At 37.8% G+C, this 68418-nt stretch overlaps 1 protein-coding gene and 1 pseudogene across 1 annotated transcript; one reads left to right on the top strand and one right to left on the bottom strand.

The window, feature by feature from the left end:
• The first annotated feature begins 22463 nt into the window (after window positions 1-22463).
• On the top strand, window positions 22464-23176 carry LOC124235205 (RAD9, HUS1, RAD1-interacting nuclear orphan protein 1-like; annotated as a pseudogene).
• A 13728-nt stretch (window positions 23177-36904) lies between these two features.
• ZNF25 (zinc finger protein 25) lies at window positions 36905-63709 on the bottom strand. Its single transcript, XM_046654048.1, has 7 exons — window positions 63587-63709; window positions 61703-61808; window positions 61480-61595; window positions 41927-42053; window positions 41534-41629; window positions 39182-39245; window positions 36905-38699 (listed from the first exon to the last, which is right to left on the bottom strand). The coding sequence occupies exons 3-7, from the start codon at window positions 61492-61494 to the stop codon at window positions 37646-37648; spliced, it is 1356 nt and encodes a 451-aa protein (XP_046510004.1). The 5' UTR covers window positions 61495-61595; window positions 61703-61808; window positions 63587-63709; the 3' UTR covers window positions 36905-37645.
• Between the last annotated feature and the right edge of the window lie 4709 nt (window positions 63710-68418).

Here is a 68418-nt window from a genome sequence, read left to right as displayed (position 1 = left end):
GAATGATATTTGCTGTGGGTTTGTCATATATGGCCTGTATTATGTTGAGGTATTTTCTTTCTCTACCCATTTTATTTAGAGTTTTTATCATAAATGGATGCTGTATCTTGTCAAATGCTTTCTCTGCATCTATTGAGATGATCATGTGATTTTTATTCTTCATTTTGTTAATGTGGTGTATCACGTTGATAGAATTGCACATGTTGAACCATCCCTGCATCCCCGGAATGAAACCCACTTGATCATGATGTATGATCTTTTTAATGTATTATTGTATTCAATTTGCTAGTATTTTGTTGAAGATTTTTGCATCGATGTTCATCAGTGATATTGGCCTGTAATTTTCTTTTTTTGTGTTGTCCTTGTCTGGTTTTGGTATCAGGATAATGTTTGCTTTGTAGAAGGAGTTAGGAAGCCTCCCCTCTTCAATTTTTTGGAAGAGTTTGAGAAGGATAGGTATTAAGTCTTCTTTGAATGTTTGGTAGAATTCACCGGGGAATCCATCTGGTCCTGGACTTTTATTTTTTGGGAGGTTTTTGATTGCTGTTTCGATCTCCTTACTGGTGATCAGTCTATTCAAATTTTCTACATCTTCTTGGTCCCCTTTTGGAAGGTTGTATGTTTCTAAGAATTTATCCATTTCTTCTAGATTATCCAATTTGTTGGCGTATAGCTTTTCATAGTATTCTCTTATTATCTTTTGTATTTCTGAGGTATCTGTTGTAATCTCTCCTCTTTCATTTCTGATTTTATTTATTTGAGCCTTCTCTCTCTTTTTCTTGGTGAGTCTAGCTAAGGGTTTGTCAATTTTGTTTATCTTTTCAAAGAACCAGCTCTTGGTTTCATTGATTTTTTTCTATTTTTTTTTGAGTCTCTATTTCGTTTATTTCTGCTCTGATTTTTATTATTTCCTTCCTTCTGCTGATTTTGTGCTTTGTTTGTTGTTCTTTTTCCAGTACCTTTAGGTGCGCTTTTAGATTGTCTATTTGGGATTTTTCTTCTTTGTTGAGGTAGGCCTGAATTGCTATAAACTTCCTTCGTAGAACTGCTTTTGCTGTATCCCACAGATTTTGGCATGTCGTGTTTTCATTTTCATTTGTCTCCAGGAATTTTTTGATTTCTTCTTTGATTTATTCATTGACCCAGTCATTATTCAGTAGCATTTTGTTCAATCTCCACATTTTGTGGCTTTTCTGGTTTTCTTTCTGTAGTTGATTTCCAGTTTTATACCTTTGTGATCAGAAAAGATGCATGGTATTATTTCGATCTTCTTAAATTTATTGAGACTTGTTTTGTGGCCTAATATGTGATCAATCCTGGAGAATGTTCCATGGGCATGTGAAAAGAATGTGTATTCTGTGGTTTTTGGATGGAATGTTCTGTATATATCTACTAAGTCCATCTGGTCTAATGTGTCCTTCAAGGCAAGTGTTTCCTTATTGATCTTCTGTTTGGATGATCTATCCATTGGTGTAAGTGGAGTGTTAAAGTCCCCTACTATTGTGTTACTATTTCTCCTCTTATGTCTGTTAATAATTGCTTTATATCTTTAGGTACTCCTGTGTTGGGTGCATAGATATTTACAAGTGTTATATTTTCTTGTTGGATTGTTCCCTTATCATTATGTATTGCCCATCTTTGTCTCTTATTACAGTTTTTGATTTAAAGTCTATTTTGTCTGATATTAGTATTGCTACCCCCACTTTCTTTTCTTTGCCATTTGCATGGAATATCTTTTTCCGTCCTTTCACTTTCAGTTTGTGTCTGTAGGTCTGAAGTGTGTCTCTTGTATGCAGCATATACATGGATCTTGTTTTTTTATCCAGTTGGCCACCCTATGGCATTTCATTGGAGCATTTAGTCCATTGGCATTTAAAGTAGCTATTGATAAATATGTATTTATTGCCATTTTGTCACTTTTTCTTTTTTTGAGGTGTTTTAGTAGTTCTTCTCAGTTCCTTTCATTTTCTCTTGCTCTCTTCCCTCATGGTTTGATGGCTATCTTTAGTAATATGTTTGATTTCTTTTGTCTTACTTTTTTTCCCGCTTGTTGTAGGTTTCTGGTTTGTGGTTACCATGAGGATCCTATTTAATATACTATGCATATAACAGTCTATATTGAGTAGATAGACTCTTTAGCTTGACCTTTTTCTGAAAGCTCTACTTCTTCACTCCCCTCCTCCCACATTACGTTTTTCACATCATATATTGTGTTTTGTTTAGTGTGTGTCTATCCATTACCCTCTTATCGTTGAAATAGATGATTTTAGTACATTTGTCTTTTAACCTTCATATTATCTTCAAGGTAGTTGGTCTGCTGCCTTTACTATACTTTTACCTTACAAGTAATTTTATTGCCTGTTTTTTGTTGTTGTTTTGGTTTTTTTTGATAATTTTTTTCTTTCATCTCTATTTGTGGTCATTGCTTTCCCACTTAAATAAGTCCCTTCAGCATTTCTTGCAGAACTGGTTTATTGGTGATAAACTTCTTTAATTTTTGCTTGTCTGGGAAGCTCTTTATCTCTCCTTCCATTCTGAATGACAAGCTTGATGGATAGAGTATTCTTGGTTGTGGGTTTTTTCCTTTTAGCACTTTAAATATGTCGTGCCATTCTCTTCTCGCCTGTAGGTTCTTGGCTGAGAAGTCCGCTGATAGCTTGATGGGTTTCCCTTTATATGTCACTTGTGGCCTTTCTCTTGCTGCTTTTGGGATTCTCTCTTTGTTTTTAATTTTAGACATTTTGATTATAATATGTCTTGGTGTGGGCCTCTTTGGGCTTCTCTTGTTTGGAGCTCTCTGTGCTTCCTGAACTTGGATGTCTGTTTCCTTCCTCAGGTGAGGAAAATTTTCCTCTATTATTTCAACAAATAAGTTTTCTGCCCCTTTGTCTCTCTCTTCTCCTTCTGGGACCCCTATAATCCAAATGTTATCACGCTTGATATTGTCCCAGAGTTCCCTTACACTGTTCTCATTCTAATTCTTTTTTCTCTTTTCTGTTCTTCGGTGATTTCCTCTAGGCTTTCGTCTAGCTTGCTGATCCGTTCTTCTGCTTCCTCTACTCTGCTATTGAGTCCCTCTAGTGAATTTCTCATTTCGAGTATTGTATTCTTCATTTCTGATTGTTTTTTTTTTAAATATTTTCCAGTTCTTTGCTGATGTGCTCACTGTGTTCATCCATTCTTCTCCGCATATCTATGAGCATCCTCATTATATTTTGTTTGAATTCTTTGTCCAGTAGGTCACTAGTTTCTGTTTCACTTAGTTCTTTTTCTGGAGTTTTGTACTGTTCCCTTGCTTGGAAAGTATTCCTTTGTCTCCTCATTATGCCTCTTTCTCTGTGCTTATTTCTATGTATTAGGTGAGTTGGCTATGTCTCCTGATCTTGGAGAAGTGGCCTTATGTATGAGATGCCTTATGAGGCCCAGCAGTGCGCTCCCTCTCGTCACCAGACCATAAGAACCAGGAGTGACCCCTTACTTGTGTTCTTCTGCTGTGGCAGCGTTGCGCCCACTGCAGGTACCCAGGGAGTCTGATCTTTCCTTCCCTGGCCAGCTGTTTGTAAATCTGGTTGGGGGCCTCAGCACTGTTGGCTACAAAGTCTATCAGCACACTCTTATTGCAATTGTCCTCTTAATTGGGTTGGTACCCAGTGTAGCTGATTGCTACGCTCAGGGGCTACAGTTGTGATAGGCCTGAGGCCAACAAGGCTGTTGTCAGTTCTCTTAGGAGTGCAGCTGAGTGGGGCTAGCCCTTGGCATGGGGGCACTCAATTGTTTCAGGCTTTGGAAGATGGGGCTGATCCTTTTTATGGTTATTTGTGAAGCACAAGTCTTCTGCCGCTGATAAGCCTCACCCCCCACTGGACCACATACACTGTCCACACAGTCCTGGTCCGTGCACACTTCTCAACCCCCTGGAGCATACCCCAATGCCACACTGCAGAGGCCCCCCTTCTCCCCCAATGCCCCCCACAGTTCACCTGGTCCTCACACAGGCCCTGCCCCACAGAGGCAGACACCCTTGCCTGCCTGTAGAGGATCAAGGCACTCAGTCAATGCAGGCTGAAAAGTAGCCTGAGGGCTTGCTGTTAGGTGGGGCCAGTCCCTAGGGTGGGTTGCCTGCCCTGGCTGAACTGGATTAAATCTGTGCTCTAGTGGGTGTGGCAGACCCCGGGCTAACAGGCCAAGGGATGAACCTCAATGGCCCCCACTGGTGTCCATATCAGCACACCTGGACCAGCTCAGAACAATGGCCCCCACCAATGTGTCAGTCTCCAGAGAGGACCCTCCTCTCACCAAGATGCCCCCAGAGCCCACCAGGTGAGTCTCATTTCACCAAAGGACAGTCAGCCTTCTCTCTGGTGATTTTAGGTTGCTGCAATGAGTAAGTTTGTGCGTGGGTCCTTTAAGACCTGGATCTTTTTGGCTTTTGGCCGATAGCTTTTCTGGGGTGTCCTCTCTGCAGTTAATAGCCAGCAAAGCCAGACAGTAAGACCCCCGTCTCAATTGGGCTGAGTCCGAAGGATGTTTATAGCAGTATTGACCCCGCTCCAGATCTCACTCCTCCAGGGAGGGCTCGTACCTTAGGGTGGCTCCCGCCTGGCCAGCTGAGAAGCTCCGCTCCTCCCAAAGGTGGCTTTTTTCCTCGCTGGCCGGAGTTACTGCCTCTTCTGCCTTCGTCAGGACTGTCCCTTGTCGTGGGGATTCTTTTATCCAGTTTTCAGTTTTCAATCCAGGGTGATTCTTCCCAAAGTTGTTGTAACCTGGTTGTGTTTGTGGGAGGAGGCGAGTTCAGCGTCAGCTCACGGCGCCATCTTGACCAGTGTTTCCTCCTTTACAATTGTATATAAATTTTAGAACAATACTGTCTACAGCTGGCATTTTAGTAAGAATTGAATTAAACTTTTATGTCACTTTGTAAAAAATTGACATATTTACTATGTTGTTTTTTACAGTATGTATGCATACATTTATTTAGGCTTTCTTAAATTTCTCTCAGTAGTTTCTATTTTCCTGCACACAGATCTTATACATGTTTTATTAAATGTATAACTTTGTTTTTTTTGAGTAATTGTAAATGGTGTATTTTCAAATTTTGTTTTTGCACATATATATAGAAATGTGATTAATATTTTTGTGTTGGTCTAGTGTTCTACAGTCTGTCTGATTCACTTATTAATTCTAGGAATTTTTAATGTGTTTCTTGAGATTTTCTACATAGACAATCATGTTATCTGCAATAAGGGCAGTTTTATTTCTTCCTTTCAAATGGTATGCCTTTTCTTGCTTTTTCTTACCTTATTGTGCTGGCTAGAACCTCTACTATGTTGAATAAGAGTGTTCAGAGCAGACATCCTTATATTTTCCCCCATTTTAAGGAAAATACCTTTCATTGTTAAGTATGATCTCACCTGTTAACTTTTGTGGGTGTGTGTATACTCTTTATCTATAGGAATTCTTTTCTATCCCTAGTTTTCTGAGTGTTTTATCATGATTGACTATTGGATTTTGTCGGCTGCTTTTTCTACATCAGTTGTTCCAATTCCTGTGATTTTTCTTCTTAAACTTGGTGGTTTGCATTGATTTATTTTAAATGTTGAACTAGCCTTATGTACATGCAATAAATCTCATTTGGTCATGATATATAATTTGCTTTGTAGATTATTGGATTTGGTTGTATTTTGTTGAGGATTTTTGTAACTAAGTTTATGAGATATAGTCTGTAGTTTTAATTTTTCAAAATGTTACTGTCTGGTTTTGGTATCAGTATAATGCTGGTAATATAAAATGAAAGTGTTCCTTCCTCTTCTGTTTTCTGAAGTGTTAGTTCTTTAAGCATCTGTTTTCTGTCTTCTGAGAATATTTTTATTTCCCTTCATTCCTGAAGGATAGATTCACTGCATATCGTAGTTGCAGTTCAACACCTGTTTTGCTCTTTTTTTCCTCACCTCCAAGGTTTCAAATAAGAAATTCACTGTAATTCAAATTAGTGTTTCTCTGTAGGAAATTTGCCATTTCTGTCTGCCTGCTTTTAAGGTTTTCTTCTTTGAATTATGATGTGTCTTGGCTGGGATTTCTTTGTCTTGATTCTACTTGTGGTTCACTCAAATTATTCAATCTGTAGGTTTGTGCCTTTTGCCACATTTGGAGAGTTTTCAGCTGTTTTTTCTTCAAATGCTCTTTCATCCCCTCTCTCTATTTACTCTTCTAGGACTCTAAATATATGAATCTTCTATTCTTGCCTAACGGGTCCCTGAGGCTATGTTCTTTTTTTTTGTTACCAGTCTATTTCTTTTTTCTTAGTCAAATTGGGTGGATTCTGTTGATCTTTCCTTAAGAGGACTGATTGATCCTATTTTCTGTCATGTCTACTATTGAGCCCATCTACCAAGGTTTTTTTTTTCAGTTGTAATTTTTAATTCTATAATTTCTATTTGATTTTTTTAACTTCATATTTTTGCTGTGATTTTCTATTTTTCCATTTCTTTTAAGAGAATTTATAATTGTTGAAGCATTATTTTTGATGTCTGCTTTAAATATTTGTCAAATGATTCCAACATCTGATTCATTAGTGTTGGTGTCATTTGATTATCTTTTCTCTTTCAAGTTGTGTTCTTGGTTCTTAGTATAATGGATGATTCTCAAATGTATCCTGTGTATTTTTTCTTTTTATGTTAGGAGATTGTGAGTCCTATTTAAATCTTTTATTTTTGCAGCAAACATCTTTAGGCTTAGTGTACGGGTCCTGCATTACTTGTATGGGCTGTGGTTCTAAAGATAGTTTAATTTTCACAGTCTTTCTGGTCTGCCTATTTTATCTACTGCTGCTGGTGCTCTTACTGGTTTCTTCACTACTGCTTGAGAGGGCAAAAGGTGTTTCGCCAGGCAAGGGCATCAGGGTCTCTTGGTGAGGAGAGAAGTCTTGGTCTGTGGAAGCTAAGAGGCTTCCTGGACCAGGTACTGTGCTGGCTGGGTCTTTCCTGCCATTTCTGCTCACCTGCCTCTGTCTCTTGGTGGGGGAGGGGAGCACTTCCCTGGGCTGCCTATTGGGTGAGATCCTCCAGGTTAGTCCCCTTTGCTGGTGATTTCGGGCTTGCTGGCAGTTGTCAAAGGGACTTTTTTAAAATTTGGATTGAGGAATGAGCCTGTCAGGACTTCTTTCTGTTGCTACATCAGGGTTTGGGAAATGCTGAGTCTGGGTCACCTCCTTCTGTTGAGTGGAGGAACATACGATGACGTGTTACAGTGGTGTTCCTCCGGTCCTGGGGTCACAGCCAGTGACTCTTTTTCTAAACACTTTTCAGAGTTCACTCTTATTTGTCTTGTGTTATTTCAGAGGAAGAGTTTTGCAGGGAGGAGCAGGGAGACGTGAATGTCCACCATATTGTCTAGACCACTAGTTTGCTTTTTGTTTTCATTTATCTTATCTATTCTTCTGTCCTCTTTTCCTGCCTTCTTTTTGAATGTATATTTTTCTTAGTCCATTTTATCAGTGCTATTGTCTTCTTAACTTTACTTCTTTTTAAAATTATCATGTAGCTGTCTCTTTAAATGTTATAATGTACTTTAATTTATCGTCTACTTTTGAGTAATAACAGACCATTTAACATTTACAGTATACAAGAAAGTATGTAAATTATTCCTCTCCTATTCACTATTTTTATCATAATTTCCATTTCTTTGTTCCTTGTTCGTCTCAAAATATACTATTATACTTGCTTTAAACTTCCTTTTTAAAGAAATTTATAAATGAAAAGTATTATATGTTTGTCTTCTTATTTACCATTTCTGATACTCTTCATTACTTTGTATATATTCAAATTTTCATCTGGTATCATTTTCATATTGCCTAAGAGAAATCCATTTAATATTTCTTGTAATACAGTCTTTCTGGTGATGAATTCTCACAGGTTTTGTTTGTTTGTGAGGGGGAATTATTTTGTGAAGGCTATTTTAGCTGGGTAGAGAATTGTATGTTGGTAGGTAGTTTTCTTCTAATACCATAAAGCTGTCCTCCCATTGTCTTGGCTGGGATAGTTTGTAATGAGAAGTCTGAGGTATTTTTTTATATTTGTTCCTCTATATGTGTTGTGATTTTTTCTTAGGCTCCTTTAAACATTTTTTTTGTTCATAACGTTTTCAGGAATTTGATTGTCATGTGCCTTAGTGTGGTTTTTCTTTGCATTTATCAGGTTTAGTGTTCTTTGAAGTTCTTGGGTCATAGTTTTTATCAGTTTGCCTATTGTTTTAAAAATATTTTTCTGTTTCTCTTTTCTCTCCTTCTAGGACTTAAGTTAGTATATTTTAGACTACTAGGTATTGTGCCATGGACCTTTTGCCTTCATTTTGTGTTTTATTTTTTAAAGTTTTTTTGTATTTTAAAATTTGGAGCGCTTACCAGTTCACCAGGCTTTTCTTTGATGTTAATTGCATTCAGTGATTCTTTCTAATCTCCAGAAGTTCCATTTGGTTCCCTTTTTGTATATTTGTATCTTACCTGTCATTTTTTTTCTCTTTAGTCCTTGAATATATGTAGCATATTTATAATAGTGATTTAAGCATTTTTTCAACTGACCCCAGCATTTGTCAGTTTTTGTAATTTTTCTTTTCACTGAATTTTGTACTAGTTATGAGTCAATCACCTTTTTATTCTTTATACCATCTGTTTAGTAATGCTAAATTTTTAGAAATTTTCTTTAACTTTTTATGTTAGATTTATAAATAATTGTGAAGATCAGAGAGTTCCCATATGCTCCATATCCACTTCCCATATTATTAATATCTTATATTAATACAGTATGTTTGTTACAATTACTGAACCAATATTGACACATTACTGTTACCTAATGTCCATACCTTAATATTTAGACTTCCTTAAGTTTTTACCTAATGTCCTTTTTCTGTTCCAGGATCTCATGCCTATTTAGCAGTTAGTCCCAATTGTCCCTTTACCCTCATCCCTGACAACCACTAAGTCTACTTTGTAGCTCTATGGATTTGCCTATTCTGGACTTTTTATATAAATGGATGGTATCATCTAGTAAGTGGCCTATTGTGTCTGGTTTCTTTCACTTAGCGTGGTGTTTTCAGGGATCATCCTTGTTTTAGCATTTAAGAATACTTCATCCTTTTTTATGGCTGAACAATATTCCATCGTACGGGGACCACATTTTGTTTATCTGTTTTCCAGTTTATGGACATATGGGTTGTTTATAGTTTTTTACTATTGTGAATAATGCTGCTATGAATATACATCTCAAAAGTTTTTGAATGAACGTTTGTTTGTAACTAGGAGTTGAATTGGTAGGTCTTAAGGTAATTCTATGTTTTAAATTTTTGAGAAACTGCTAAACCCTTTTACATAGCAGCAGTACCATTTTACATTCCCACCAGCAATGTGTAAGCATTCCAATTGCTCCAGTCCTTGCTAACAGTTGATATTCTGCATTTTTAAAATTTTAGCTGTTCTGATGAGTGTGAGTAGTATCTTATTGTGTTTTTGATTTGCGTTTCCCAGTGACTAATGATGCTGAACATCTTTCATGAGCTTTTTGGCTACTAGTATACCTTCTTTGGAGAAATGTCTATTCAGATTATTTTCCTATTTTTTAATTGTTTTTTTTTGTTAAGTTCTAAGAGTTCTGTAGATATTGTGGATTATATATCTTTATCGGATACATGATTTACAGATATTTTTCTCATTCTGTGGGTTGTCTTTTTACTCCTGATAATGCTTTTGTGCAAAAATGTTTTTAATTTCAGTGAGCTTTAATTTATCCTTTGATCGACTGTGTGTTTGGTTTCATATGTAAGAAATCATTCCCTGATGCAAGATCATGGTTTTCACCTGGGTTTCCTCTTAATAGTTTTATATTTTTAGCTTTCCTCACACCTAGGCCTTTTGTCTATTTTGAGTTAGTTTTTGTATATAATCTGAAGTAAAGGTCCAACTTCATTCCTTTGCGTGTGAATAACCAGTTGTCCCAGCACCGTTTGCTAAAGAAACTGTACTTTTTACAACTTTTTGAACGATTTGGCCCCTCTGTTGAGAATTAATTGATCATAGATTTCTGGACTCTCAGTTCTATTCTATTGGTTTATAGATCTGTCCTTCTGCCAGTGCCACACCATTTTGATTCCTGTAGCTGTGTAATGAGTTTTGGGATCAGCATGTGTGAATCCTGCAATTTGATCTTCTTTGTCATTATAGTTTTGGCTTTCGGGCCCCTTGAAGTTCCATATAAATTTGAGGATCACCTTTTCCATTTCTGAAAAAAGCTATTGGGATTTTGCTAGGGATTACATTCAACCTGTAGATTGCCTTGGGGAATATTGTCATCAGAATAATACTAAATCTTCCAATCCAGGAACATGAGATATCATTTCATTTATTTAGGTCTTCTTTAATTCTTCCTGTAATATTTTGTAGTTTTCAGTTGTATAAGTCTTGCACCTCCTTGGGCAAATTAATTCCTAGGTATTTCTTCTTTTTTGATGCTATTGTAAATGGGGTTATTTTATTAATTTCCTTTTTAGATTTTCATTGCTGGTGTTTCTATTTTTTGTGTTTGTGTTAATCTTGTATACATACACTTGCTGAATTATTTTTTAGATTTAATCTTTTTTGTGTATTCTTTGGGATTCTCTACATGTAACTTCACCCCAACTGCTATCCATCACCTTAGGCAGCATCAGTCTGTAAATAGTTTTCACAGATGCCCCCAAGGAAGCAGCTTTGGCACTGGGTTGGTTTCAGATTAGCTAAAATACAAAGATAAGCCTTTTGAGCTGTGCCATCAGACAAGTCAGACAAATAAATTATAACTCTCTGTGAATGAGATCTGTTGTGATTCTTCTAGTATTAGAAATGTGGGCTTTTATTTTGACATTTTTTTCCTGAGCTGGAAAGCAGGGACTGTGATGAGGGCAAGTTAAAATGCTCCCAAAGTTTCACTATTCTTACCAAAAATCAGCTGTTTTCCTTGAATTAGCACTCCCTGACTTGCCGCAAGGCTTTCGTTAAATTCCAGATTTCATAAAGTTGATTCTGATGGGTTTTGCCTATATTTTTGTTGCTTTTATGGAATTGCATAATACTGAGTTCCATACTCCACCATTTTTGCTGATACCACTATAATCTATTTTGACTTAATTTTTGTGAAATATGTAGGTCTGTGTCTCGGTTCATTTTTCTTGGATATGGATGTCCAGTTCACACATCATTTGTTGAAAAGACTATCCTTTCTCTGCTGAATTCTGATAAGAATTACCTCTCAAAAGGCACAGAGAAAGAATGTAACTCCCACTAAGAAGGACTTTTGTTCCCTAAGTCAAGACCTTTTATTATATCTTTGAAATTAAAGAAGAGGTTTGAGGATTGGTAAAAAAGATAGATGGGCTTTGAAATGCTTCTAGAGCTGTATTTCTGTTCTTGTAAAGATTCAATTTGTAAGATAAGGACAGTTATTTTTAATTCCTCAAGGAATTGAGTTGCAACCTGAGTGACATCAAGGGGCTGACTCAGCTATCCAACTACATTATCTTCAGTTTGCTTCTTTATATCAGGGAGAAGATCCTCAACCAAGATGGAAATCAAAAGATTTGTATGTTCTAGATTTAGAGCTGTTTGTCTTTGCAATGCTTTCCTTTCCCTCTAGGTACATAGTTTCATTTAACTTAGGAGTCAAGGCCTAAAAAAAAGTTCCTATAGGGCTCTGAATATCATCTTCCAATTTGGCCAACTTCTGACCATAGAGCTACTTAAAAAAAAAATAATCATTTCAAATATCTTATCAGGTTTCAGCTGGGACAAGCGGTAAATATTCTTGACAGTATTGAACAACCCCTTAGACATAAGAGGCATCCCCAAAGAGGGTGCAAAAGATACTCTCTTCCTAAGATCCGGAGACACTCCCAAAGATAGCCAAAAGAAACAAAGAATTAGACAATTCCTCTGAGAGCTGACAACAGTCGTTAGGACCCTAGCCATAAATGGAGTGCAACCCACTTTTCTTTTTGGCTATATCTAGCTGCAAATGGAATGCAACCCACATTTCCGTCCAGCCATATTTTTGGGCCCCTAGCCTGATGACTGAACTGCCTGCATATGCAAGAACCAACAACCTGTGTGCCTCGTTCAAAAAGCCAAACCACATTCTCAGGACACAAGACAAGACAAACAAGAAGGCAGTAGCTATGCCTGGGAGAGGAAGGATCGACAGCCAGTGGGTACCCCAAACCCAAATTCACAAGGTTCCGAATTTGGAAAGGAAAGGACAACGTGAAATCTTACTTTCCTCTCTTTTTTTTTTTTTTTAAAGATTTTATTTTTTCCTTTTTCTCCCCAAAGCCCCCCGGTACATAGTTGTATATTCTTCGTTGTGGGTCCTTCTAGTTGTGACATGTGGGACGCCACCTCAGCATGGCTTGATGAGCAGTGCCATGTCCGCGCCCAGGATTCGAACCAACGAAACACTGGGCCGTCGGCAGCGGAGCGCGCGAACTTAACCACTCGGCCACGGGGCCAGCCCCCTTACTTTCCTCTCTTGACTGAACACTACAGAGATCCAGGATAGCTGACTCTGGTAAGAATTCTCACCCTTTGCTGGCTGCTTCTAATTTTACCAGGATCCTATCTGCAGGCTCTGGGGCAAATGAGGTTTAAGGTAGAGAGTGTAGCCCTGATATCTACCAGAATTTGTCAAAGTTTCCATTAATTTTAATTTTAGTTTCTCTTTGGCTGTTTAAGGGAATAACTGGTAGCAGTTTACTGGACAATCCCTCAGAGTCCTGTCGACTCTGGGAGGGGCCCATATGGAGGCCCTCCTTCCAGGGTAGATGTAGGGTCACTCAATTTGGTGGGAAAGGATTTGACAAAACCTTTGAGGACAATCTTTTTTTCAGTATCACAGTTGATTGCAAATGAGACACTTATTTCTAGGCCAATGTTCTTGTGATGGACCCTTAGGAGGGTGCAATGGGAGAGGCCCAGGTGTTGTTTTAGGTTTCTGGCCTTGGAGCTTTTGCAGCTGGAAGATCACTAACTTAGTGGACTTTTGTTTATAGTCTTGCAGTCTTTTTAGAGTGGAAAGGCAATTCAGATAGAGGATTAGAAGACTGAGTACTCAGGTAAAGGAGGATAGAGAGTAGTATTAGGAGTCAGGTCAGTCTTGCAGTCTTTTGTCTTTAACTTTTCATTAGCCTTTTGCAATGAATCTTTCAAGGAAGCTATTTTAGAATATTGAAGCCTTTTGAAGGCTTCTGCATACCAGTTAAAATAGGTATCACATCCTGTTTGATTTGGGAGCCCTTGCTTTCAGGTGCACTTCTTACATAAATGATGTTGTCTAACTAGCATGTTCCTTGTAATGCCCATTGTAATTCTAGGTTGTCTTAGTAAGACTTTGCCATTTTTCTGGATACGTACAGCTTCTGGGACCACAGTTCTTAGACATAAAGTAAGGAGGTATGCTGGAGGATGGAGTGCTCAGTTCTTTGAAATTTGAGGATCCCATTTCTTTAGCCAAGCCTTTGGTCTCTCAGAGCCACATGAATACCTAAAAGGGATGTGTCACTGGGTTGGGGATTTTGTGGTGTTTCCCAGTATACCTCATTGCACAGAATTGAATTTGACAGGTAATCTAGTGTTGATCTAACCTGTCCCATGACCAACTTATCATGGCATGAGTCTTAGAGTTAGGTGGCAACTTCTCTAACAGCTTTTAAGTGCTCCACCCATGCCCGCAAATTTTGTGGCTTGGCTTCCAAGATTGCCATTAACAGATTTATTATTCCTTTACCCCATGTGCACATTAGCAGAAACCAACAGCAGCCGAGGAAACAGAACTGTGGACACCAGCAGTAACCAAAGAAAAGTTTCCACAGACTGGCCAGTAGAAGGCATTAGATGGGCGCCAACAAAAACCAGCAGTTCCCAATGTGCAACTACAGAATGAACCAGCAGAACCCAACAAATCCACACCGGACTGACCAATGCTGGGACTTGGTTTCCACGTGGAACCATCTGCCAGCTCAAGGTGACCCACCAAGCTCTGGACTGGGACTGCACACTAACCAAGGGCTAAAGACTGGTGTTCTGTCAGAGTCTCCTGTCAGTCTAGACTGACTGTTAACCCTGGCCTGGAAAGCCGATTAGATCAGTAGGTTAACACAAAGAGAACAGAGCTCAAATCTGAAAGGAACTTAACCCAAGGCCCTTGGAAATGGTGAGAGAACTCAAGGGGTTCAGGTTGGTGCTAAAACCTATGTTTCTCGTTGTCCCTGAAGCCATCAGAAGTCTTCTTCAGATCCCATCACTGCCATCAAAACGGTTAAAAAACAAAATTCAACTAAGTAAATTTTAAAGATCTTATGACTTTATTCAATGAGTCATGAATCGGGCAGCATGCAATCTAGCAGATAGAAAGGAGCTGTACAAAATGAAAGACTTTTATAGGCAGAAGGGAGCAGGAAAAAGGAAGTTACACTAGGCAAAAAGGGGATAGGTTACTACAAAGTCATTTTCCTTCAGGGGGTGGCAGTGGTTTATCAGGCAGATGACCTAACTTGTGCTGATCAGGTAATTCGTGATTGACTGGTTGAAAATTTTATTTCTGGGAGAACCTTAACTGTAGTTAAGTCTCAGTTTGGTGACATGGGCTTAGCATGAGCAACTTCATTTTTGGCCTGTTGTCTTGTTTCTAACACTATATAGACAATCCTGTCATCTGCAAACAAAGACAGTTTTATTTCCTCCCATTCTTTTTGCACTTGCTAGCACTTCCAGTATGATGTTGAATGAGTGATGAGAGAGGACATTCTTTCCTTGTTCTCAGTTTCAGGGGGAGCCCCTCCAGTTTCTCACCATTAGGATGTTAGCTGCAAGATTTTGTACATATTCTTTATCAAATTGAGGAAGTTCCCTTCCTCGTGAATAGGTGCTGGATTTTGTCAAATGCTTTTTCTGCATCAATTGATATGAATATGTATTTCCTTTTTTTAGCCTATTGATGTGGGGAATTACTTTGATTGATTTTCCTTGTATGTGCGGAACAAATTCCACTTGATCACAGGATATAATTATTTTTATACATGGTCGGATTCGATTTATAAAGGGATTGGATATTTGAGGATTTTTGCATCCATGTTTATGAGAGATTGATTTGTGTGTTGTTTTTCTTTCTTGTGATATCTTTATCAGGTTTTGTTATTAGGGTATTTCTGGCCTCATAGAATGTGTTAGGAAATGTTTCTTCTGCTTCTGTTTTCTGAAAGAGATTCTGTAGAATTGATATTTCTTCATACGTGTTTGATAGAATTCACCAGAGAAACCGTGCCCCATGTGCTTTCTTTTTTAAAGGTTATTAATTGTTAATTTAATTTCCTTTATAGGAGCTATTCAGATTGTCTCTTTCTCCTAATAGAAGATAAGGATTGTTTAGCCCTACTACTAAGCAGTGTAGTAGTGAGTCTTTTTTGAACACCCTGGGTGTGCAACAAGGGCTGTGGTTGGGCAGAGCTTAAATGTCTCTATGCCCTGTGTGACCAGTGAGAATTATTCTGCTTCAGTCCCCATGTTCTTCTTTGCCTGGCCTTGTGAAGTTACAGTCTACTTGTGTGTGGTTTACACTAGCAGAAGCTCAGGGGAAACCGTATGCAGATTTGGGGACCTGTATTCTTTATAGCTCCCACTTCTCTGGAGCTCTGCCCCACAACCCTGTTGGCTCACTCTTTGTGTACGTGATTCTTGGTCCTTTCTGCTGAACAAGATCTCTGTTCTCGTGTTCTGCTTGAGGTCCTCTTACCAAATTGTGCTCTAGAATATGGCTCTAGGCAGAAAGCCAGAGTGCTTGGTGCTTATCTTGCTTCTTTTTCCTTTTCTCTGTCCAATGTCTGAAATCAGTTTCATGTATTTTATCTAGTTGTATAGTTGCTTGCCACAGTATGGTAAGTTTAGAATCTGTAACTTCATCATAACCAGAAGTGGAAATCCCTTTTTTAGACATTTTTATATGTGTCTTATGTAGATGTGAGTAGTTCTGTAGAGAAAGCCCAGTTTTTCAGACTTGTTTATCCCTAATACACTGTAGGGAATACTTTTTACTTCGTGATGTGTAAATACACACTTGAAGCTTTTATTCATTCAGTACATTTTATTGAATACCTACTTTCTGCCTGGTAGTATTCTCGGGCCAAAGAATGTAGCTGAGAACAAAACAAACATAAGCTTCTTCCTTCGTTTACTTTGATTCCTGTGAGAGTGGAGGCAGTAGACAGTAAGTAGATAATTAAACTATATGGTGGGTTAGATGGTGATAATGTTGCCAAGAACAAAAAGCACATATAGGGAATTGCTTGGGTGGAGATTTAGTTTTAAATAGGGGGCTCAGGGAAGACCTCACTGAGAAAACAACACTTGAAAAATGCTTTGAAAGGAGAGAATGAACCATCTGGTAACTATGGGAAAGGCTTCCAGGCAGAATTCACATATAATTCAAAGATAAACTGTTATGAAATATATCCATCATGCGCTCCAGGATTTTACTCTGCAGAATGCTATTCTATTCTATTTCATACTAATGAGAATACTTATATTAGCTTGGGAGGATTGTAAGAATATCTCTAGAACATTGTTTTCTAAAACTGTTTTAACGTCAGCCCAAGACAAAAAGTACATTTAACTTCAGTTCCAGTACAAATATACACAAACATTCATGCTAAATATTTATTTCAGGTACTTGATTTATATCAGCATACAAGATACACAATTCTTTGTTCTCTTGGAGCTTTTATTCCACTGGGGAAATATATACTTTTATATTCATTCTCTCTCTCTCTCTCTCTCTCACACACAGACATGTAGTGTACAAGAAGGTGATGTGTGCTAGGGAGAAAAATAAATTAGCCAAGAAGGATAGGAATTTGCCAGAGGAAGGATACAGTTTTTATATGAAAGCCTCACTAAGATGGCTTTTGTGTAAGAAGAGAGAGTGAGTGACTCATGTTAATATCTATTGTAGAACATTACAGGCAGTAAAGAAAAAGAAAAAAATTCAAATATTACATCTATAGGTGAATATATTTATGTATGGGTGATTTTTATATATATTGAATGTGTATATGTGTTTCCTAAAGAATTGTGAAATATTACCTTGACAACCTGTTATAAACTCTGGGTTTTTTCCATTTTGTTCTAGCCTATTTCAATAAATAAAATTTTAGACTATATTAGGGTTCTTTAGAGAGATGGAACCAATAGGAGATATAGAGAGAGCAAGTGAGAGGGAGGGGGAGAGACCGATCATAAGGAATTGGCTCACACGGTTATGGAGACCGACAAGTCCCAAGATCTCCAGGGTGGGTCAGCAAGCTTGAGACCCAGGAAGAGCCAATGTTTCAGTTCGAAGGCAGGCAGGCAGGAGGAATTTTCTCTTACTGAGGATGGTTAGCCTCTTGCTCCTATTCTGGGCTTCAGCTGATTGGATGGGAGCCACCCACATTAGGGAGGGCAATCTGCTTTACCCAGGCTTTCAATGCATATGTTAATCTCATTCAAAGACACCCTTACAGAAACACCCAGAATATTGTTTGATTAAGTGTCTGGGAACCCTGTGGCCCAGTCAAGTTGACACACAAAACTAACCATCACAGAGCCAGCCCTGATAGCCTACTGGTTAACGTTTGGCGTGCTCTGCTTCGGTGGCCTGGGTTCGGTTCCTGGGCGCAGAACCACACCACTTGTCTGTCAGTAGCCATGCTGTGTTGGCACCTCACATAGAAGAACTAGACTGACTTACAACTAGAATATACAACCGTCTACTGGGGCTTTAGGGAGGAAAAAAGAGAGGAAGATTGGCAACTGATATTAGTTTAGGGTGAATCTTTCCCAGCAAAAAACAAAAGTAAATCCTTTGTATTTGCTTAAAAAAAAAAATCACAAAGCCCTAACTCACTAGGTTGATTTCACAACTCACTAATAGATCATATCATGTACTTTTCAAATCCATTTTATAGTTTATAAACCTATTAATGAGATGATAACATTGTGGCATTTAAATATAGTTTGCCGTTTATACTCTCAGTTCATGGTAAGGATTGGTTTAAGAGACGCTCTCAAGAGTCCTTTTGCCCATGCTCCAGCTAAGTACCTTTTCTGTCCTAAACTTAGCCTTCCCTTCCGGAGTGTTTCTCTCTGTCTTTATTTACATCCTGATTACTTTCTCTTGGGCTTGTTAGGGAAAAGAAGTGCTGTCACCTTTGAAAGACATTATCTCTTGGGTATCATAGTGATCACCACCCCCTGCTAAAAGCCTTCTTCCCTGCCACAGAAAGATGGCACATTACTACTGACTTCAAAGAAATTTTTTAATATTGTAAAGGAATACTTTCAACAATTGTATGCCAAAAAATTACATAAATTAGATGACATGGAGAAATTACTAGAGAAACACACCAACTACTCAAACAGATTCAAGAAGAAATAGACAACCTGAATAGAATTATAACTAGGAAAGATATTGAATTTCAGGTCATCAAAAACACTATCCACAAAGAAATGCCCAGGACGGGATGGCTTTACCACTGAATTCTACCAGAAATTTAAAGAGGAATAAATACCACTGCATCACAAACACTTCTGAAAATTTTTTTAAAAATGAGAAAGAGAGAGGAGGGAACACTTCTCAACTTATTTTGTGAGGCCAGTGTTACCCTGATGTCAAAACAAAAGATACCTCAAAAAAACTACAGACCAATATCTCTTATTAACATAGATGCAAAAATCCTCAGAAATGCTAGCAAACCAAATCAAGCCACATACTAAAAAAAAAAAAAAAATTGCACACCCTGATGAACTGGGATTTATCCCTGGAGTATAAGTTTGTTTTAACATCTGAAAATCAACTACTGTAATATATCATACCAGTAGAATAAAACACAAATCACACAATCATCTCAATGGATGAGGGAAGAAAATTTGATGAAATAAAACACCCTTTCATGTTAAAAACAGTCAATAAACTAGAAATAGAAAGGAACTTCCCCAATCTGATAAAGGCATCTGTGAAAAACCCAGTTAAATCATACTTAATGGTGAAAGACACAGTGCTTTTCTCTAAGATCAGGAACAAGATAAGAATGTCCAGTGTCTCCATTTGTATTCTACATTGTTCTGGAGGTTCTGGCCAGGGCAAATAGGCAAGAGAAAGAGATAAAAAGCATCTAGGTATAAAAGGAAGAGGGAAAACAATCTCTACTCACAGATGACATGACCTTATATAGAGAAAATCCTAAATAATCTACTAAGAAACAATTAGAACTAATAAACCCGTTCAGCAAGTTTGCAGGATACATCAGTATATGAAAACTCAATTGTATTTTTTATGCATTTTCAATGAACAACCCCAAAATGAAATTTAAAAAGCTATTCCATTTACAATAGCATCAAAAGGGTAAAATGCTTAGGAGTAAACTTGAGAGAACTGCAAAATTTATACTCTGAAAAGTACAAAACATTGTTGAAAGAAAGTTAAAAATGACCTTTAAGTACCTGGAAAAACATCTCATGTTCATGGGTCAGAAGGACATTAATGAAGGTTATAGCTGAGAGAAAGAAAATAGAAAGAGAAGACAAAATTAATGCAACAAAAGTTGGTACTTTGAAAAGATCAACAAAATTGGCAGACCATTTGCTAGATTGACTAAGAAAAGAGAGAACTCAAATTACTAATATCAGCAATGAAAAGGGGGATAGTACTACTGGTTTTACAGAAATAAAAGTATTATAAGAGAATGTTATGAGCACTTATATGCCAACAATCTAGATAACCTATGTAAGATGGACATCTTGATAGGAAGATTGACACAATGTACTATAACTGGCTCAATAAGAAACAGAAAATCTGAATAGATCTGTAACTACTAAGGAGGTTGAATCAGTAATCAAAAACCTCCCAACAAAGAAAGACTCCAAGATCAGATGGCTTCACTGGCAAATTCTACCAAACATTTAAAGAATTAACAACAATTATTCTTGAAAAATAGAAGAGGAAGGAGTATTTCCTAAGTCATTATGTGAGGCCAGCATTGCTCTATTCCAAAACCAGACCATGACACGATGAGAAAAGAAAACTACAGAGCAATATTGCTTGTCAATATTGATTCAAAAATACCAGCAAAACAAATTGAGCAGAATAGTAAGAAGATCATATACAATGAGCAAGTGGATTTATTCCTGGAATGCAAGGATAGTTCAACATACAAAAATCAACCAGCACACTAATAAATAAAGGAAAAACCACATGATTATCTCAATTGATGCAGAACAAGCATTTGATGTAATTCAAAACCATTTCTTGATAAAAACAGTAAACTAGGAAACTTCCTCAACATGATGAGGGCCATATATGAAATGCCCACTCATAACATGATACTCAGTGGGGAAATTGAATGTTTTTCCTCTAACATCAGGAAAAAGACAAGCATGCCCACTATCTCCTCTCCTAGTCAACATAGTATTTGAAGTTCCAGCCAGAACAGTTAGGCAAGGAAAAGAAATAAAAGGCATACAAATTGGGAAGGAAGAAATAAAATCATCTGAGTTCACAGATTATATGATCTTATATTTAGAAAACCTGAAAGATTCTATAACAAAATTATTAGAACTAATAAATGATTTCAGGAAAGTAGCAGAATACAAAATCAACATGCAAAAATCATTTGCGTTTCTATACACTAATGAATCACAACCCAGAAAGGAAATTAGGAAAACAATTCCATTTATGAAAGCATCAAAAAGAATAAAATATTTAGGAATTAACCAAGGAAGCAAAAGACTTGTACATTGAAAACTACAAAAGGTTGCTGAAAGAAATTAAGACACAAACAAATGGAAACACATCCTATGTTCATGGATTGGAAGACTTAACATTTTTAAGATGTCAATACTACTAACATGTTATAGAGATTCAATGTAATCCCTATCAAAATCCCAACAGCATTTTTTGCAGAAACAGAAAAATACATCTAGAGTTCATATGGAATCTCAAGGTACCCTGAATAGCCAAAATAATCTTTAAAGAAAAATAATTTGGAGAACTCACACTTCCTGATTTTAGAATGTGCTACAAAGATGCAGAATCAAAACTGTATGTATTGTGAATAATGCTGCACATATAGGAGTGCATATCTTTTTGAAATAGTGTTTTCCTGTTCTTTGGATAAATACCTGGAAGTGGAATAGTGCCCATCAGTGGATGAGTGGATAAAGAAAGTGTGGTGTGTGTGTACATATACATATACAATGGAATACTGCTCAGCCATAGAAAAGATGAAATCTTGCCATTTGTAACAATGTGGATGAACCTTGTGGGTATTATACTAAGCAAAATAAGTCAGACAGAGAAAGCCAAATACCATATGATTTCACTCATAGGTGGAAGATAAAACAACAAACACATAGATACAGAGAATAGATTGGTGGTTACCAGAGAGGAAGGGAGTAGAGAAAGAATGAAAGCGGCAAAGAGGCACGTTTGTAAGGTGACAGGTGGCAATTAGACTTTTGGTGGTGAACATGATGTGGTCCATACAGAAATCGAAATATAATGATGTACACCTGAAATTTATGTAATGTTATAAGCCAATGTTACCTCAATAAAAAATAAATAAAAACAGTGTAGAACTGGCATAAGGGCAGACATACAGACCAATAGAATAGAATAGAGACCCCAGAAATAAACCCTTGCATATATGGGCAGTTGATTTTCGATGAGTGCCGAGACAATTCAGTGAGGAATGGACAACCTTTTCAATGAATATGCTGAGAAAACTGAGTATTTACATGCAAAAGAATGAAGTTGGATCCTTACATTACACTGTCTAAAAAAAAGTCACTTAAAGGTGAGTAAAGACCTAAAAATAAGAGAGAAACTATAAAACTTAGAAGAAAATAAAGAAAAAATCTTAACAACATTGGATTGGTGATGATTTCTTGTTTATGATGCCAAAAGCACAGGCAACAAATGAAAAAATACATAAATTGGACTTTTATCAAAATTAGAAACTTTTGTACTTCAAAGGATAGTATCAGAAGAGGGGAAAGAGAACCCATAGAATGGGAGAAAATTTTGCAAATCATATATCTAATAAGGTTTTAATATCTGGAATATATAAAGAATACCTACAACTGGGTAACAAAATCCAAAAATGGGCAAAGGACTTGAATCATTATTTCTCCAAAGAAGATATACACAATGAGCACATGAAAGGATGCCCAACACCACTCATTATTAGAGAAGTACAAATCAAAACCAAATTAAGATCCCTCTTCACACCCATTAAAATGGCTGTTTTAGGAGCGGAGGCAGAGCTTCTCTGGGTGGGCGTGGGTTGGAATTGTAACCTCTTCCCTAGCCTAACTGTAACCAGCATCATGTGGTTACTAACCACTCTTCATTCACCTATTGATGCCTCCCAGAAAGAAACGTCATCAAGGTCCCCAGAAAGCCCAGCTTCTCCACCAGAAATCACTGGAGGGCCCCAAATATTGCTATGGATCTCCACAGCTCCCCTTCACCCACATAGATAGATGCCCATTGACCACAACACCATCCCTTCCTGGGTATTGCCTCAGTTTGATAGAACAGCAGAAAACTGGTTCCCAGTCTACCAGAAACATCATTACCAATGCCAGGCAAGACATTGGAGTTGAAAATCTACCACCTCCAAGTTCCTACATCAGACACTTGAGAGAGTCCATATTCTTCCAGTTCACCCGCACTTGGGATCCTTTTAGTCAGGGAGTGCCCCAATCGATCAGGAAAGGACATTTCTGGAAGCCCCTTAGTTCCAGTGCTCAGTTCCCAAAGCTGTGGGGAACTGTCAGCACATTCACTTCAGAGTTTACACTGTGTGTTCATTCCACCTGATATCCAGACCCCAGAGTCATCTGTGAAGGAAGAGCCCATTTCCCCAAGTCAGAAGGCAACAACCTTCCACACTGCTCCCTTCACACCGTGCTCCCGAGAGTCTAGAGCCCGGGCCTGTTCTGTCCGAGGAGAAGAATGGGATAAAGGTTACATGGAGGAGACGACCACACCTTTATACTTACTCGGAAGAAGAGGGAGCTAAGAAAAAGCCAGTTCCTGAAAAACTGACTGGATTTCTCAGATGTCAGTAGTCTCAAGAAATTGATTGCTGGTTTTCATAGAGTTGCTAGAGTCACTTTTCTGGCTCACAAGAGAGCACATCAATAGAACAAAATGGAAATAGTACCGGTAACATCAATAGAAAAAAGACATTTCACCCAGAATCTTGGAGTCATAAGGGAATTCAGGTCCCAAATTTGCTTTTTAAAATATCTTGTCATAAACTACTTTTAGTGTCATAAGCAGTTCACTTCATATTTTTCTTGTATTAACTGTTTAAAATTTTTAAATTTCTTTCAGTAACTGCTTAAAATGTATGTAAATAAATGGTTGCAGAAAATTTGGAGGGGAATCCCGCTTTTGACTCCAGAATGCAGACGTATGCCCCAGCCACAAAATGTCTTTCTTAATTGTTTCCTTTAACTACTAATTAACTTTAATCACCTCATTCAAACTAATTCATTCTGCATTTCTGAGTACCGACTGTTTGTCAGGCTCAGTGTCGGCTTCCTCTGTGACCTGATGGGTGAAAAACTCAAAGCAAAGTCTGACTTTTATAGTGGAGCTGCCAGCTCTGCAACCCTGGCTCACCTGCTGAGAGGGCAGGATGAAGAAAGAGCAGCATGCCTTGTTTTAGTGAATAGAGTAGGATGGGGGAGAGAAGGGGACTCAGATAAGTTACTTAGGTGTCCTGTGTTTTGATTTTTTGTTTCCAATCGAAGAAATCTGTAAATATTAAATAGGTGGCAGAATGATTTCTTGTAGTTACTGTTTAAAATATGTGCAAATAAATATTGAAAGTTTTCAGAGAAAAAAATGGCTATTTGAAAAAAACCTGAAAATAAAAAGTGCTGGGGGTGATACGGAGAAATTGGAATGCTGGTGCATTACTGGTAGAAATAATATGATATTTTATTAAAAGTTTAAATGATTAGCGTTGTTATCCATCTAGTTCACTTCTAGGCACATACCCAAAAGAGTTGAAATCGGGGACTCAGACACTTGTACATCACTATTCGTAGCAGCATTAATCACAAGAGCCAAAAGACGGATACACCATAAATGTCCATTAACGGATGAACAGGTAAACAAAATGGGGTATATACATTCAATGAAACAGTATTCAGACTTGAAAAGGAATGAAATTCTGACATCTGCTACAACATGGATAAATCTTGAAAACATTACATGAAATAAGCCAGACAAAAAAAGGACAAATATTGTATGATTCTATATATGAGAAGTACCTAGTATAGGCAAATTCATCAAATAGATGTTCCCAGGAGATGGGATAATGGGTTAATTGGGAGTTATTGTTTAATGGGTACAGATGATGAAAAAGTTCTGGAAATCAATATTTGTGATGGTTGCACAACATTGTGATTATACTAAAGCCACTGAATTGCACAGTTAAAATGGTAAATTTTATGTTACGTATATTTTACCACAATAAAGAAAATAACTCAGTCTGAACTATAGAAAGAAACTAGACTGAATAAAATGATGCAGGGGTCTGTGGGACAAAAACAAAAGATCTACCATTTGTTTAAGTGGAATCCCTTATGAGGAGGAATATAGGCCTGAAAAAATATTTGAAGAAATTATATTTGAAAATTTCTCAACTTTGGCACAAGACCTAAATCTACAGATTCAAAAGGGAAGTAAACCACAGGAGGATAAATAGAAATAAAACAGAAATCCATGCAAAGACACATCTTAATCAACCTTCTGAAAACTAATAATAAAGAAAAAACTCTTGGGGCCAGCCCAGTGGCATAGTGGTTAAGTTCGTGCACTCCACTTCTGTGACACAGGGTTCGTGGGTTTGGGTCCTGGGTGCGGACCTACCTACCACTAATCAAGCCGTACTATGGCAGCATCCCACATGCAAAACAGAGGAAGATTGGCACGGATGTTAGATCGGGAACAATCTTCCTCAAGCAAAAAGAGGAAGATTGGCAACAGATGTTAGCTCAGGACCAATCTTCCTCACCAAAAAGAAAAAGAAAAATTCTTGAAAGAGGTTAGAGAAGAACTGTGTATTATCTACAATGAAACACCAATACAAATGGCAAGAGATTTCTCACTCGAAAACTTGGAGGTTAGAAGTATATGGCAGAAAATTGTTCCAGTGATTAAAGTAAATAATTATCAACTGCAAATTCTTTATCTACTGAAAATATCCTTTGGGAATGAAAGAGAAATATTTTCTCAGATAAAAGGAAATAGAATTTGTTGCTAGGTGACCTACCTTCAAACAATGGCTAAGGGAAGTTCTTCAAGGAAATGATAACAGAAGGAGACTTGGAAATTCAGAAAAGAAAAAAGGGAACGGGTAAAAGAATGAGTTTGTATAAAAGACTATTCCCATGAGGTTGTTAAATCATATTCCATATTGGAAGCAAAAAACACTATCTGATATGGTGCTCAACATATAGAGAGAAAATACTAAGGACAATCATATTTCAAAAATGGAATGTGGGGGCTGGCCCGGTGGCATAGTGATTAAGTTTGCGTGCTCTGCTTCAGCAGCCGAGGCTTCAAGGGTTTGGATCCTGGGCATGGACCTACACACTACTCATCAGGCCATGCTGTGGAGGTGTCCCACATACAAAATGGAGGAAGATTGGCACCGATGTTAGCTCAGGGACAAGCTTCCTCACCAAAAAAGAAAAAAAAAAAGGGGCCTGTAAAGAAGTAATATTCTATACCTCATTGGAACTGATAAAACATCACTACCAGTCAACTATGAGCAAACACTAAAAATGGTACAAAAAATATACTCAATGTTAATGTTGCCAAGGTCAACCCTCAACTAACAGGATCTATTCTGAGGTGCGTCCTTTAGAGTTATTCAGACTCCTTAGTGGTTTTAGTCTCTTTGTCCCCAGCGTCACTTTATTAGCTTTCCCTCCTTTTCTCTCAAATTCTCTCCATTCCCTGTATTTTCCCCATAACCTCTAAAATAAACTATCTGCACCCCAATTCTTTGTCTCAGCCTCTGCTTTTGTGGGGACCAAAGTAGTACTGTTGGTGCCAAAAGTGGTCCTAGAAATGAGGACTTCAGTTTTGGAATCTAGAACTAGATCACTTATGAGTCAGATGGCAGTGAAGGCCACAGTGCTAATGGTAAGTGTCGTGAGGATAATCCTTGTTGTGCTGTACTACCACACTTAGAACGATCCTCGTGTGGTGGGTGAGGACGGGGAAGGGTACATTTGTCTTCTGCAATAGCTTTGGCACTTGAACAGGATGGGACAACAGTAAGTTGATGAGTTGTGGAGTTTCTGACTTTTCTGCCTTAGAAGCCTTAAAGATCGGTTCAAGTTAGCTAACTATCATCACAGGGCACACAGTGAAGGATAGCGGACTTCCATTAAAGCATTCAAAAGATCCTTACCTCCTGAGAGATGAGGCCATGTCCTATAAGTCATATCCAAGATTTAACTGCAGGACAGCAGTATTGCAAAGAAAATTGTATGTGCAGGTTTTATAGATATTTCTTGTGCTAAATTCGGGCCTCTCATAAAGGAGGAGTGGAACATTGAGACCTAGGATGGGAAATTTGCAGCTATGCACCTGAGACCCTTAAACCAGGAGTTTCCCCTAAACTCTTCAGGCTGGCAGAAGCAGCCCAGTGTCTTAGATAGAGAGGAATAACCCTACCATTTCCTAGAGACACTGCAAATGCCCACGTGGGGTGGACATCTTTCAAGATGATGCTTGGCCTTCTCAAAATCTACTCTACCTCTCCTCATTGGCTCCATTCATGTTTAATGTAATTAATGATATGATGGATTTAATTCTACCATTTATTATTTGTTTCTGTTTTGCCCCTGTTTTTTTGTTTTCTGATTTCTTGCCCTTTTTTTTTTCCTGTGGTTGAATATTTTTTTAGAATTCCACTTTATCTGTGGGCTTTTTAGCTGCATCTCTTTGCATTATGTGTATAGTAGTTGCTGTAGCAATTACAATATACATCTTCAACTTTTCACCATCTATTTAGAGATAATAATGTACCACTTCACATAAAATGTAGAAACCTTGTGACCATAAGGTGCTGGCACTGTTCTTTTTGCTATAGATGTCATATGTACATTATAAACCCAAGACAAGAGATAACTTTTGGTTTCTGGTCGTTATGGACTGAATGTTTGTATTCTCCCAAAATTCATTTGTTGAAACCCTTCCCCCGCCATGTGATAGTATTAGGAGGCGGGGCCTTTGGGAATTAGTTAGGATTAGATGAGGTCATGAGGGTGAAGCCCCCATAAATGGGATCATGCCTTTGTAAGAATCACCAGAGAGCTTGCTTTCTCTGCTGTGCTGCATGAGGCTACAACAAGAAATCAGCACTTTGCAACGCAGAAGAGGGCTCTTACCAGACCTTCACTGTGACCTCTGATCTCAAACTTCCAGCCTCCAATGCTGTGAGAAATAAATCTCTGTTGCTTATAAGCTACCCAGTATGTGATATATTTTTTTTGTACCAGCCTGAAATGACTGAGACAATGGTCCAAAATATAAACAGCTTGGAAGATGAGCTTGAAGTCTCATCCTCACAACAAGAAAAAAGCGGAACAAGCTGAAAAATCAACACCTCTTCTTAGAGCAATCAGAGAATTGAGGTCACAGGGCAGAAATTCAGGAGGAGAGGCCCACAGCTGGAGCCGGTACTGAGAAGGACACTCCTGTAACTGAGGAATTGCTGGAGGCTCACTGTAGGCCAACTGGAGAGTGAAAAATTCCAAGGAGGGCCCAACCTTTGACAAGTTTTTCCTCCAGGAGCCTGACCAGATTCTCACTGTGAAGACCGTAGACAAATCTTGTGTTTCTGGCAGAGAGAAGGGAAAAGTAACGATTTTGAAATATGCCCAGAGCTCTCTATTCTCCTTAACAAGGCTTGCCGTTAAGGGACACTATTTTACCAGAGCCTGACTAACCTGGGGGAAGGAAAATGCTCACTCCAGCCCCTGTAGCCTTCCTCTCTCACCTAAGGGGGAAAAAAGACACAATTGAGAAACTCTTGCTAAGGTGACAGCCCAGAGACACAAGCTGACTAAAAGACTGAGACCCATCGTAGAACTCTAGGTTGTTCCGCCTCCCCTCGTACCTTATCACAGTATCAGTTGCCCTTCTGTGTAGTAACAGGAGGTTACAGCTAAAAGAACTGCAAGGCTCAGACTTTGTTTACGAAGGAGTCTATAAGGAAACACAAGGACAACAGGGGAGACAAAAGCCAGGACACCAGAGGACACTTTAGCCTCTGATGCCACAGCTACAGCAAACAGTAGATAGAGCCTAACTCCTAGTGACATAAAATTAAATGTCACACTAAAAGCTTACATACATCAGTTCCTTTTACCAAATACATCAGGTATGGCTTTCAACAAAAAAAAATTACAAAGCATGCTAAAAAGGAAAAAAAAAAAGACTCAAAAGACAAAGCATACATCAGAACCCAACTCAGATATGGAAGAGATTTGGGAATTGTCAGACTAGGAACTTAAAATAGCTATGATTAATCCACTAAGAACTCTGCTGGAAAAAAATGGACAACATACAGGAACACGTCATTAATGTAAGTAGAGAGATGGAAAGTCTAATAAAGAATAACAAGGAAATGCTAGACATCAGAAACACTCTAACAAAAATGAAAGTAGCTGAACACAGCTGAGGAAACAAGCAAGTGAGCTTGAGGATGTCAATAGGAATTGTCCAAACTGAAAATTAGGAAAAAAGGAATAAAATATCCAAGAACTGTAGAATGATTACAAAATGTCTAACATGTTTTTATTTATTTATTTTTAGTGAGGAAGATGGTCCCTGAGCTAATGCCTGTGCCGATCTCCTCTACTTTGTATAATGGGATGCCACCACAGTATGACTTGATGAGCGGTGTGTAGGTCTGCGCCCGGGTCTGAAGCCACAAACCGCAGGCTGCCAGAGCAGAACATGCAAACTTAACCACTGTGCCTTCAGGCCAGCCCCTAACATGCTTTTAATGGGAAAGTTAGAAGGAAAAGAATGAGAGAAAGGAGCAGAAGAAATATTCGAAGTAATAATGGCTGAGCATTTTCCAAAATTAATGACAAACACAAAACCAAAGATTTTGTTCTAAAATTTCCAATTACTACTTTCTCATAATTTCTATTTATATGCTGAGACTTCCTATTTTTCCACTCATTATGAGTATTTTTCTTTATCTCATTGAGTGTATTTATAATGGATGTTTTAAAGTTTGTGTCAGACAGTTCCAGCACTGAGTAATCTTGGTGTTAGCCTTTGTTGGTCACCTTTTCCCTTGAGAATGAGTTACATTTTCTTGGTTTTTCATATGTTGGGTAGTTTTTACATTGTATCCTGCACATTTAAAAATGTTATTTTCTGAAGACTCTGGATTCTGTTATATTCCTCTGAATGATATTGTTTCAGCAGGCAATTCACTTGGTTAGATTCAAACTGAAAACTAGTCTCACAGCAGTAGGTAGTAGCTCAAACCTAGGTTCAGGCGTTTGTAGTCTGTCTCATGCATATGTGCACGGGGTCATTCAGAGTCTTGGGAAGAGTTTATACACAGCATTTGTCGTTCCTCTTCCCTGGGTTTCCTGTTTTTAGGATTCTCCTCTCACTCTCCAGCAGTCCTTGTTGCTCTGGGCTCCTCCACTTGGTTTGTACAGCCAGAAAGATGGTGAATTTTCTTTTGAGATTTCATCTGCCCGTGCCATGCTGTGAATGTGGCTGCCCTGTGGACCAAGCCGCAGAAATGGGAAACTAGCCCCGTGCTAGATTTTTGGGGGGAGGAGTAGGGGTTATTATTTTTCCCTGAGTTTATAGTTATCTGTGGGAGGGTCAAATTGTTAGAAGCTTACTCCATCAAATAAGAAGCAGACTTCTCCCGTTCCCTTCAGAGCAATAACTCAGGTTACTTCTCAGCATAGCCTCAAGTGGGGAAATACAATCTGCTACACAGATAACACTCACTAGGAGATATTTTAGACATGGCTAATAAGTACTAATTAGCACCAGGAAAATCTGACTAGGAGGGGATCTTGAGTGTATTGGACAAGACTGTAAGTGTGTAAGATATAATACTAAATATGAGGGATTATATTTATATAGGGTCACTCTCCTTTGACTTAGAATTTATTATTTTTTCACTTGGACATCTGAAACTGGTCATTGACACCACTGGGTTGGCTTCTTGGAACTTGGATTTAATAGGAGACTACTGTGAGGTAGAAATTGTGGAGCTGCCTTAGATGAAAGAGGTCATGAGGCTTAAGAATTGGGGCATGGTAGAATAGCTTTATTATGAAAGACTGGAGAGCAACTATTTGACCATGTTACCCAGGAGGACTGTATTCACTACGGCAACCAAGAATATATTAGTGATGGGAACACAAGCATTGCCGAAAAGCTCAGTGGTGCCTGTTTTCTGTAGTCAGACGTTAGAAACAGAATACATAGCCAAAGATCTGGCTTCGTAGGATCAATGGGAGGATAAAATTCTGGGATGTGAGAGGTCAGATTGTGTCGTCTAGGCAAGATGGATGCAATTACTGTAATGGGCAGGAAGGCAGGAGTGATGGCCAGGTGCTTCAGCCTTCAAGTATGTATAGCAATGGCTATCAGGGCATGGTGTTCGTGTTCCTGGGGTGTGATAGACTGGCAGCCAACTAGAATATTACTGGGCTTATATAACCAGAAAAAAGTCGAGAGCTGAAAAGGCTGATGTCAGACCCTGATGGAGAATTATTATCCTCATCCAGTTTCTATATATGAGCTAGTTCTCAGTCCCCAATCCCATTGATTGACCTTGATCATCTTTACATTGTACAGAACAGCAAGCTAGCCTATCATCTTTATGTCATCATGCTAATCAGGCCTGGTGAGCAGGAAGTAGGAATTACTTTGGATGCCTTAGTTAGACACATGCATGTCAAAGGATGAGAGTTAAAAACATCTTAAAAAATTTGAGAGCCCTGCCATGTTGTTACATTTTTTTGGAAGTCGAATGGTCTGGGCAAGGCCAGACATAACTTTAAATGAGAATTTTGCGCTTTGTACCCTCTACTGATACAAGGGACAGCACTTAGTGGACTTCCTTGGAATTCAGAAGCAAAATGTATTGCACTTTGGAAAACAGTTCTGACCCATTTATTGCTGATACTTATGAGTAGGGCCCACAAGACAGATGGACTCTATGGCAGGTATAGCGTGCAGTGCAAGCTTTCCTGACACTCAGGCCATATCACCTTCCAGATTCAATATTAATGGAGTTTTCTGTGGTGGATAAGCACACTTTGGCGATTTCTTTGTTAATTTGGGAATTGAAACTTATATCCCTAGGACTTGGGAGAAAGGGCATACTTTCTGTATCAGAAAACTTCTTGATGTTTGAAAAGTAGTTCTTGGAGTGCTACTGATAGACGCTGAGCACCTTACTATGAGACATCAAGTAATTATTTGACTGGAGCTGCCCATTTAGAGGCTGGGTATTGTCACATTCACTGTCGTCCACTATATGAAATAATTGTACATTCAAAGTCAGGCCTGAGCGTGGTACTTTTCGTAAACAGGTGGCTCATACCTTCATGTCACCTACCACTGTATTTTTCTTCAGTTTGTAGCTATAGTCTCATGGAGGATCCTCTACCCTAGGCCTCATAATAAATGAGTTGAGTCAACTTCCTGATATATAGCCCCACTTAAGGGTGGCCTTAAGGAGCAGTACTAGTGAAAAATTATTCCAGTGGCAGAGTGTCTATATTTCTACTTGGTTGTCAACTTTGTATGGAAGCAGTAATCTGAAGTATTCATGGACTCCTATTCCTGTATATTCCTTTCCTGTATCCTATATTCATGGACTCCTAGGTAGTAGCAAATGGCTTGCCTTGTTTGTCAGACGCCTGAAAGAGCAAGACTGGAAGATCAGAGAGAAGGGTGTTTGGCATATTAAAGGACTTCTGGGTATGGCCATAGTATATGGACATTTATGCCTCTCATTTATGCATACAAGAGTAGAGCTCTTACAAGAAGAGACACAAGAGAACTTGGAGATGGAGAAAGGTTATTTGAACTGGCCAAAATGAGAAGGTGGGGGGATAGGTTCTCTCAAATCCACCTTAACAAAAGAAGAAAGCAGGGGGTTTTGTCGAACTAACTGGCTTAGGAAGAGGAGTCTTCGAGAAACAGAAAAGGGGAAAATCTGTGTTCCCCTCACTCCAGATATGCCCCTGGGCAATCCGACCTCTGGGCATCAACAGCAGCTAGGGGCGGCTATCTGGTGATCATAACTTCCCTGGAGGCATTCTCTGTCCTCTGCCAAACAAGCTCATAAATCCCTGGGACCCCTGGGCCACCCCTCAGGTTAAACAAAAAAACAGCAAATCAAGATTAACTTCCTCTCATCTGTGTGTGCGCTGGGAACAAGGTTGAAGGGTAGTCAAGTTCTTATTGAATATTTACAGTAACCCTCATGTACGCAGCTTCAACTTCACTTTTGGAAATGCAGTTTTCACCTGTCGGGCATGTGGCTGTGTACATGACCTTAGATATTTAATCATCTCAACTTGGAATTTGTGAGGGCAAAATTCAAGCCAAGTCTTGGATCATTCGGTAACAATTTCATGAGAATTTATAGTGATTTTAAGGTATAGATCACATTGTCATTATCATTACGAATAGTTGTAGAACTTGAGGCTAAGGAACATTAAGCTTTTTTCAGAGCGTAGTGTATTGATCATGTTTTTTATTTTCTGTATTTTATGATGTTTTGACATCTTAAAAAATTTGCTGACCAGGGAGACTGCCCCTCCTAGGGCTAGCCAGTTCTTAGAGATAGCAAAGGGCTGGAAACCTGCCTGGTGCATGTTGTTCATATGCAAACCAACCAACCTTAGCCCCAGACACCTCCTTATCTCTCTCACACCAACCCAATATTTCCCCTGCCCTAAATCAACCTGGGGCAGACAACTAGAGATACCCCTATAGCCCAGAGCTCTAGGAGGGATGGGCCCAAGCCACATTGGAACTTTACAAATAAGATTGAATCTCTTGGATAAAATCTTTATTGTAAAAGAAAGTCTAGACAATTTTCCTTTGTCATTTGGGCTTATTCTTTGCTATGTAAGTCAAGGTCTGGATATAGTTGGGGTGACACTAGGTAGAATGAGACTGTCTAATTCAGCCAAGATTGCTTCTCTTTCATGGGGGCAGACTGTTGTATTTGGATAAGTCCTTTTTAGAAATCAGATTAAACAATTGTCATTATAGTATTAATCGGGGCAGAAATTCTAGGGGCTACTTACGCTGCATAACTACTACTGTGAAAGAAAAGACTAACTATTCAGTATCTGAAGCAAAAAGCTGGATTTATTGCTCACTTTCTGTTTGTTATCCATTATCGTACAACAAAATCACCCAAAACTTAATGGCTTAAAACAATTTATTACTTCTCTGTAGGTAGAGTGGGTGATTTTTTTTTGCTCAACTTGGCATTAGCTGAAGTCTCATTTGGCTGGCTACCTTAGCCAATGATGGGGCTAGGCTGGAAGGTCTAAAAAAATTTCTCTCACACGTCTGGCATCATGGGGTTACACACTGGTAGCCTGAGTGTCTCCACAGCTTGGGAGTCTCAGGCTCGAACTTTCTGCAAGATGATTCGCTTCAAGAAGGAAAGTGGAAGCTGCCACACTTCTTACAGTGTAGGCCTGGAACTTCTGCCACATTGTAATAAGCCAAAGCAAGTCACAAGGCCAAGCCAGATTCAAGAGGATGGGAAAAGAGTCTCTCTCTCATGAATAGAATGGCATGAGGGAAGGAATTAATATTGTCCATCTTTGACCATCACGCTAACCAAAGGAGGACTACACTTGTAAATCAGTCAAAGTACAAAATGATGCAAGGTTTTGAGAAACGGGGGATTTAGGGATTGACAGGTTTTCAAAGGCAGAAGTGTTTAGGGACTGACTGGCTTACCTTCAGTCATAAAAGTGTAGTTACTGGAGTGAGGCTGTAGCTGACTTGCTGACTTCCCAGAGTATGGTCAGCGTGAAAGCTGCTGTTAACTGGCTTTCAGAAAAGTGGAGCTGTGACAAATCGGCCAACCTCCATAAGCATGTGCACTGATGAGACATTGTCTCTGATTAATTGCTATCAGTGTCTGATAATCTGTCTCTGACCCATCAATTCTGGTGGTTACTAATTCATAGCTTGAGGCTGTGGCCAAGAAACAGTCTCAGGCTTTCCTGAATTTGTAGCATAGAAAATTTTATTCATACCAGAGTATTATTTTTTAAAAGTTATTTTCATGAGTACAGGCTTTATTCTTAGTAAGAGATTTACCACAGCTATTGGCCTGTCCCCAGGAAGTACTAATTAATTTTGATTTTGATTGAGAAGCCTGAGGAAGTTAGAAAATGTATTTGCTTCCACAGCAGACTGAAATAAAGAACTCTAAAGGCATTTACGTTCCTTTTAAACATCTATCAAGATGGCATCTAGCAAGATATTCTACGGTAACAGTATTTTACCATGCAGTATTCAAAAGTTTACTTTATTCTTTAAGATACTATATTCTTAAGATAGAAGAAATCACTAAGAATCATACTATGTGCTCATTAGTGTTAAACATCAGACACATCAGAATGAGGCATGCTTAAGAAGTTGAACATTATGAAAGTCACCTTCAATAGGAAGGGGAAGTAAGGTGGCAGGATTTCGACTGGAGCGGCATTTGACATTTGTAGGAAGTGCAGGTAATAAAATCATTTTACTGGTAATATACTAATACTACTGGTGGAGTTGGGTATTTTTTTTATTGGGATACAGTTAGTTAAGTATGACATAAAGATGGTGTTTTATCATGGGATAGTGAGAAAATTATAAAACGATATACAGAAATCTGGCCACTGACTTGGAAAAAATAAAGTAATACTGTGGGTACAGATCAATTAACAATTCAATTCAGTTCAAACAATGTTTATTTCATACATTTACTGCTACATTCCATCAGGAAATTTCTTGTTTTGATGTTATGACAGTTCAGCAAGTAAAGCACATTTCTTTGGGGAAAAAAATCTAATGCCTATTAGGCTTTTAACATATAAATATAATACACAAAATAAATATACTTCACAAAAACCACCCACAAATTGCTGTCTGCATCATTTCTGAAGCACATACCATATGTAAAAGTATACCTCTACACTGGTTGTGAAATTTTCGCCTCTAAGAACAGGAAAACTTACTTTTGTAAAGCACCAGATAGCCACTCTCTTAGGCTCTGCAGGCCACATGGTCTATCAGAACTACTCAACTCTTGTAGTGTGAAGGCAGCCAAAGCAAAACAAATGAATGGTTTTTGTTTGTATTAGTGTTCTAATAAAACTTTATTTGTGGACACTGAAATTTGAATATAATTTTCACATCACAAAATATTCTTTAATTTTTTCAATCATTTAGAAATGTAAAGCCATTCTTAGCTTGCAGGCTACAAAAAAAGGCAGTGGATCAGATCTGAGTCACTTGTGGGAAAATGCACAACCAAACCAAACCAAGGCACTACAGCAAGAAAGTGGGGGGCTGACTGTTGGTAGCCAACCTTTTTTTTTTTTTTTTTTGTAGCATAAGTCAAGAAATACAAATTATAATGATGATAATACCTAACATATAGCTCTTCTTGTGTCTCAGACACTATTCTAAGTGCTTTAAAAATAACTCATTTATACCTCAAAGCAATCCTAACATATTGTTTTTATCACTTCTCTTTTATAGAAAAGGACACTGAGGCACAGAAAAGTTAAGTGGCACGCCCCATGCTGGAGTCTGAGCCTAGGCAGTGGAAGTCAAGAGTCCATACTCTCTAACCACTATGCCATGTTGCTTCTACCAGGAAGAAAAAGGTAGTGAAGAACATTTAGCACTCGCATACAAAATAAAAATGCAGATAGCTCTACACTCTGCTAAAACATCAACAGTAAGATAGATAGTATTTCTTTACATAGCATTATTTGTTTTTTATTGTGTAGTGTTTTCAAAAATAAACTCAGGCTTTTGCTATAAATGTGGTCCTAATGTAAAATTTGGCTGACCATGAGACACTTGAAAATTTTACAAAAACATTTTTAGCTTCTGAAGGATTAGTTCAGTAACAATGTCTATATCCATTTAAAAATGCCAGGAAATAGGAGAAAATATGCATTATAATTTTAAAAGAATATTACACTTAAATACACATTATATTAACAAAGGAGTCACTACTGAGACTTAATGTGAAATATCTTCATATACATAAAAGTTATTGAACTAAGGTTACATATTTCCCTACGTACAATTATGGATGGGTTCCATATGAACATCAAACATCCACAATCTGTGTTTTGTAACACATGCACTTAGACACATACTAAAGGACTCTTCACATTTTTTTTAATGTCACCTGGTTATTCAATTGATTTGTGCTTTTAAAAAAGCATCATATATCTAGACATTTGCAGGTTTCTTTAAAAAAGAAAAAACCTTGGAATCATCTCTGCAACATGACTTCGAGTACAGCCATACCTTGTTTTATGGCACTTTGCTTTATTGCACTTTGCGATACTGCATTTTTTACAAGACCCTCCACCAGCAAAAAGATTATGACTCCCTAAAGGCTCAGATGATGGTTAGCATTTTTTTTAGCAAAAAGTATTTTTAAATTAAAGTATGTACATTTTTTAAAGACATAATACTATTGCACACTTAATAGATTAGAGTACACCATAAACTAACTTTTATATGCACTGGAAACTAAAAAATTTGTGTGACTCACTTTATTGAGATATTTGCTTTACTGTGGTGGTCTGGAACCAAACCCACAATATCTCCAAGGTGTGCCTGTATAACTTTCCCTCAGTCAAGATTCTCTTTGAATTTTTGTTTAAAAACTTTCAGATATTTAAAATATCTATAAAGGTTCTATCCCAGTATCAATGATCCAGCATTCACTGAAATATCACTCCACGATAAAGGCTTCTGTATCTGTCGCAATCTTTGATTAATCCCCTTTGAGCATTCTAATATGAGTCAAGCTGGTGTAGAAAGATTACTGAATGCTCAGGATACTGATAGGAGTTTCTCACTGGTGTGAGCTTTTGGATGTCTAGTGATGGCTGCCCTGACAGAAAACTTCCTGACATTCATTTTACTTACAGGATTATTTCTCTCCTATGTGATTTCTATATTATAAAGTATGACTTCTGAAAGGTTTCCCTCATGTTTTACAATTTGTGGTGTTTCTCCCATCTCTGTTGTCTGATATTTAGTAAAGTCTGACATATGGTAAAAATTTCTCCCTTATAGATTTACAGAATTTTTCTCTGTTTCCTCTCTGTGAAGAAAGATTGTAACTAAAATTTCCCCATATTGATGATAGTCATAAGGTTTTTGTCTTGTGTGAATTATCTGGTTATTCTGAAGGATAAATTCAGAGAGAAGAATTTCCCAATTCACACTATTTATAAGGTTTTCCCCTTTGTGTGTGTCTTCTGATGTGCAGTGAGCTTTGATCTCTGGATAAAAGTTTCCCCACACTCCTGACATTCATAGGGTTTCTCCCCTGTGTGTTTTCGCTGATGTATGATAAAATGTGACTTCTGAGAGAAAGATTTCCCACATTCCTTACATTCATAGGGTTTCTCTCCTGTATGAGTCCTTTGATGTAATCTGAGGACTGAATTCACAGAGAAGGATTTCCCACATTCATTACATTCATAGGGCTTCTCCCCTGTGTGTTTTCTCTCATGTTTAGTGAGGTCTGATTTATAGTAAAAGTTTTTTCCACATTTCTTACATTCAAAGGGTTTCTCCCCTGTGTGAGTTCGCTGATGTACTGTGAGAGCTGACTTCTGGTAGAAGCATTTCCCACATTCCTTACACTCATAGGGTTTCTCTCCTGTGTGAGTTCTCTGATGAGTTTTGAGGTGGGAATTTCTAGAGAAGAATTTCCCACATTCCTTACATTTATAGGGTTTCTCCCCTGTATGTGTTCTCTGATGTACTGTGAGGTGTGATTTCTGGGAAAAGGATTTCCCACATTCCTTACATTCAAAGGGTTTCTCCCCTGTGTGTGTTTTCTGATGTACCATGAGGTATGCCTTAACATAGAAGAACTTCCCACATTCAGTACATTCGTAGGGTTTCTCTCCTGTGTGTGTTTTCTGATGTTCCATGAGGTGTGGCTTCTGGTAGAAGGATTTCTCACACTGATTACATTCATAGGGTTTCTCCCCTGCATGAGTTCTCAGATGTCTACTAAGAGATGACAGGTGGTAGAAAGTTTTCTTACATTCTTTACATTCGTAGGCTTTCTCTCTGGTATGAGTTTTCTGATGTTTTGTGAGGTCTCCATTCCTAGAGACGGATTTCCCACATTCACTGGGTTTCTCCTTTGAATGAGTATGCTGATGTACCATGAGGGCAGACTCCTGGCAGAAGGACTTTCCACATTCATTACATTTGTAGGTTTTCTCTCTGTTAGGAGTTTTCTGATGTTCTGTGAGTTCTCCATTCCTAGAGAGAAATTTCCAAATTCATTAATGTATAGGGCTTTTTTCGGTCTGCTCTGGGTATTTTCCAAATAACTCTGAGAACCAGTTTCTAGAGATTTTCCCATATTCATTAGATTCATAGGGTTTCTCCACTTTGAATGTTCTCTGACATACATTGTGGTTTAACATTTGGTAGAAAGAACTTTCACTTGCATTATATTCACAGGGTCTCTCAACTGCCTGAACTCTACTTTGTGTAATAGAGCCTCCCTTACTGTGTAATTCAGAAGAATCAAAAGACTACTTTGAAGTTTGAAGCTCCTGATCCTGAATTAGGCCTCTATCATGAAAATGCGCTTTCCCATCTGGATTATATTCTTTGGAATTTGCTCCAGTGTTAGTTTTCTCACATTTATTACTAACTAGTGCTCTCCCACTTCCAGTACCCCATCAAGACCCTTTTCTACAATGCTTCCAGTCTTAAAATTGAATTCTTGAACTTGCCTTGAATTTACAGCTTGACTTTCCTGGTGTCTTGCTCCTAGGTCCTGAGTATTCCATAGGTCTTCTACAAAGGAATCCAAAATTTAATACCATATAAATCTTAACAGATTATTACATCATAGGGTTGATTCTTAGGCTTCAGGCCAATCTCCCCAAACGAAGGAACTTTCAAATGCAAATTTCCTTTATCCCATTGGTTTAGGAAAAAACATAACAAACACTAAAAACTGCAATAGCAGACAGGAGGAGGAACCTGATTATAAACCCAAGTACCTCTGACACTTTACAAATATGACCTTAAAAACTTGGAGAAGAAAGTTAAAACAAAAACAAACAAAGAAGAGACAGCAAGAACAAAAGATCTTTAAAGTGTTGCTGAACAGGAATATGGGACTCACAGACAATGCTGTGAGCCCAGTAAGGACAATAAACAGTAAGTAGGGTGATAATAAAAATTAGTGGACAACTATATTCACTGGAAACATCAGGGGAAATATTAAATTGGATGAAGGAGCTAAAGGTAGGTCTTTATCTGCTCAAACCTAGTTTACTGTGTTAGGATTCCTAGTAGTTAGCAGACTATAAACTGCCATTTTATTCCCTCTTTACCCATACACAACAATCTAGATGTCAACACTAAAGTGACTCTGTCAGAACATCAATTTTTTCATGTTTAGATGAACAGTCCTATAGCTTGGGCTTTCACTCTCCATCTAGTTGGCTTAATTTTCACTGGGACAGAAGACCCAAGAACACGTACATCCAAAAGGAAAGTTAATAAAAAAGCAGAGTGCCAGCCATCCATACAACATGATGAATTCCCAGTTGTAGCACCAGAGATTGTCAATCCTGACCACCAAATACTGCATCTGCAAAGCAGTGTTACCCGTGACTCAACACTAGTCTTATTCTGCTTTCGTATCTTAGGTCCCACATCTCTGCTTCAATTTACTACATGATCTTTAAAGATTAATTATTCAACATCATTCTAGAACCTTTACTGACTTTCATATTTAATTCATCTTTAAATGTTTGAAAAAAAGTGAAAAATTATGAGCAGAGGCTTAGGGTTGGAATTTCATGGCATTTTGGGGGAAATAAAAGTTATCTGATAGGGACTTGTGCAAGGTTAACTTGGATACACATGAAGTAAGATCCTATGTATGGAAGACACTTAAGAGAGCAGATGAAATGAATATTAGCATGTGTTTGGGGGTCACAAGGAGAAATAAGATGCAGTAGGCAAGAAAGGACCAGACCAGTTCTTGACAGAAAATTAATTCTTAAGTGTATTTTGTAATAGTGAGTGGGTATAAGTTTACTATGACAGGCTAGTAGCAATATAAGTTTGCAGCACTACACAACTACTATGAGGATTTAAATTAAGAATTAGTTTTTGACCCTAAGAAGGAAGGGAGTTAGATCAGTAGAACTATCCTATAAGATGGTAAAATATGGGACCAGAATACAAAAAAGACAAAGATACTAGAGATGTCAATTTTAGGATATCTCAGCCTAAAAACCAATGCTTTGGTCTTAAGAAAGGATGTGCCCTTGAAGAAGTTACTTACTATAAAGGGCACAGAGCAGAAGATAGTGAGTGTCTGTTTCTTGTTATCTGAAACGCAATCTTTCAACAAATATCTAGTAAACAACTAATATATACCAGGTATTGTTCCTGGTCCTAGCAACACGTAAGTGTACAAGTTAGAAAATACATGAAAAGCATTTAAGGAAGCAGAGCGAAATCATCTTATCTTACTGTTTGTTTTTTTATCTTAGTATTATAACACTCCAAATAAGGTGCAATAGATTTTAGGAAAGATAATCACTATTTTGTGTGAAAGACAAACACCATGTAGAAGGAAGTATCAACTCTAAAATAATATAATTGATGAAAAGCATAATGATTTGTAATCTGATTTTAGAGTTTAAAGAGAGAATAGTTAAAACTGGTGCTGAAAATAACTAAGGCATTTCATTGTTAATAAAAAGAGGAAAATGGCATTTAAAACAATTTCTAAGTCAGATTTATAAATACTTGAAGATTACAGTTGCATCCTTCAATGGCAGGTGTAAGAGGGCACTCTAGAAAAAAGACAAAAGTTTAAGTCAAGGTTAGTATATAGGAAAGAGAAGTAAATCTATAAAAAAATGTTGAGCAAAGGAGGAATTTAGGTGGAGAGAATGAAAATTGGAGGTGTGGTTTATGTTGCTTACATATGCAAATCAAGTGTGCTTAGTCATTTCCAAAAGGATGGGGTATTTTAAAAAGTGATTCCTGAAAAATATTTCAAAAGGCAAAAGGCACCAACTACCTCCCTAATAACATGCCCCATAATTTTCACTCACCAGGGGAGTTCCGACGTGGAAATTCTATTTCTAATATCCATGGCTCTTTTCCTTGCTTCAACTTGAAGATTGTTTTTGACTTATTCACACAGTAACCTATTAATAGAAAAGATAAAGAAAACAATATAAATGCTTGTCATTTAGGGGTTCTAAAGGAAAAAGAAGTACATTTTAGAAGCAGAGCAATGAAGGTCCCATTTAGGCTTGACAAATTTAGATTCTTTCAATGGAGAGGGTGGGGACACAAATATTTTTTCTGGTACCCAAAATGAATTCATGAACTTTGACCCCTGAAACAAAGCTAATTCAACCCTGCAGAGGCCTTACATGTTCCAGCAACTGGGAAAGGAAACGCAGACTACTAAGAGTTACATATGGGGAAGTTTTTCTCACCCACTGAGAGTAGGTGACCATAGTTCTCCTGCATCACTTCCCTGTACAGGGTCCTCTGAGCAGCGTCCAGTAATTGCCACTCCTCCTTGGTGAATTCCACAGTAACATCCTTGAATGTTACTGGTCCCTGTAACAACATATTTCAGTTCAGACTGAAGTGATCAGAACAGAGTACCACTGAAAAGACGTGTAAGTTAGATCTTAATGTGCTAACTACAGAATTTACTCTGGAAAGTTAAGATACACTCTACCCTGTACCCTGCTTTATACATAGATAAAATATTTGTTCAATATATATTTACTGAGATATCACTCCATGCCTGGAACTCTGCTGGAGATACAAAGATGAATGAAAGCAACTATTCCTGTTATTAAGGAGCTTACTTCCTGACAGGGAGGCAAAGATGTCAATGCTCAGATGCAACATGCACAGCAGGTGCTATCACAGAAGTATGTACAAGATATAAGATGGTCACAAATGGGGATGGTTATTTGCATTTTGTATTATCAACTTAGATTTTATTAGGTGGTCAAATTGACTAATGTAAACTTCAGGAATAAAGAAAACAGATTTGGCAAAGGCATGGATGCGTGAAAAAATGGCACATTTAGGAAACTACAAATAAGACAGTATGTTATGAGGAGAGGGTGTAGGACCAAGATTAGTTAGAAGATGATAGTCATGTCAGGCTACAGAACATGAAGTAAGTCTAAAGCTGTCTTTTGGACCATGAAAATATATTTCGCATACCACCTTAACTGATGTCTGTTTATTAATATATGCTTACATCTATTAGTGTGTTTATTAAAAATTGACAAGTTTTATTTCTTTTTTTGTATTTATATAAAAAATATGAATAGATATTCTGTTACTTCACACTATGTGCACTGTCTTACACATCTTTGGGATGTCCACCCCTGGACTTTGTAGATGCAAATTCAGATAATGGAAAGCCACGAAAGAGACAGATGTAACCGCTAGAGTTACATGAGTAGGGTAGTAATTTAGAAGAAAACTCTAAAGTAGAAGAGGCAAATGGCAGATCAGAAAGATGGAGTGTTACAAAATTAAGAGACATCTGTGGGCAGTAGACATTTACATTAAAGAAGAAGCAATGGGGGAAAGAAGCATAACATAACTTTGTAATCAATTGGAAATTAATAACTACTGGGAGAAAGGGGGAGAATAACTCCCACAATGTCTTTATGGTTTGGTAATGGCTAGAGTCATAATGCTAATTATTTTCATTCTTTCATTTTTATTGATAGAACTATTTAAGGCTATGAAATTTCCTTCAATCACTGCTGTATTTATATTCCAACTGAACTGTAGTATTTTCACCTGAAGAACATCTTGGCTGGATATAAATTCTTGCTTCACACTTTTTTCTTGAAAACACTGTTCTACAATTCCTGTTTTATATATTTACATATTGCTAACAAGAATTACAATTTTATTTTCTTTCCTTGCCAAGTGACTTAGACTTTTTTTCCTTGAGACTCAGAGGACTTTTTTTTCTTTACTTTTAAATGAGCCCAGTAGGTTTATTAGACTCTCTCTTGGTGTTTACCATTCTGGATCAATTCTCTCTGGCACCCAGACGGCCTTTTCAATATGTAGACTCAGTTGTTCTTTTCTTTATGAAGTTTCCTTGGATTATAGTTTTAAATATTAGTTCTCTTCCCCTCTAGTTTTTGTTATTTAGGGATTTTCCTTTGTCTTTCTGCTATTTCTATTACTCTCTTCCTCATCCTTGACAATTCTTGTTTTTCCCCCCATTATGGTCTCTTTCCATTCCTCTCCTGTATGTCATATATTATACTTTCATGCATATCTCATCTCCCTTAGGTGCACTGTAATTTAATCTTTTATGTGAGATGATTTTATGTTCTGTTATTTCTTTCCTCAGTTAACTTGCCTATATTTTATATTTACTTGCTTTTCCATTTCTAATGTGAGTCTTCAATCTCTCATTTTTAAAGTTCTTTCCTATCTGAAATTACTTGATATTGGAGAGTTGTGTTTTCCTCTACTTTTTGTTTGTTTGGGGGAGGAGTATTTATATCAATTGAAAAAGTGTTAATTCACACTCTCTGCTTTCTTAAATTAGTATTGTATGGATGTTGAGGAAATTTTTTGTTCATGCTCAGATGAAGATAAAAGTTGATTTTATGGTGGGGACAAGTGAAAGGGCACTCTAGTTCTCAGTTCGAAATCCCTCTCTGGGGCCGGCCCTGTGGCCGAGAGGTTAACTTCATGCGCTCCGCTTTGGTGGCCCAGGGTTTCACTGGTTCGGATCCTGGGTGCGGACGTGGTGCCAGTGGTTGGGCCACGTTGAGGCAGCGTCCCACATGCCACAACAGGAGCGACCCACAACTAAAATATACAACTATGTACTGGGGGGGATTTGGGGAAGAAAAAGCAGAAAAAAAAAGCCCTCTCTTCTGTTGGCATAGTATGTTCACATTCTTGAAGAAAACAGCACCACTGGGGATGGTGTCTTTAAATCCTGTGATACTGTATTCTTTTTTTAGGACACCTGATTTCAGCTGCTTGTTTTCTTATTTGCTTCACTACTAAGCACACAAGGGATTCCTTCTTTTCCTGAGTCATTGCCTGCCCCAAGCTGCCACCTGTATTCCTGCACACATCCTAAGTCCCTTCTTTTCTATTTTCAGTGCCAGCGCTTGGATCCCACAGGTCTCAGACCTCTTCTCCATCCTTCTCCAATCAGGGTGACAGCCTCTGCTTCTGGCAGTGTGCCTACTTAATCTTATGTTCCTTTACAGCTATGACATCACCATCTCTTCTCTCCTGACTTCCTTCTCTGGACTGAGCTCCAAGCTACTTCTGCTCTTTTGATAATGATCTCCCAACTTATATGTTAACTGACATTTCCTGTCTCCTGGCTATACAGTAGGAGTAGGTTATGGTGTATGAAAATATCTATAATTTACCAACTAACATTATTCTATGGCAATTAGGAAATCCATAAAAGAAAATGGGAAAACAAGAAAAAGAGTAAGTTGAGCAGAAGGAGACAATGAGTTGAATTTTGTTCATGTTGTGCTTGAAGTGACTGTAGACTGTATAGCTGGAACTGTCCATTCGGCAGATATACATGTAAGTAAATTTCCACAAATAATACTTTCATATATATGAAAAAATAGCGTTCTCAAAGAATACAAAAATAAAAGAATCTGTGGGAGCAGAAATATATGAGATGATGGTAGGAAAAACTAGGCAAAGACCATGAAGCCTGACAAAACTTCTTTAAATGTAAGTGTAGGCCAGGAAGAGAGTGTTTAGGAAACCAAAGAAAAAAAGATTCACAATAATGGACAGTTATAGTTCAAGATTCAAATGTAAAAAGTCCACATAAGAATAACTCAATAAAAGCACAGTAGAAGAGTGCAAGCTGTAATCAGTAAGCAAGATAATTTGAGAAATTTTTAGATGATCTAGACCATAAGATCAGATAAGAGAAACCAGCTTTTGGAAACACATCCTAACAGAGAGCTCAGGACAACTTCTATGCTGATAGTCAAAGGGCTGGAATTTGACATGGACAGTAGATTAACTGATTTGGCACAGAAATTAATCAAAGCTTATAGGATTCCTTGCTTTTTTCTTTTTAACAAAGAGCATCCAGCAGCAAAAGAATCCTCAGCAAAAGCTAATATAAAACTAATATAGGGGTGGGGCCAGCTCAGTGGCACAGCAGTTAAGTTTGCATGTTCCGCTTTGGCGGCCCAGGGTTTGCTGGTTCGGATCCTGGGTGCGGACATGGCACCGCTTGGCAAGCCATGCTGTGGCAGGCTTCCCACATATAAAGTAGAGGAAGATGGGCATGCAGGTTAGCTCAGGGCCAGTGTTCCTCAGCAAAAAGAGGAGGATTGGCAGCAGCTGTTAGCTGAGGGCTAATCTTCCTCAAAAAAAATATATATATAGGGGCTCTGAATATGGGCACAGTACAGCCAAAAAGAGAAACACAAAATTGTTACACACTCACATTTTATTCTTTTCTAATACACATGGATTTTCTATGTGTGTGTGAGGAAGATTGGCCCTGAACTAGTATCTGTTGCCAATATTCCTCTTTCTGCTTGAGGAAGACTGTTGCTAAACTAACATCTGTGCCAGTCTCCCTCTATTTTTTATGTGGGATGCCGCTACAGCATGGCTTAATGAGCGATGTGTAGGTCCACGCCCAGGATCTGAACCTGCAAATCCCAGGCTGCTGAAGTGGAGTGTGCAAACTTAACCACTACACCACCAGGCTGGCTCCCCTATGGATTCTCTTAAAAACAACACTTCTGATGAAATACAGCCAGGTGCCACATAATGACATTCTGACCAATGATGGACCACATATAGGACAGCGGTCCCATAAGATCAGCACCATATACCCTAGGTGTGTGGTAGGCTACACCACTGAGGTTTGTGTAAGTACACTCTATGATGTTCACACAATGATAAAATCACCTAATGACACATTTCTCAGAACATATCCCTGTCATTAAGGGACACACGGCTATAGTTACAAGTACTGCTTCCTCATGGTATATTGTCTCACTTCAGCAATTAAAAGAATACCTAAGAGAATAAGAATAAAAGTGACATGTGACTTTTCATATGCAGAACCAAATGCTAAAAGACAAAGAAAGAATGCCCACAAAGTTCTAATGGAAGAAGTTTTGAACCTAAAATTCCATGCCCTGCCAAATTTTCATTCAAGGATAAGAAAAGAAAAATAAACATGTTTTCATAAACATAAAGATTTTAAAAACATACAAACTATGCACCTATTCTTCAAAGCAGTAGAATATACTTCACAGAAATCAAGAAAGAAAAGCACAAGGTAAACCAGAAATAACAGCTAACAGACTTAAGAGACTAATTAGAACTTATTTCTGGTATGGCCACAACAGGAAGCTGTGGAAGTTAAAATGGATTGCTTACAGAGACAGTGAAAAGGGAGACTATCCTGTATAGTAAATCATCACATTGCCCTTCCAAAATACTTATAAGTATGTTAACAAAGTGCTCACATCTTTTCATGGAATACTCACTGAGAGACCATTTTCTGGCCAGAAAATAAATCTTAAACTTAAAATAACTGAAGTCATACAAACTAAATTATCTGACCATAGGCAATTTGAACTATACATCAATCATGGAAAGTTATCTGGAAAATTGCCAAATATTTGGATATAATAGTTAAGCACTTTGTTTAGTGATTAACAATCAAAGTTGGTTCTCTGAAAGATCAAGAAAATTGATAAAGCTATATGCAGAATGACCAGGAAAACAGGAAACAAAAGTTAACAATATTAGGAATGAAAATGGGGACAATTACCACAAATCTTACAAACATTAAAAAGATAATAAGGGAATACTATGAACAATTTTATGCCTATCAATTTGACAACTCAGATGAAATGGACCAATTCCTTGAAAGAAACAAACTATCAAAACTCACTTGGGAAGAAATATCTCAGCTGAATAGTCCTACATCTATTAAATAAACTGAATTTGCAGTTAAAAACCTTTCAAGATAGTGATGTCATGAGAAATGGTGTAGTAGAGAGCTTCAAGAATTGGTCCCTCCACTGAGGCAACCATTAAGCTGGCAAAAACTGACAGAATCAACTTTTTCAGAACTCTAGAATCTAATCAAAAACTTGGTGCAACCAGTGAGGTACTTAAGAAAGAAGCTGCTAAATTTGAAGAAAGCATTGTGGGGATTTTGCTTACCCACCCAGCCTCCCCTTCTCAGTTCAGTGGTAATAAAGACAAAACCCACATTCCTAGTGCAGCTTGCTGTGCCAGGGCAGGACAACACAGGCCTTGTTCTCAAAAAACTGCTGTGTGTTTTGATCCGTCTGGTGGTTTCCTGAAGGACAAGTGCAGAGCGTTGCCTTTGTTTTGCCCCTCTAGGGCTGGAATGGCTTCCTGAGCAGGGCTCCATTAAAAGCATTTAAAGATGTATACTATCCATGGCATGTGAGGCAAGAGATCTCAGGCAAGCAACAGACAACTCCAAATGCCCAGGAAGGAGGAAGCTGAGTAGCAAGATACTAGGGAGAACAAGGACTTTGAAGCACTACAGAACATAAACCAGGGAATCCAGAGAGCAATGTGCATGCCCAGGGCTGTACACATGTACAGAAAACACATAAGAGGACACCTCTGGCTGAATTTAGGACTCTTTACAAGCAAGAGGTGAAGGCTAAGGCAGAAAGTGTAGGCAACCTGGCTAAGTATAGAAGAGGTGCCCCAGCTGAGAGTTAATCCACAAATACTGAATGAGTATTTTCCTTTTTGGTTAGAAGTCAAAGGAAATCTCTGTCAGATCACTGGCTGACCACTGAGATAAGAGAACAGAAATGGCAGTGACCACACATGACAAGGAACATAGTCCTTGAAAAATAGTTTGGAAAGTAAACAAACGAACAACAGCCTTCAGCAAGCAACAGCAGCAAACCGTGGGGAGGTGGATAATCTGATTTCCAGTGTAACCACATTATAATATTCAAAATATCCAGATTTTATCAAAAAATTAAAGGGCATCCAAATAAACAAATAAGTATGGCCCATTCACAGGAAAAAAGAAATTGACAGGAATCGTCCCTGAGATAGTCCAGACATTGGATTTACTAGACAAACAATTTAAATCAACTCTCAAGTATGCTCAAAGAGCTACAGGAAACCACGACAAAGAACTAAAGGAAACCAGGAGAACAATGTTTGAACAAATGAAGACTATCAACAGAGACAAAGTCATAAAAAGGAACTAAAAAGAAATTATGGAGCTCAAAGGTACAGTAACTGGAATTCACCGCAAAGGATCAACAGCAGATTTGAGTAGGCAGAAGAATCTACAAAACTGAAGACAAGACAATTGAAATGATCTAGTCTGAGAAGCAGAAAGAAAAAAGAATGAAGAAAAGATGAAGAGAGCCTAATGGACCTGTAGGACACCATTAAGCATACTACCAGAAGCAAATTTGGAGTCTCAGAAGGAGAAGAGACAGGGAAAGAGAAAGCAATAATGTTTGAAGAAATAATGGCCAAAACTTTCCAAATTGGATGCTAGAATAAATCCATACATACAAAAAGCACAATGAACTCCAGGAAGGATAAACTCAGAGAGTTCTAAACCCAACATATTATAATCAAACTGTCAAAAGCCAGAGAACAAAGAATTTTAAAACCAGCAAGATCCTCAATAAGATTAAAGCAGATCTCTCAATAAAAACCATGGAGGCCAGAAGGCAATATGATGACATATTAAAGTGCTGAAAGAAAAAAACTGTCAACCAAGAATTCTATATCCAGTAAGACTATCCTTCAACAACACAGGAGAAATTAAAAGACACTCCAAGATACACAAAAGGTGAGGGAGTTTGTCACTAGTAGAACTACCCTACAAGAAATGCTTTTAAAGGGAGTCCTTCAGCCTGAAATGAAAGGACGACAGACAGTAATTAAAGGCCATATGAAGAATACAGGTAAAGGTAACTACATAGGTAAACATAAAAGTCTATATTATTGTATTTGGGGGTTATAACCACTTTTATTTCCTATATGACTTAAAAGACAAATGCATAACTATAAATCTATTTAATGGGCACACGACATAAGAAGATACAATTTGTACAAAACAACAACATAAGGAGGGGAGAAATGGATCTATATATCAGCAGTGTATGTATGCTACTGAAGCTAAGTTGGTAGCAATTCAAACTTAATTGTTATAAATTAGGGATAACTGTAATCTCCAGGGTAACCACTAAAAAATAATTTTAAAAAATACAGAAAAGGAAATGAGTAAATCAAAATGGTACGCTAGAAAAAAAACACAAAAAGAAGTCAATCTTGGAGGAATTAAGGGAAATAAAATAAGGCATATAGAAAATAAATGCTAAGCTGCAGAAGTAAGTCCTTCATTATCAGAAATCACTTTAAATATAAATGGATAAAGGCAGAGATTGGCAGGATGGATAATAAAAATATGACCTGAATATAAGACTTACTTTAGATCCAAAGACGCACAAAGCTTGAAAGTGAAGGATGGAAAACAATATTTCATTGAAATAGTAATGAAAAGAGAGCTAGGCTGACTATATTAATATCAAACAAAAGAGGCCTTAAGTAAAAAAATTGAAACAAGAGAAAAAGAAGGACATTATATATTGATAAAAGGAACAATTCATCAAGGAGATATATTATTTATAGACAAACTCAGCAAACAGAGCCCCAAAATATACAAAATAAAAAATGACAGAATTGAAAGGAGACATAGTTCTACAGTAATAGTTGAAGACTACAACAGCTCACTTTCAATAATGGATAGAACATCTAGATAGAAGATCAATAGGGAAATACAGGTCTTAACACCATAAACCAACGAGATCTAACCGACACACAGAACACGCCACCCAGCAATAGCAGAATACACCTTCTTCTCAAGTACACCTGGAACATTTCTCCAAGAACATATGTTATGCCACAAATCAAATCTTAATAAATTTAAAGACTGAAAACATCCAGTGTATCTTCTCCAACCAGAAAGGAATGAAGGTAGAACAGAATGAAAACTGGAAAATTCACAAAAAATGTGGAAATGATACACCCTCTTAACCAAGGGGTCAAAGAAAAACCACAAGAGAACTTATAAAACACTTAAACAATGAAAATGAAAAATAAAGTATACCAAAACTAATGGGATGCAATGAAGGCAGTGCTTAGAGGGAAATTTATACTAGTAAATAGCTACATTAAAAAAGAAGATAGATCTCAAATCTATAACCTAACCTTATACCTTAAGAAACTAGAAAAAGAAGAATAAACCAAACTTACAGCTAGCAAAGAGGAAATAATAAAAGTTTAGAGTGGAGATAAAACAGATAATAGAAAGACAATAGAGATCAACAAAAGCAAAAGCTAGTTCTTTGAAAAGATCCAAAAAATTGACAAACTTTTAGCTAGAATGACTAAGGAAAAAAGAGAGAAGACATAAATAATTAAAATCAGCAATGGAAGAGGGGAAATTGCTACTGACCTTCCAGAAATAAAAAGTTTATAGAAGAATTCTATGAATAATTGTACACTAGCAAATTAGATAATCTAGACAAAATGGAAAAATTCTTAGACACACACAAACTACCAAAAGTGACTAAAGAAGAAATAGAAAATCTGAACAGATCTATAATAAGAGATTGAATCATTAATAAAACACCTTCCAACAAAAAAAAAAGCAGAGGTGGGAACACTTTCTAACTCATTTTATGAGGCCAACATTACCATGATACAAAAGCCTGACCAAAATATCAAAGGATAAGAAAACTGCAGCCCACTATCTCTTATGAATATAAAAGTAAAAATCCTTAACAAATTACTAGCAAATCAAATCCAAAAAAATAAAAAATAGATTATACAACATGACCTGGTGTGATTTATCCCAGGAATGCAAGGGTGGTTTGACATACAAAAGTCAGTCAATTACATTATTAGAGCAAAGGAAAAAAAGTAGATGGCCATTTTAATTGATGCAGGAAAAGCATTGACAAAATTCAACACTCCTTCATGATAAAAACACTCAGTCAACTAGGAATAGAAGGAAACTTTCTCAACATGAGAAACGGCATTTTTAATCCCCTGCCTCCCCCAGCTAATAACATACTCAATAGTGAAAGACTGAAAACTTTCTCCCTATGACTAAGAACAAGACAAGTATGTCTGCTTTTGCCACTTCTATTTCACACTGTACTGGAAGTTCTAGCCAGAGAAATTACACAAGAAGAACATATAAAGGCATACGAATTGGAAGGGTAAAAATAAAACTATCTCTATGTGCAAGTGACGTGAATCTACCTATAGAATATCCAAAAAAAATCCACAACAACATAAAACTAATAGAGCTAATAAAAAAAAGTCAGCAAGTTGCAGAATATAAGATCAACCCACAAAAATCAGTTGTGTTACTACATACCAACAATGAAAATTCGAAAAAGAAATTAAGACAATTCCATTTAGGGTAGCATCAAATAGAATAAAATACTTGGGAATAAAATTACTCAAGGAAGTGTGATATTTGTACACTGAAAACTGAAAAACACTGCTCAAAGAAATAAAGACCTAAATAAAAGAAATGACATTCTGTGTTCATAGACTGTAAGACTTACTATATAGCACAGGTGACAATACTACCAACGGAATCTACAGATTCATTGCAATCCCTATCAAAATCCCAATGGCTTTTGCACAGAAATAGAAAAGCCAATTCTCAAATTCATATGGAATTGCAAGGAGTCCCTAATAGCCAAAACGAAACTGGAAAAGAACAAAGCAGGAGAACTCGCACTTCCTGATTTCAAATTTTACTACAAAGCTACAGTAATCAAAACAGTGGTATTGGCATAAAGAGAGACATATTGTCCAATGGGATAGAATTGAGAATCTATAAATAAACCCATATATCTACGACCACCTGATTTTCAAAAAGGAAGCCAAGACCATTCAATGGGGAAAGAATAACTTCTTCAACAAATGACACTGAGACAACTGGATATCCAGATGCATAAGAATTACACTGGACCTGTACCTCACCCCATATACAAAAATTAATTCCAAAAACTCAGTGACCTAAAATAAGAGCTTAAACTATAAAACTAGGAAGAAAACATATGGGTAAGTCTCTCTACCTTAAATTTGACAATGAATTCTAGATATGACAGCAAAAGCACAAGCAACACAAGAAAAATAAATTGGACTTTATCAAAATGTAAAGCTTTTATGTGTCACAGGACACTACCAAAATAGGGACAAGACAACACACAGAATGGAATATAATATTTGCAAGTCATCTATCTGATAAAGGTGTACAATCCAGAATACATAAAATACACTTAAAATTCAATAACAAGAAAACAAACAAGCCAGTTAGCAAATGGGCAAAGAACTTGGATAGACATTTTTCCAAATAATATATACAAATGTAGAAAACCACATGAAAAGATGTTCAACATCATTAGTCTTTAGGGAAATGCAAATCAAAACCAGTGACACCACTTCATATTCACTATGAAGGTGTTTAAAAAAATGGAAAATAACAGGTGATAGGGAGGACGTGGAGAAATTGGAACCCTTGTACATTGCTGGTGGGAATGTAAAATGGTACGGCTGCTGTGGAAAATTTGGCATTTCCTCAAAAAGTTAAACATAGAATTACCATACAACCTAGCAATTCCACTTCTAGATATATACCCAAAAGAATAGAAAATAGGTACTCAAATATTTGTACGTGCAAGTTCACAGCAGCACTATTCACAATAGCTAAAAAGTGAAAACCACTCTGATATCCATCAATGGATGAATGGATAAACAAATTGTGGTATGTACATACAATGGAATATTATTTAGCCATAAAAATGAAGGAAGTATTGATACATGCTACAAGGTAGATAAACTTGGAAAATATTATGCTAAGTGAAAGAAGCTAGACAGAAAAAGTCACATACTATATGATTCCATTTATCTGAAATATCCAGAATAGGTAAATGAACAGAGACAGAGAGCAGATTGGGAATAGCCAGGGGCTGGAGGAGAGGGAATTGGAGTGACTGCTTAATGAGTGTGGGGTGTTTTTCTGGGATGGTGAAAATGTTTTGGAACTAGATGTTGTGGTGGTTCCACAACACTGTGAAGGTACTAAAGGCCACCCAATTGTGCCCTTTGAAATGGTCAATATTATATGATGTGAATTTCACTTCAATTAAAACAACCGACCAAACAAAACCTTCTAACAAAGGGAACCAGACCCAGATGTTTTCACTGGTAAATTCTACCAAATATTGAAGGCAGAAACAATACCAATTATATGCAATCTCTTCCATAAAACAAAGAGGAGAGAACTATTCTCACTTCATTTCATGAGGTAAACATCATCCTAATACCAAACCTAACCAAAAACATTACCAGAAAAGAAAACTACAGTAGTGGCTGGCACCAGTATGTACCAGATCAGAAGTGCTAATTGTTAAAATTTTAGGAATTGGTTGACATCATGTTGTAGCTTGAAATTAGCCATGGTGGATGGACCTTGAAGGCATTCTGCTAAGTGAAATAAAACAGACAGAGAAAGACAAATAGCATATGATCTCACTTACATGTGGAATCTAAAAAAAAAAGAAAAACCAAGCTCACAGATACAGAGAATAGATTGGTGGCTGCCAGAGGCAGAGGGTAGGAGGTGGGGCAAAATGGATGAAGGGAGTCAAAAGGCACAAACTTCCAGTTATAAAATAAATAAGTTATGGGGATGTAATGTACAGCATGGTGATTATAGTTACTAATACTGTATTGCACATTTGAAAGTTGCTAAGAGAGAAGATCCTTTTTTTTTCCTTTGAGGAAGATTAGCCCTGAGCTAACATCTACCTCCAATCCTCCTCTTTTTTTGCTGAGGAAGACTGGCCCTGAGCTAACCTGTGTGTCCATCTTCCTCTACTTTATATGTGGGACACCTACCACAGCATGGCTTGACAAGCAGTGCGTAGGTCCTAACCTGGGATGCGAACCAGCGAACCCTGGGCATCCAAAGCGGAACACGCGAACTCAATCACTGTACCACCAGGCCAGCCCCAAGACAAGATCTTAAAAGTTTTCATCACACAAAAAAATAATTTTGTAACTATGTATGGTAACATAGAATTACCATATGATCCAGCAATTCCACTCCTAGTTATTTAGCCAAAATAATTCAAAGCAAGGACTCAAACAGGTATTTGTACGCCAATGTTCATAGCAGCATTATTCACAATAACCACAAGGTGCAAGCAACCCAAGTGTCTATTTGTGGATGAAATTGTATTAAATGTGTATTAAAAAAAATGTGGTATATAGAAATAATGGAATATTATTCAGCCTTTAAAGGGAAAGAAGTCCTCTCACATGCTACAACATTGGATAAACCTTGAAGACATTATGCTGAGTGAAATAAGCCAGTTAAAAAGGACAAAAGGACAAGTACTGTATGATTCCACTTATATAAGGTACCTAGAGTAGTCAAATTCATAGAGACAGAAAGTAGAATCGTGGTTCTCAGTGAATGGGGGAAGGCAGAGTAGGGAGTTATTGTTTAATGGGTCGAGTTTCAGTTTTGTAAGATAAAAAAGTTCTGGAGATGGATAGCGGTGATGATTGCACCACAATGTAAATGTACTTAATACCACTAAACTATACAATTAAAAATGGCTAAAATGGTAAATTTTTGTTACATATATTTTGCCACAATTAAAAAATAAATAAGAGCCAGCCCTGATGGCCTAGTGGTTGAAGTTCAGCGTACTCCGCTTCGGCGACCTGGGTTCAGTTCCTGGGTGTGAAACCACACCACTCGTGTGTCAGTAGCCATGCTGTGGCAGTGGCTCACATAGAAGAATTAGAAGGACTTACAACTAGAATATATAACTATATACAGGGGATTTGAAGAGGAGGAAAAAAAAAAGAGAGAGGAAGATTGGCAACAGACGTTAGCTTGAGGTGAATCTTTCCCAGCCAGCAATCAATCAATCAATCAATCAGTCAGTCAATAAAAGCAAAAAACTCCCACAACACACTAAAAATAGCTGTACAAAAGTATCAAATATTAACATAGACACCAGAATTTGAAAGATCAAGATCCTAGAAAAAAAGTAAAATTCATTGGGATGAGACCTAACCTCTTCTTAGAATTTTCAGGGCATTTTAAAATTTAATAGCCATGGCAAACATGCAGAGCAGAAAGCAGCTTAGAGCTAGCAGCTCTAGAATAAGGATTAAAAACTAGTTCTGAATAGAATGCAGCCATGCAAAAGAAGCTGACCTCACCCTAACAATGAGAACAAGTCCCTAACCTAGAAAACTATAAATTTTCTAAAATCTTTCAGAAATCTGAGAATCCGAAGATGAACAAAGGAAAAACTTCAGAAGAGAAAAGAAAACCACAACTACTTTCATTCTGGGGGCAAGTGGGAAGAGAGGGAACCTCTCCAACTTTTAACACACTTTTAATGTTTGCTTGTGGGCTTGTGTGGTGATTAGAATCCCTAGGAACCCCAGTCACAAAGCAAGTCAACCCCAAATTGCCTTTTGATACCACCTGGTGACTGAGTGGGGGTTTCATATTCAAGAGGTCCCCAAACAGAAATCTGGTATCTGCCGGATTTTTTTTCCTTCCAATCAAATGTCTCAAAGTGGTCAATTTATTATAAGTTGGGGGAGCAGCTGCCGGAACTAAATAGGAAGCTCCATAACAGCTATGGGTGCTCTGAAACACTAATACCCACCATTTTCTCCCCATAGGCCTTTACTGAGTGCGTGGCAACAACCCTCCAAAGGCTGGGAGCAGAGACGAGGACAGGAACAGAGAGACGTGTCAGGTGGTGAAAGCTCTGCAGGCAGGAACTCCTCAGTCACCAAAAAGAAAAGGTCGTGGCTAGGCTGTAAAGCCCATCAGTGGAGCGCTGGTGGTACTCAGCTCCCAAGTCCTGCCGAAGGGAAAGCTTTGCTCTTGCCCTCAAATCATTTGAAGCCAGTGGTGAACTGAATGTAACTACAGCCCACGGTCAGCTCAACTAACTATCAGACTGACGCAGCAACCAGACAGAGGAAGGGATGTGGCTTTTTCTGGAGGTATAATTTACTTCAACCTTGACTGTACTTTTACACATAGTGTCCAGCACATAGTAAAGTATTATGAGTCATCCAAAGAAGTAGAAAATTTTTATTTATGTTGAAGAAAGAAGCCTATTGAAGCAGACCCACAGATTACCTAGATGAGACTAGCAGATAAGGACTTTACAGTCATAATAAAAATATTAAATGACCTAGTGAAAAAATAAACAATATAAATGAAATGGTGGGGAATCTTAGCAGAGAAAGAAAAACAAGAAGAAAAAAACCCAGGAATTTTTAGAATTAAAAGATACAATATCAGAAGTGAATTTTGTGGGCTTATGAATGAATAGAATTGACAGAGGAAGGAAACCATGAACTTGCAAAATGTCAGTTCAATAGAAATATCCAAACAAAAGGACAAAAATAAAACCCCAAATCTAAATAAAGCATATGAGACATTTGGGACAATATGTACATAAGTCCAACATTTGTGTAATTGGAATTTTAGAAAGGAAAAAGAAAATGGGGCATAGAAAATATTTGAAGAGTTCGTGTACAAGAATTTTCCAAAATAATAAAAGGCAACAACCCACAAATCTTTATCATCTTGCAATTAGGCAAGAAAAAAAATTAGAAGGACTCCAATTTGAAAAGGAAGAAGTGAAACTTTCGATATTTGCAAATGACATGATTCTATATATAGAAGACCCTAAAGAATCCACCATAAAACTATTAGAAATAATCAACTATAGCAAAGTTTCAGTGTACAAAATCAATTTAAAAAAATCAGTTGCATTCCTATACACTAACAATGAACTAGCAGAAAGAGAAATCAAGAATACAATCCCATTTACAATCACAACAAAAAGAATAAAATACCTAGGAATAAACTTAACCAAAGAGGTGAAAGACCTGTACATTGAAAACTATAAGACATTATTGAAAGAAATTAACATAAAGAAATGGAAAGATATTCCAAGTTCATGGGTCGGAAGAATAAACATAGTTAAAATGTCCATACTAGCCAAAGCAATCTACCGATTCAATGCAATCCCAATCAGAATACCAGTAACATTCTTCACAGAAATAGAACAAAGAATCCAAAAGTTTATACAGAACAATAAAAGACCCCAAACAGCCAAAGGAGTCCTAAGGAAAAAGAACAAAGCTGGAGGCATCACAATCCCTGACTTCAAAACATACTACAAAGCTATAGTAATCAAAACAGCATGGTACGGGCACCAAAACAGACAAACAGATCAAAGGATCAGAATTGAAAGCCCAGAAATAAAACCACACATCTACGGATAGTTAACCTTTGACAAAGGAGCCAAGAACATACAATGGAGAAAGGAGAGTCTTTTCCATAAATAGCGTTGGGAAAACAGGACAGCCACATGTAAAGAATGAAAGTAGACCATTATCTTGCACCATACACAAAAATTAACTCAAAATGGATTAAAGATTTGAATGTAAGACCTGAACCCATAAAACTCCTGGAAGAAAATAAAGGCAGTACACTCTTTGACATTGTTCTTAGCAGCATCTTTTCAAAAACCATGTCTACTCAGGCAAGGGAAACAAAAGAAAAAGTTAACAAATGGGACTACATCAGACTAAAAAGCTTCTGCAAAGCAAAGGAAACCATGAACAAAATGGAAAGACAACCCAACAACTGGGAGAAAATATTTGCAAATCATTTATCAGACAAGAAGCTTGATCTCCAAAATATATCAAGAACTCATAGAACTCAACAAAAACAAACAAACAACCCGATCAGAAAATGGGCAGAGGAAATGAACAGACATTTTTCCAAGGAAGATATACAGATGGCCAACAGACACATGAAAAGATGCTCAACATGACTAATTATTAGGGAAATGCAAATCAAAACTACGATGAGATATATCACCTTACACGGGTCAGAGTGGCTATAATTACCAAGACAGAAAACAACAAATGTTGGAGAGGATGTGAAGGAAAGGGAACACTCATACACTTCTGGTGGGAATGCAAACTGGTGCAGCCACTATGGAGAACAGTATGGAGATTTCTCGAAAAATTAAAAATAGAAATACCATACAATCCACCTATCCCACTACTGGGTATTTATCCAAAGAACTTGAAATCAATGATGCCAAGAGATTTATGCACCCTATGTTCATTGCAGGACAATTCACAATAGCCAGGATATGGACACAACCCAAGAGACCTTCTACAGATGAATGGATAAAGATGATATGGTATATATACAATGGAATACTACTCAGGCATAAAAAAAAAAATTGTCCCATTTACAACAACATGGACGGACCTGGAGGGTGTGATGTTAAGCAAAATAAGCCAGACAGAGAAAGACAAATACTGCATGATTTCACTCATATGTGGAAGATAACAAATACATGGATACAGAGAACAGATTAGTGGTTACCAGAGGGGAAGGGGTTAGGGGGTGGGCAAAAGGGACTAAGGGGCACATAAGTATGGTGATGGGTAAAAATTAGACTACTGGGGGTGAGCAAAAGGAAGTGTATTCAGGAATTGATAATAATGTACACCCTAAATTACACAATGTTATAAACCATTATAATCCCAATAAAATTACTTTTAAAAAAAGATAAATATGAGAAAATGTCTCATAAAAGAAAACAAAAAGACATAGAAAGTCAGAGAAAGAAGAGAAGAAAGTTAGACGATTAGCTTGGAACATTCAATATCTGACTAACAAGAATTTCAAAATAAAAATAGGTAAAAGGAGGTGAAGAAATTATAAAAAGGGTTATAATAGAACATTTCCCAGAAATTAAGGAAATGAGTTTCCAGAGTGCAAGAACTCACCAAATGCCAAGTACAATATAGAAAACAAGAACTGTGCATCAATAAGGCACATCATTTTAAATGCTAGAATAACAGGGATTAACAGAAAAACACTAACAACGCCCAGAGGCAAAAAAAAAAAAAGTTTGCTCACAAAGAATCAGGAATCAATTTACAATCAGACTTCCCAGCAGCAACAGTGAAAGCTGGAGCAATGCCCACAACATTTTGATTACAGATTATTTCTATTTAGGAATTCTGCATTCAGCCAAACTAATATTCAAGAATAGAGAAGAAGAAGATTTTCAGGCATGAAAGAATTCTAAGATGTATTTCCAGAAAGCTACTCCAGGATGTGCTTCACTAACACAAGCAAATAAACCTACAAAATGGAAGACTTAGGATCCAGGAAAGAGAGAATTCAACACAGAGGAGAGAAAGGAGAATTCCTTTATGAACAGAAGAAACTGTGACAGGACAGCCATGCAGCTGGTCTAAAGAACAATGAGTACAGACTCAATCAGGGTAACAGGTGATGCTAGGACAGATGTCTCATGAGGGAGGGAGGGGAGATGGAACTGATAGATTACCACCTGTGTTTGACATATTGAGAAGCATCTCTAGCTCCGCGGGAGCGTTGGGGAAGAATGAGCAATTGGTTCACAGAAAACTAAGCAAACATAAAGAAAAGACAATTATTAACCAGAGAAAAAGAAGTACAATAAAGTAAATGGAATTATTGTGTACTATATGCCTCAACTGTGAACAATTTTAGTAGTCATAATAATGTTTAACACAGGATATTCATTTAACCAAAAGTTATGATACAACTATATTGGAAAGATGAGGAGAGGAACAGCACGGGTGTATGTAAGAGTCTTAAATCCTGATCTTCCATTGTAGGAAGTCAATAGAGAATGTATAAAATAGATAAATAAGAAATGACACTATAAACATTTTGTATCTAATTATGTAGGTAAATAGAAAAATAGCTAAAACAGTTGAAAGTAGTTTTCTCTGAGGAGTGGTCCTTGGGGGAAGGGAGGAGTGGAATGGTAGCTATATTTTTTTACAAGCTTTTTAGTACTAATTGTGCTTTTTAAAATTAAGTATGTCTATTCATTTGGTAAAAATAAAGGCAAGTCAACAAAAACAAAAAAATTACTCAAATGTTGAAATTATTTTATTATATAATATTTAAAAATGTAAATAAATATAATATTAAAAAATGTATCACCTTTGTTAGTATCCTCACCAATCTCATCAGAAAACTCTTTAAGTATTAGAAGTTGTCAACTTCACAGTGGAGAATACAAGTTTTCCAAAATTCTAATTTTTACTTGAAAGCTCAACTTTTAACATTGGTAACAAACATTGACAGTTTTTTTCCCTGAAGTGACAGGCTCATGTCACTCATTTTTGAAAACCTGTTTGTTAAATTCCCATCTGAATAATCATAATTCATCTGCCAGTTGCTCCTTCAAGTGAAAATGAAAAAAGTGGCTGGGTGAGCTCACGAATCAAACAATCGCACAAGTGCTTTTCCTCAAGACAGCCAACCATCAAACTTCAGTATGCAGCAAAGGTACTGTGAACTTCCCATTTCGCCATACTGAATATTAAAAAGATGTGTATTCAAAGGTCAAGATTTAATAACATTAATAATTTTTACTGCTTCATCAAGGATATCCTTAAGTAAAGGCAGCAGTTTTTCACTGAGTACATTGCAGAGGAATAACGTCATTGGTGTCACTGTCTTGATTCATGCCAAACAGGCAGCAATCTATTCACCATTGCTTTTACACCATCAGTGCAAATGTCAACAGTGTCAAAAGCAACAGGCATCCTAGTATTACGTTCCGACCTCAAAGACCCCTTGTAAAGGTCCTGGGGCTCCCAGCGGTCTGCAGACCACACTTTGCAACTGCTGTGCTATTCAAACAGTGTTTTCCCTGAAGGTGATTTTTAACTATTTCCACTTTTCTAATTTAATATATGGGCTCTCTTTCCTAAACCTCACTGAAAATACGCACACACAGTGAAACAAAGTAAGGCTAAATAAATGACTTACCCGGAATTTGTTCATTTTCTGCTGCTCTTGAAAAATGACAGACACTATGAAGCCAGAAGAGGGAAAGATGGAAGACAGAAGGCCTAAGAGAACTTAGCTTGCAGCTCAGGAATCACCTGTGAGAAATTTCCATACCACATGTTAGGAAAAGATAAACCTCTGGGGAAATGTCCCTTTGAGCCATGAGAAGGAATAGGAAGGACCATGATAAAGGAGTACCCACCTGTCCATTGGTGACTCGGATATAATCTTGATGAACCTGGGACATTTTTGAGTGAATATAAACATTTCCTTCCTATTGGCTGTTTTGAAAATTATGTGTCCGCTTACTAAATAACACAAAAGAATTGAAAACTTAAACATCCAATAATAGCAGATTAGTTAAGCAAGGTATGTAATACATATCCAAAATATGGAACCCTATGCTGACATTACAAATGATGTTGACGAGAAATATTTATTGATATGGAAAGTGTTTGTTACATGTCACAACAATTTTTCCTGTTAATATTATAAACCCCACAAGGGTAGGAAGTCTTCAAAGCTTTCAAAAATAAGATATTTCTTCTCACTAAATTGCAGTTTCTCAAAAATCACTTCTGCAAGAACCTTGTTTTGACTTACATATGGTCTAGTGGACCTGGAGACTTTGGTTCTATGCTAGCCTCTGCTATTAACAAACCCAGGGACTGCCTTCCTTTCAAAGCTATTATCTTCAACATGAGGAGGAATTAGATAATTTTGAAGAACGCTTCATGTACCATGCTGATTCTATAAGTCTTCACCCAGCACCACAAATCCAGACAGTACCCTGGAATTCACTGTCCCCTTCACCCTTGGGCTGGGCTAGGGTAAAATTTAATTAGGCTTTAATGAATTCTGACACGGCCAACTAATCTGTTGGCAGTGACACAAATCTGACTTCTGAAATAACAATTTGGCACCACAGTCCCAAGAAGGGATTTCGTGTAGGTAGCAAAAGGTAACCAGGTGCCATATGCTGCAGAAACCGCTTCCAGCTGGCCTGGTGCTTACAAAATGCCTAATTAATGAGCCCAGATACAGCAGCCAACCAGAGGCGTTATGATAGCACTTTCATAACATGGAGCATGGATAAAATTGCAGTTTTCCTCTTTTAAAAAAGTCTGTCCCATTTCCTCTCTCTAAAAACTAGCCTCTGGTGGGAATAAGATTCCTAGCTTCTCCAGTAAAACTTAAAATTCAGGGCTCAACTTAAGGTTTCAATTTACATGTATAACAGTCCTCTGAGAATAGAGGTCCGAGACAGGAGGAAGGGCCTCAATTAACTTTTTGACATAAGAGTTCCGAGGAAGCCTCAAGAATTTTTGGAAACAGACCACTACCTGGTAAGATTAGGTCGACCACACTCCACAGTTACGTCCCAGTGGTGCTCAGGGACAGCTATTGTACTAAATACCACCCAAGACTGTGGATTTTAGTGTGGGAAACAGCATGAACTACGGAGTAAAACAAGTGAGAATTTAAATTCCCCCTGCTAATGCTGAGTTTCTCTCCCTGCACCCTTCGCACTCGCATTTATTAAAATGGAGGTGATTAAAACCGGTTCAAAGGATGGTTATGATGCTTCAGATGATTAAATGAGCCAATAATGAAAAGAACAGCATGCCTCCGCATAATAAAAGCAGCTCACCTTTATTGAGTCCTTGTCACACTGCCCTATTTAATACAGAAAACGACCCCAAAGGTTACTACTTCACAGACGAGCATCTTGAACCGCACCGAGAACCCTGCCCATTTACCAGCCGGCGCTGGACTTGCGCGCCGGCCCCTCGCCGTGACCGCGCCAGCGCGGCGGGTTCCGCGTCCACGTCACAAAAGCCGTTGCCTCCGCGCCCGTCCCCGCTACCCCCGGAGTCCTGGGCAGGTCGAGGCCACGGCTTCTGGGGAGGCCCGGGAATGGGGACCACCGGCCTCCCGCCAGGCCCCCTCCTCAGTCCTCCTTGGAGGCCAGTCTGGCGCTCAGAGGGGGGCGGCGGCCTCCAAGGTTCTGGGACTCGGCGCAGCCTCCGAGCCCAGGCTTCCCCCCGCCCCCGGCCTCGCGCCCGCAGAGCGGCCTTTGACACACCTGCAGGGGCTCCGCCGCCGCCCCGGCCAGCGCAGATTCCAGGCCCCGCCCTCTGCAACCCCGCGCCGACCTGGAGGCTCCAGAGTTCTCTCCCCCCTGGGGCGAGACAGACAATGGCGCCCGCTGAAAAGAAAGGGAATGGCTCATGCGCAGAAGGCGCCCCGCGCCCTGCTCTGGAACTACGCTTCCCAGGAGCCTCGGCTGCGACTCCATTTTGGATGACGTCATGAGGTTCGGCCTCCTCTCGCGGTCTGAGCGTTTGCTTCTGGGATTCGCTGGAGGCCTGGACCTTTTTTTTCTTCCCAGGGGTCGCTGATTGGAACTGGCAACCCGCAATCTGGGGGCTTGAAAACAGGAAACTACGTGGAGGTGGCGGGATGAATATTGATAGTAATTTAAAGAAAGTACTTGCAGTAAGTACAGTAGTACATTTCAAAGAATAATACCCTGTTAACAGCTGACTTTGTCTTAGGAATGCTAGCTTTCAAAATTATGCAAATAATACATGAAACATGTAATAAAGAGAAAATATGTGTAAGCTAAAACAGAAGACGAGTGACACACATACCACTTCCCAAAAGAAAAAAAGACGCTTAATTTAGCTGCACACTCTTCTGAGGTGTTTACTCAAATTTTATGCTAATGATGTAAAATATTTTGACTGTCATTTAGCTTAGGAATATATACTGAGTATATGCTGATTTCCTGGCCAGTAACTTTATAACATCAATTTACTCTTGTGCCAACAATAGAAATAAGTTTCCATTCAAATTAATTACAAAAATGTTAAATTTTCATGATAAAATTAATTTTAAAATATGTAGAATGCATACAGAGAAAATATATACATATTTGAATGTGTGTGTATATGTATATACATATATGTATGTGCACACACATATATAGCCAAATACCAGTTTTCTGGATGGGAGGTGTTGGGTAAATAATTAAAAGTAAAGTCTCCTGACAACCCAGAAAATCCTCTGCACAAATGGAGAAAAGAAGAAATGATTTTGTTCTTGAATAAGCATTAAACCAGACTACAATGCACATCCCAGGCAATCTGATAATTGTCGATGTCCCAATCCAATGTACACATCAAGATAGATGTGGAGAGGGCTGATGGCCACTCTGAGTTTATTATAACCAGCGTTTCAATACGTACATAGCTTACAGCTGTTAAACATACACAGGTGTTCTGGATGAAGTAATTAGCGAATGCCAGGAATTCTTAGTGATTTCTCAAGGAGCCCTCCCTTGGCCTCTGTTTTGATATTATCCTGTTATTGCTGTGCTCGTATATTTTTATCTCGGAGGAGGCTAGGTCTCCTAGGCAACAGCCCCTCCTGCTCCTGATATCGATGTCGTGTCTCCATCTGTGCCCCCCCGGGCGACCGCGCCTGTCTTAGGTTGCCTCCCCCTGGAGGTCTTACCCATCATTGGCTGACCGGCCTTCTCACCTCTGGGCCAAAGTTTGTTGGCAAGCCTTTTCCAGTGATTATTAACTCTTCCTGTGTCAGGGGCGGCTACAATAATAAATTTGCAAAGACAGAAATATCACATACTTTTATTTAGCCAGGCAGGTACAACCCATTCTATGTTTTCAAGATAAAAAGATAACTTGTCCTCAAGTAAGGGGACTTGACAAACCATTTGCTACACATAGTTCATCCTAAAATCACCTAGTAATTGGGGTGGCCATCTGTGTTAATTGCTCTTATCCAGATGAAAAGAAGCTTTTTCTTGTATCTCTTTGACAAGCAAGTAAGTTACAGCTTCTAGCTAATAGCCATGGAGTTTACCACACACAGAGAGATGGGGCCCTATCTTCCTTGACGTTAACATTTCAAAAACATGGCTCCAAAGTCTTTAAGAAAGATGCTCCTGGGGTGTAAAACTAACAAGAGGCTTTTTTACTTTTCTGAAAGATTTACATACATCTCAAAGGGACAGAGAAAAGATAACTATAAGTTTTCTTAAGAAAATACTCTAAGAAAAGAGGGGAGGAAAAGTCTTCTCCTATTTGTACCAGGGAAAATTCCATTTTTTTATGTTTGTACTTACTCTTACAGAAGACTCTATGAAACTTAACACAGTTTCAGCCAAAACCACAATAAAAGTTTTTGATGGAGAGTTTGGTTTTGTTTTACTTGACAAATAATTTTTAGCTTCATCAAGAAATATACATATAGGGGCCAGCCCCATGGCCAAGTGGTTAAGTTTGCCTGCTCTGCTTCTGCAGCCCAGGGTTTCGCTGGTTCGGATCCTGGGCACTGACATGGCACCACTCGTCAGGCCACGCTGGGGTGGCATCCCACATGCCACAACTAGGAGGGCCCACAACTAAAATATACAACTATGTACTGGGAGGACTTGGAGAGAAAAAGCAGGAAAAAAAAAAAAAAAAAGGAAGACTGGCAACAGCTGTTAGCTCAGATGCCAATCTTAAAAAAAAGAAAAAGAAGTATATATATAACCATAACCTTGGAGAATAGCAAGGAATGTTTTTGGAAATGCATATTATTATCAACATAATTTAAAAGTTTGATGCTGACTCTTGATAAATAAATGACAAGCAATAGGATATTGGAGTATATGAGGAAGCCATTTGACATAAAACTAATTTGGCCTGAAATTCTTTCTCCAAAAGGGCCTAGTGGTCATTGAGCATGCATTGTATATCTGCTTTAAGTATTTAACTATGCCCCAAAGCCAAGAACAATGCCCTTAAAGATAAGGATGTAACATTCCCCCCCCCCCCCCCCCCCGCCCCCTTCCCTCCTCTCCCTGTCCCCATGGGCATTTTGTTAAGGATAAGCATCTCTCCCTAGGCTAGGGATTTATTGCTGACCTGTTACACTCACCTTGTGACCACCCACCTTGAGACTACCGACATGCAGTGTTCAGTGAATTGCTGTGCCAGCAAAGCAATCTTGCGACTATTGTAAAAGGGGCCTTCCAATTATATGTGGTACATGCTCTTTGACGGTATATAACTGCTCTGTACACCCCCACTTTTTTGGAGTGCTCCATTCCTTTGTGGAAGTACTTTCCTGGGCTATATGGTCCTCAGAGTCAGCTCAGAATAAACTCACCCCAATTTTGATTTATAGATTGATTATGAATTATTTGCACTGACATTTCAAAAAAGAACAGAAACAGATCCAAATATACATAAGAATTTAGTATATGTTAAAATTGTAATTTCAAACAATGGAGATAGTTTGGAGTATTTAGGAAATTATGTTAAGCAAATTAAGTTAGATTAGATAATTATCTCACACATTATAATGATTAAATGGTACATGAATTCAGTATGTAAATTTAAGAAGTAAACCATCAATTACAACATAAATAAAAGATTTTAAAGAACTTGAATTGACAGCATGAAACAAACAGCAAAAAACATCAAGGATATAAACCAAAAAAATTTTAATATGAAATATGTAAAAGTTCAATTTCAAAAGAATACAAAGTTAAAAGACAAACGGAGAAAATGTGTTTAACAATTATGAGACAGATTTCACACTCTTGATAAACTGTTCAACAAATCAATTGAAAGATGAACATCCAACATGCAGCAAAAATAGAACATGAATATCCTATTGCAGCTTTTCATCCAATCTAGCATGCTGTGGATTGCCAGATGTCTCAATATTTTATTCACTTCTGCACAGAAAATATATGGTCGGTTAAACTATGACATGCCATTTACTTTAAGATGCATTACAAGATGCGATTTCAGAGGTGTTAAAATATGAAAAAAATACATGTCTTAGAAATATTGAAATTCAGTTATAAAAATGAAAGTGCACTTAATCACTAAGTATATGAAAAATAGGTAACATCCTAGCAATCAAAGAAATGCGAAAACAAACATGAAATGCTATTTTGTCTCTTTCAAATGTACTGCCTAAGCTAAAACAGATAGAATTTTGCCCAATTTTATTTTCTTCACACCACTTTTCCCATGATTTCAACTTGAGTGGTCCTAGGAAATGATGGTAGGATAAGATTGTAGAATGATGCTATTCATGTGACCATTTTATTGTCAGGAATTTTTGGTGTCTCTTCAGAGTGTTTGAGTCAGACTGCATTTCTCCAGCTTCTAGATCCTCTTTGACTATATTTTCTGCCTGTCTGGTGAGATTGGCTCAAGTTTACTGAAAGTCCAGCATCAGTTTCTAGAAATCAGTAAGTTCCTAGAGAAATGGCAGTTTGGGGCATTGGTGAAGGCTTCAGATAAAGTGAATATTTACTTTGGGCTCAGGTACCAGTTGCACACCACAGGAATAAAACTGCTCTTCTGAAATAGGAGGACCGCCTAGGAGAACATTACCCCAATCTGAGAACTTTCACCAGAGATTCAAGAAAGAAGACACAGAGAGAAAGAGATCCCAGAGTTGTTATGTCTGAAAGGGTTCTTTTTTTTCACTTAAAAAATTTTTATTGAAGAATAAAAAATTATAGAAAAATGTTCATAGCATAACTGTACAGATAAATGAACTTTTAAAAAAGTGAACACAATCATATAAACACCAGAAGTTGAAATAAAACATTAACAATACTTGAAGTCTCCTTTAATGACCCATTCTCTGTTATCACTCCCCTCTTCAAAAGTATCCCCATGCTCACTCTAACACCAAAGATAAGTTTGCCATTTATTACTGTATCCATTTATTTAGAAATAATTTATCCATTTATTTAGAAATAATATTTAACTTATACAAAGAAAGGTGCAAAAATAGGACAAAGAACTCTCATGTATCCTACACTCAGATCCCTTGATCATTAATGTTTTGCCACATTTGCCTCATCATTTTCTCTTTATT

This window comes from Equus quagga, chromosome 2 (assembly GCF_021613505.1).
Source record: "Equus quagga isolate Etosha38 chromosome 2, UCLA_HA_Equagga_1.0, whole genome shotgun sequence".
In the NCBI taxonomy this organism is placed as follows: domain Eukaryota; kingdom Metazoa; phylum Chordata; class Mammalia; order Perissodactyla; family Equidae; genus Equus; species Equus quagga.
Note: the sequence above shows the minus strand (reverse complement) of the source record. Positions and strands in the feature narration are given on the sequence as shown.

Bases quoted from the DNA above. Each gene is read 5' to 3' on its own strand.
- ZNF25 (XM_046654048.1), bottom strand. The intron at 41,630-41,926 runs GTGAGAAAAACT...TTCTATTAATAG, and splicing joins TGGTCACCTACTCTCAGTGG to GTTACTGTGTGAATAAGTCA. The intron at 39,246-41,533 runs GTGAGTGAAAAT...ATTCCTTTGTAG, and splicing joins TCCACGTCGGAACTCCCCTG to AAGACCTATGGAATACTCAG.